The 72089-nt window shown below is 40.2% G+C and overlaps 2 long non-coding RNA genes across 2 annotated transcripts; one reads left to right on the top strand and one right to left on the bottom strand.

The window, feature by feature from the left end:
- The first annotated feature begins 4301 nt into the window (after positions 1-4301).
- On the top strand, positions 4302-51757 carry LOC120392908. The gene is made up of 5 exons (XR_005591818.1): positions 4302-4454; positions 5326-5387; positions 24216-24440; positions 39905-39984; positions 51622-51757. It is a non-coding gene; the product is annotated as an uncharacterized LOC120392908 (long non-coding RNA).
- LOC120392909 lies at positions 17579-34983 on the bottom strand. Its single transcript, XR_005591819.1, has 4 exons — positions 34882-34983; positions 22085-22171; positions 20682-20723; positions 17579-19760 (listed from the first exon to the last, which is right to left on the bottom strand). It is a non-coding gene; the product is annotated as an uncharacterized LOC120392909 (long non-coding RNA).
- Positions 51758-72089: the final 20332 nt, after the last annotated feature.

Here is a 72089-nt window from a genome sequence, read left to right on the forward strand (position 1 = left end):
GGAGCATCTCTTTCACTGTCCAGCAATAGTCTGCAAGCATTGATGGGCCCCATTTGCCCTGATAGTGTTTCTCCATTGTTGCAATGTCCTGGTGAAATCGCCACAGTGCTCACGCTCACTGCTCCGCAGTTTGGTGGCAGAAAAAAAATCTAGATGAGAGTGCAAAAATGTATCTTTAGTGACATGTTGCAACCAAGGCTTTTGTGTGCCTTGAGGAGGTTTTTCCACCAACAACCTGTAGTTGTCTGCCTTGTTGTTTCCGAGAAAATTTATTGCCACTAACTGGAAGGCTTTCCATGCCGCTTTTCCTTGCCACGCAGTGCATGGTCAAATGCATCATCTCAAGAAGTTCACGAATCTGAGGACCAACAAAGACACCTTCCTTTATCTTAGCTTCACTTAACCTTGGAAATTTTCCACGGAGGTACTTGAAAGTTGCTTGTGTTTTGTCAATGGCCTTGACAAAGTTCTTCATCAGACCCAGCTTGATGTGTAAGGGTGGTAACAAAATCTTCCTTGATTCAACAAGTGGTGGATGCTGAACACTTTTCCTCCCAGGCTCCAATGACTGTCGGAGTGGCCAATCTTTCTGATGTAGTGGGAATCTCTTGCACGACTATCCCATTCGCAGAGAAAACAGCAGTACTTTGTGTATCCAGTCTGCAGACCAAGCAAGAGAGCAACAACCTTCAAATCGCCACAAAGCTGCCACTGATGTTGGTCATAGTTTATGCACCTGGAATTGATGGCAAAACATTGCCATTATGCAGTAAAGCAGCTTTAAGACTCGTCTTCGATGAATCAATGAACAGTCTCCACTATCTGATCGTGGAACGATGTTGAGGGTTGCCATCACACCATCGATGTTGTTGCAGGCTACAAGATCACCTTCCATGAAGAAGAATGGGACAAGATCCTTTTGACGGTCACGGAACATGGAAACCCTAACATCACCTGCCAGGAGATTCCACTGCTGTAGTCTGGAGCCCAACAGCTCTGCCTTACTCTTGGGTAGTTCCAAATCCATGACAAGGTCATTCAGTTCACCTTGTGTTATGAGGTTTGGTTCAGAGGAGGAGGATGGAGAAAATGTGGGTCCTGTGACATTGATGGTTCAGGACCAGAAGTTTCATCCTCTTCCTCTTCTGACTCAAGTGAGAATGATTCTGGTGCATCAGGAACCGCAGTCCTTCTCCGTGGGGTACTGGGCGTATAGCTGATGGAATGTTTGGATAATGCACAGTCCACTTTTTCTTCTTTGACACACCTTTCCCAACTGAAGGCACCATGCAGAAGTAACAATTGCTGGTATGATCTGTTGGCTCTCTCCAAATCATTGGCACTGCAAAGGTATAGATTTCTTTCCTGTTCAACCACTGGCGAAGATTTGTTGCACAAGTGTTGCAGCATATGTGTGGGCCCACCTCTTGTCCTGATCTCTAATTTTGCAGCCAAAATAAAGGTGATAGGCTTTCTTAACCATAGAGGTTATACTGCGCTTTTGTGATGCAAAAGTCACTTCACCACAAACATAGCAGAAGTTATCTGCACTGTTCACGCAAGTATGAGGCATCTCTGCTCACTTTGGCTAAACAGAAACGTGTCCCTTTGCAAAATCAAACACTGACAAATAAGAGAGCATGACACTGTATGATTTCTAGAGCTGATATAGGGCAATTTGTTCAGCAGAGTGATGTAAGCTTCTGTTATGATTGCATCATCCATGACTTCTAGGAATAACATGATGCAATTCATATCACGTATGACGTAATACCAGCTTCAGATTGCATCATTCATTGTTTTGCCTAAAACGCAAGTACTGTCCAAACCCAGTCATAGATTTATTCATAGATCCAGTCAAAGATGTATTTTAGTCATTTCTGGTTTAAACTGAGATCCCTTCCCTTTATAACTCACTTATCGTCCGCTATTCCCAAGTCAAGGGTCGTATATACTGACCCAATAGCATAACTTGAAAACTAGAGCCAATCAACAATTTTCAGCATCATTTTCGTTCTCAGTGACCCAGAATTAGTAAAGTTTGACGACATTTATTTCAGAAGCATTTCGCCTGTAGAGCAGTGTAATCAGAGTGGAGTAGAGTGGAAGAGTTACTTCTCGTGTCTTGCTTACAACACTCCTGCTAATACATCCCAGCATGTTTCCTTTTTTTGCAATAGTGTTACACTGTTGACTCACATTTAGCTTGTGCTCCACTATGACCCCCAGATCCCTTTCTGCAGTACTCCTTCCTAGGCAGTCATTTCCCATTTTGTATGGGTGCAACTGATTGTTCCTTCCAGTCAAGGCTCTGGAGTGGTGTACACTCTAGTGGGAACACACACTTCTGCCCTTCCTTTATCCACCCTGCAGAAAAAACATATCCCCTTTTGCCCCATCTTCTCCAACTTGTCCTTGTTCTAGTCCTGTCTCCTTCCTGTCCTGCTTTCCCCTCCCCACTGCCCCCGACCCCCAGTCCTATTTTCCTCATGTAACCACTTCCCATCTCCACTCCTCAGGCATCTCAGCCCAGTCCCAGACCCCACTTATTGGCTCCTCATCTGATCTGTCTCTCCCCCACACCCTGACCTCCAGTCACTCTCTGCCTTCCCTATACAATTCCTCATCCCCACTGACTTCCAACCTCAATCTCCCTCCCCAGGCTCCTCATCCAATCTCAGTATCCCCCCAAAGCTCCATGTCCCAGTCTCCTTTCCCAGGCAGTTGCAGTTCTTCCCCCACACACTGACTCCTCAGAAAATCTGGTTTTTTTTCTCCTCCAACCTCCCGCCCCCTGGTTCTCAGTTCCAGTCTCCCCCGAGCTCCTCATCTGATCTCATTTCCTCCACCACAAATCTACTGGCTGCCTGTCCCCCATTTCCCTGCCACATTTCCAGTCTCCTTGCTCAGCCAGATCCAGTCTGCCCTTAGTAGGCTTCTTCTCCAGAGGCTGGCAGAGCTAATTCCCAGAAGATACCAGCAGGAGGCGCCACAGGGGTGAGTCCCACATCGCTACACTATCCCTTAGTCTTTTAATCTGAAAAATATAGAAGGATTTTTTATTTTAAAAATTCTTTGGTTTCAACTGACAAATATTTATCCTCCTCATATTATACCAGCTAAAATGATAAGCTGCTTCCAGTAAAGACACGCTCGAAAGTGCAAGCCTGTTCCGGACTGCACAGCCAGAATGAGGTACATGTTAGACAGAGACATATGGGGGCAGAATTATGAGTTATATATTGACTCTACTTTCTGTAAAGGTGTGCTTATGTTGACCCCCCCCCCCAATCCATACCTGTTCCAGCACCCACAGTTGTGAAAATACCACTCCCCTGATCAGAGATTCTCCAATTTTCTTCGAAAGCAGTTTATTAACTCCAGTTTAGAGTTTATTAACTGGAAGAGTTGTGGTTTCTCATGCTAACCAAGACCTACACTCTTATAATCATTATGAAATTATCAATAACAACTTTAATCTGTAGGTTAAAAAACCTGCTGGTAAACAAAATACCATGCATATTTTTCATTTGTTTCTTTCTCCAAATGCCCTACCCTATGTCACAGATCAATGGTCTGAAAATTTCAGTTTAAAAAAACAAAACATAGCTCCATCAGTAATGGTGTCAGAATAATCCGAGGTCAACATCTGCTATTTTCTCCCTCCTTCATATCCCCTAACTGCAAAGTTTATTGCAAAGTTTTTAAATATTTAGGAATCAATTTTGTATGCAAACCTTTACTCATATTAGCAGTCTGATTGATTTCAAAGGATCTACTCATGTAAGTAAGGAAGACTCACAAGTAAGACTTTGTTGGGTGAGGTCCTGTATATAGAGATATTTTTAAGCTTTCCCAGTTATAAGATGGATGCATTTTACATACACTGAAAAAAACTATACTTTTTCAAGGGTACTTTTGCAGTTCCAGTGGTCTAGAGAAATATAACAAATAATCATCTTATATTTCCTATTAACCTGAAACACACATTTATCCCAAGTATCAGAGGGGTAGCCGTGTTAGTCTGGTAGAAATTGTAAAAGCAAAGAGTTTGTGGCATCTTATAGATTAACAGATGTTTGGGAGCATGAGCTGTGGATGAATACCCACTTCGTCAGATGCATCCGACAAAGTGGGTATTCATCCACGAAAGCTCATGCTCCCAAACGTCTGTTAGTCTATAAGGTGCCACAAGACTCTTTGCTGCTTTTACACATTTATCCCAAGTTCTCTCACAGATATGTAATAATCATAGTATTCTAAACAGAATGTTATATTATCAAAACTCTGTTAAGAGAACATTAAGTTATCTTCTAGCATGCACTCAAGTACAAGCCACTCCAAAAGCAAGGTGAGGTGCGTGATGGGCTTGGCCCTGTCCCCCACTCACAAGCCAGCAGCAGTAGCTATCCCTGGAGGGGAAGAGCAGCTGCACTCTGCTAAAAGGTGCTGCAGTAAGTATCCCACCATGTGGATCTGAGAGACTGAGTACACTTGATACATTTCTTCCCGGAGCAGGCATGCTTCATTCAGTGAGCAAACTTTTAGTAGATTTTAAAGGTTTCTTAAGTAGCATGCACCCAAGTTAGCTACACATGCAGGCAGAGTGCCATCTACCTGCCTATGGATTGTTGGTAGATTGTTATTAAAAATAGGACTGAGTTGTTTTTTAAAATCTATTGCAGATACACAATGTACAATTCCCAAAGGCTCATCATTTGGCCAAATCATAGACATTTTTCACCAGGTCATTCCGACACATTTCACCAAGGGCTCTTCTCCTTAATTTTCTACTTTCTAATCACATCTCTCTATTAGAACTGTTGAAAAGGTCAGACAATTTTTATAATGGGAAAGGTACTTTTTGCTCTCTCTCAAAAACAACATTGTTTTTGATGAAGCATTTCAAAAATATCCATCCTAAGACAAAGTCATGGCTGAAACATTTCAACCCAACAGATAAACATTATAAGTGTCTGAAAACAGGAGGTTTAAATGGCAACTTTAGCTAAAGCTGATGCTAGCACTCCTGTTATATTTAGTGTATGTCTTCACTAGCAATGTTAAAGCGCTGCCGTGGCAGCACTTTTATGTGGCTGTGTAGATGCAGCAGCAACGCTGGGAGAGGGCTCTCTCAGTGCTGTAAAAAAACCACCCCCCACGAGGGGAGTGGCTCCCAGTGTTAGTGCACTGTCTACACTGCCATGTTACAGTGCTGAAACTTGCAGCACTCAGGGGGATGTTTTTTTCACACCCGTGAGCGAGAATGTTGCAGCGCTTTAAAGTGGTAGTTTAGACAAGGCCTAAATACCTTTTTTCCCACAGGCACTGCACCATACTGCTACAAGTAACAGCAATATAGAAAATGATGGCCTAAAGAACACAAGGTTTGATCCTATATCATTGAAGTTATCAGTACAGTAGACATTGACTTTAACGGAGCTAGATCAGGCAACAGAGGTGAAACCCAAAACATGAAAGATAGCTGAAATGTAAATGTCTCCCACAAGATCCGTTTTCTTGTTTGCAGAAGTGCCTTCTTCAGGAATAAAATATGGATGTGATATGTTTCTAGACCTCAATTTAGCCAAGGTTGAAATCTTGCCAGCCCAGTTAAACAGCCATAAAATTGGATTTGACAGTACAGATACTAATCACAAAAGAGTACGACTGTTATGATACTTATGAACTTGCTGGATTCTAACTAGATCAAAGTGCCAGAAGGGGTTACTCAGCACCTTGATGAAACAGGATGAGAGACCGGGTTAACCTAACTAGGCCTTTAAAAAAACAAGTATTGTGGAAGCCCTGCAGAATTCCAGCTGTCACTCATTGCAAATTCAGGAGTCATTTAATGTCACCACTGCTGTAGGTGGGCAGGAGCTGAACTCCAGCAATTTCACAACTTTACTTTTTCTGAAATAAAAGCCCCTTCCTCTTTCACTTGAATGTGAAAATGGCGCTTGGATTAAAGGTATGAAACAAAATGTCAAACAATACTCTTTGTAAGGGAGAAGAAAAGGGGCGGGGGACGAAGAGAGAGAGAGAGAGAGAGAGAGTGTGTGTGTGTGTGTGTGTGTCAGAGAGAGAGTTGTTGCATCATGACAGATACTCCCCCATGTTTCTATGTGATGCTCGTCTCCTTTCAGAAGCTGATTACCCTTATACTGGGATTTTATTAAAATATTTTTATTTTGGGATAAATTCAGGTGAGGGTCAACAAATCAGACACTAATCTGATTGTAGTCAGAACGCCTCACTGCTCAACTTTAGTTTGTGTTATGCAGTGTTGTTGTAGTTGAATGGGTCCCAGGACATCAGAAACACAAGGTGGGTGAGGTAATAACATTTATTGGATCAACTTCTGTTGGTCCAATAAACGATATTACCTCACCCATCTTGTCTCTTTAGTTTGCACTGTCCTTTTCAGCAGGGAGGCAGCCAGATATTGCATAGGGAAAGCAGTCTAGAAACATATTGAATGATGATGATGATGATTGATGATGAGTGGTATGGACATGCACTGTTTCACATGGACAGGTCTTTCTTCTATGTACAAAATGACTGAGTCACAATTGCTTAAAAGTGCTGGCAGCATCTGTTTCCTCACATCTCAGTGTGATATATGTGTAGTAGTCAAGTGATCTCAATACACTGGTCAAAAGGGTTAATTGTCCTAGAATGTGAAGGAGAAAGTGTGATAGTATGAGGGGAAAGTGGTCACTGAGGCAACATACATTACTGAATCAATGGCCAGCAATTGAAGAACAGACTCACACAGCAGGCAGCTAATGATGAGACAAAGATTACAGCTAGCCATGTCTTGCTGGTATGAGCATCAACTTACACATAACAGTGCTGATGTTGTACAAAACACAGAGCAGAGGGGCCACAGTGGTAAGACTAGTAATAGAGAGGGAGGGAGAAAGACTGGGAAAATAAATTGTATAAGCTCAGATAATATTAATTCACCAGACTAATTCCTTTAAATTCTAGGCTGGGATTTATTTGAGCTGTACTTGGGACTTTAATGCTTTTTTGTCTTAGATGAGCTCTCTGTTGCATAGCAGTCCATAAAATTTAAGGCTTTTTTTTTCTTTTTTTTTTTTTTTTTCAAGTTTACAGTGTCTACCCTTATTGTCATGTTCATGGGGCCAGTAACACACATTCAGCTATGACTGTTGAACCTATAAAAAATGTGTCATGTTGAATTGTGAAGATGAAGTATAACACAGTGAGATATGTTCAGCTTCCTAATGCCTTAAGAATATTATGTTCACTGTATAGTTATCACACACTCATTTCTGCGAGGCATGCTGTTTCTTGTACATGTCAGCTGAAACGACAGGAGCTCTATTCAAAGACAGATGATGCACCTCCTGCTGTGCTAGCAAACAGACACTCAACGAGACTTGACTTTCACTGCTAACAGGCATGGACATGGAACTTTGTATATGAAGCCTCAAACTGAATGAATGTGTTGAGAAGCCCAAATCTTCAGACTCCAAGCAGGAGTCTCTGCTTCTTAGTCAGCCAGCTCAAAATGTCTCAGTTGGCCTTGTTCTTTCCAGATCTTTAATGCAAACTGTGAATCCAGGAAAGACTTGAAATATGCAGAGATATAACCTGACTACAGATAAAAGACTTTGTAACCTCTTGGAGATCAAATAGCCTTTGTTTAATAAACTAAGTGATTTAAATCCCTATTAAAGACAGATTTAAGGGGTCAGGAGACAGAAGAAATTCACTTTGGTGTTACAACCTGGTGCTTTTAAATGCCAACATAACTGGAATAAGTAAAATACTGTGTGTATTGAACTATGAGTATTCCTTTATAGTAGGGCTGTTGATTAAATCACAGTTAACTCACACGATTAACTAAAAAAAATAATCACTGTTAAAAAAATTAATCGTGATTAATCGCAGTTTTAATTGCAATGTTAAACAATAGAATACCAATTGAAAATTATTAAATATTTTGGATGTTTTTCTACTTTTTCAAATATATGGATTTCAATAATAACACAGATACAAAGTGTATGCTGCTCACTTTATATTATTTTTATTAAATATTTGCATTGTAAGAGTGATAAACAAAAGAAATAGTATTTCAATTCACCTCATAGAAGTACCGTAGTGAAATCTCTATCATGAAAATGCAACTTACAAACGTAGATTTTTTTTTGTTACATAACTGCACTCAAAAACAAAACAATGTAAAACTTTAGAGCCTACAAGTCCACTCAGTCCTACTTCTTGTTCAGCCAATCGCTAAGACAAACAAATTTGTTTACATTTACGGGAGATAATGCTGTCTGCTTCTTATTTACAGTGTCCCTGAAAGCGAGAACAGGCATTCACATGGCACTTTTGTAGCCAGCATTGTAAGGTATTTACATGCCAGATATGCTAAACATTTGTATACCCCTTCATTCCAGAGGACGTTTCCATGCTGACAATGCTCGTTAAAAAAATAATGCATTAATTAAACCTGTGACTGAATTCCTTGGGGGGAGAATTGTATGTCTCCTGCTCTGTGTTTTACCTGCATTCTGCCATATACAGTATTTCATGTTATAGCAGTCTCGGATGATGACCCAGCATGTTGTTCATTTTAAGACCACTTTCACTGCAGATTTGACAAAATGCAAGGAAGGTACTAATGTGAGATTTCTAAAGATAGCTACAGCACTCAACCCAAGGTTTAAGAATCTGAAGTGCCTTCCAAAATCTAAGCGAGAGGAGATGTGGAGCATGCTTTCAGAAGTCTTAAAGAAGCAACACTCTAATGCAGAAACTACAGAATCTTAACCACACAAAAAAGAAAATCAACCTTCTGCTGGTGGCATCTAACTCAGATAATGAAAATGAACATTCATCAGTCTGCACTGCTTTGGATAGTTATTGAGCAGAACCCATCATCAGCATGGACGCATGTCCTCTGGAATGGTGGGCGAAGCATGACAGTGCATATGAATCTTTAGCATGTCTAGCATGTAAATATCTTACAACACTGACTAAAACAGTGCTATGCAAACACTGTTCTCACTTTCAGGTGACACTGTAAACAGGAAACAGGCAGCATTGTCTCCTGCACATGTAAACAAACTTGTTTGTCTGAGCGACTGGCTGAACAAGAAGGTAGGACTGAGAGGACTTGTAGGCTCTAAAGTTTTACATTGTTTTATTTTTGAATGCAGTCATTGTTTGTGCATAATTCTATATTTGTAAGTTCAACTTTCATGATAAAGAGATTACACTACACTAGTTGTATTAAGTTAATTGAAAAATACTATTTCTTTTATTTTACAGTGCAATTATTTATAATAAAAAGTGAGCACTGTACACACTTTGTATTCTGTGTTGAAATTGAAATCAATATATTTGAAAATGTGGAAAACGATTTAATCGCGCAATTAATCGTGATTATTTTTTTAATTGTTTGATACCTCTACTTTATAGTTAGCATAATGGCTTGAAGTGGATCCAGCTGATCAGCTTAAGTCATTAATTGGAAGTCTGCTCTGTTCCGATCAAGAAGACTGAATGGAAACGGTGTGGGGATTTTGGCTTATTGTTTCTGAAGTTAAACTGAGGCATAAAACACATCTATTACGTTACTTCAGATATTATATATGGGGTCCGCAAACAGCAGTGCTGAAACAATTTTTATAGTGGGTGTGCTGAGAGCCATTGAACCAAACTACAAACCCTGTATATAATAGAAACCATTTCAAACCGAGGGGTGCAGCAGCACCCCCAGCACCTATGCCTGCAAACCTTAATCAGTCATTATGGAGGAAAAACTGTCATTTAAATCAAAAGAGTTTTGCTTCAGAAAAGACCATAGGTTTTAGCCCCCTTCATGTATGCATTACCTATGTGCGACCACCTAATGTCCGGTGGATGAGCATCTGTCGAAATGCTGCTGAGAAGCAGTGTCATCCAGAGGCGTTGCTGCCAAAATGCCGCTGATTTTCGACAGCATTTCGGCAGCGATGCCTCTGCTTCTCAGCGCATTTCGGTGGCGACGCCTATTGACATTGCCGCTTCTTGGCGGCATTTCAGCGGATGCTCGTCTGCCGGCCACGGTCCTCGGTGGCTTGTTGTCTGGCGTCTGCCAAACAAAAAAGGTTGGGGACCACTGTCCTAAAGGATTTGTTCTCAAAGAGGCAACTGAGAGAAAGAAGCCTAGCATTTTGGCTTCTTCTGGACCTCTACAAGAGGATCTTTATAGTATTCTCAATAGTTTATATAATTTGAATAAATCACTGAGTCCAACTGAGTCTTTGCCTAATTATCTCATTCCACTATATCTTTTCAGTCACTATTATCTATACAATTATGTACATTAATAATCAACTCTATTACAGAATAAGCGTCTACTCTATAGATATGTTTTATGCTAGAAAATATAGCTACGGGGCCTGATTCTATTATCATTTATAGTGGTGTGAATCAGGAGTAACTCTATTGAAGTGAATGGAGTTACACTGGTTTAAATTGGGTGTAAATTTGAGGAGCACAAACCCGAATAAGGAGAGTATTTTACAGAGCAATATTTAGCAAGTGTATTCCATGTAATCAGTGTGAATTGGAATCTTTTTTTCTTAGGAATATATTTTAACATATTTACTTCAGGGTATGTCCTTTCTTGTAGCTCCCAGGTTCTGTTTTGAAATTAAATTTTATTTTATTTTATTTTATTTTGCATTTAGAGAGTCACACACTTTAAAATTAAACTGAACATTCAAGAAAATCTCACAGCACTCATTGCATATCCTTAGGTTCTCAGACAGGAAAAGGGAATGTTTCAATACCTTCTACAAATCTGAGCTTGAACTTGATATAATTTAAGTACAGCTTTAAAAAAACAGCAGTTGAAAGCACTGAAGAATGAGATAAGCAATACTTGATGTTATCTGTGACAGGAAGAGTCTATCTACATTTTCATACAAAAATGTCTCATTTATTTTTAAAACATTCAGAGACAGATGGGTTTTCTTTCATTTTTCTGTTTCCCTGCAAATTGACTGGCCTGCTTTTTCTAGGCATGTCATCGGGAAAGGTAATGTATTTACAGACTGAGGTATTGGGGAAAATGATGCAAATGAGGAGAACTGAAGTAAAGCTGAGCTTTTTCTTCCATTTGCTATTCAAGACATTTGACTTGAAAAAAAGCTGCCACCACTCTTGCAATCCACTGAAATCCTTGCTTACAGGTCAGTACTGGTGTTCAATAGTCCACATCTGGCATTACTCAGAATACAATCTTTGTGGGGCAGGAAATCCAGATCTGAAATACCTTTGAAAAAGTATGGAAGAGGGCTCTGGCATTCTCACTTGAAAATGTAACATGATGATGTAAACAAAGGGATGGATTTTGCCTCACCCTTACAAAAGTGCAAGCAACCTTCCTCCTCCTCTTCACATCTCTACACAGAAGCAAGCCACAACTGCAACCTGTAGGTACTCCTGAAGGGAGATGGGACAACACTGCATCCTTCAAAGGAATGGAGCAGTAGATATGCTCCCCAAGAGTTCAGGAGACATCATTCCTCCTTGAGGTTCTGAAATGCTCCAATAAGATCTGTACACCTCTGCAATTCCTTCAGCAAAATCTTAGATAATATTAAGAGGAAAGTTTCTTACTGTACAGCCAAAGAAACACACAGTCCAAAGTATCAGAGAGGGGAGAGACGCATATCACTTTATCCAATATTCTGCCAGTGGAAGATATGACTCCATACTACATACATATTCTCAAGTTCTTTATGCAGTCTAGTTTTAAACATCTCACGTGATAGGACGTCTATCCCTTACCTTAAAATACTATTTTAGAATAAGAGACCTTATTAAGAAGTTTTTTTTAAATGCTCAAGCTCGCCATAAACCTTGATGACCAAAGGGGTATAATAAGCCAGGCTGGCATAAGGGAGTAGCGAGCAGGGCAACTGCCGGGGCTCCACACCACAGGGGGGCCCCACGCGACTGGGGCTCGGGCTTTGGCTTTTGCCCCACATGACCAGTGCTCAGGCTTCGGCTTCAGAAACATTGCGGAAACCCAATGTGTGAGCAGGTAAGGGAGAGATGGGGGTGTGCGCGCACTCGCTTGTTTCTGCTCTGGGCCCCAGTGAGTATATAGCCAGCTCTGATAACAATAAAATTTTGTTTCTATTTCTTTGGTCTCCAGTAAAATCTCCCACTTGCTCCTTGGTGTTTATGTGGGTTACATTTATGTCCTTCAAATAGCTGCAGAGAAGCTGTCAATGTAGCCCTCTTTAGTCATCATTTAGCCAAGTTACATATTTTGATTTTTATAATATTGTCTCCTAAATCAATCTCTCCAGCTCCTATTCTGAATTCCCTCCAAGAGCTGTCAACAGATTTTATCTCCTATCAGATCATTTGAGATAAATAGGGTTCATATATTTGATCATTCCCTATATGTTCTTGGAAGTTGGTGAGGGACAGGACTTCCTAAATTAACACAAAACTGCATCAATATCATCTTTGTAATTGGCATTTAAAGATCTATCAATTCTGTCAGTGCACCCATGCATCGAGCTATCATTTTTAGAGAGCCCATTCCAATAGAATTTTTTTAGTTTCTCTTTGAGTTTCTGTTTTTGTTCTAGATGAATGGCTCTTTATTGAGGTCACAGGGTATTAAGAGGATTTTTTGTATCAACTCAGCAGTTTGTTTAGTTGTTGGGCAATGTTGCCTTTTTGATCATTTTGGTTATCTTTATTTACAGACCATTGTATTTTAATACTAGGTTGTGATTGGAGACAAACGAAGAAATGCTCAATCTCTGATGTGAGCAGGTATCTTTCCCCAACTGCTATAACAAAGTCCATACACTGTGTAGAGCAGTGGTTCTCAATCCACGGCCTATAGGCCGCTTACAGCCAACTCAGCACACAGCTGTGGCCCATGTGACATCCTCAAGGCCATACAAATAGTATATGGATTGTGTGGATGCGGCCCACGATGGTACATAGGTTGAGAACCACTGGTGTAGAGTCAGAAGCTAACCCCATTTCTAGGCTCCAACATCATTAACAAAAATTCGTAATTTAGCTCAAGCTGTCTCCCTTGGGCTGCCTGCGCCTACATTTCCTATCATGAGGCTGCTCAGGCCACAAGAAGAGTTTTTGTAGGATTTGGGGAGTTTGAGCTTGACATTGCCATGCTAGGTTACGTGAACCAGTGGTTCTCAGCCAGAGGTACACGTAACCCTAGGGGTATGCAGAAGTCTTCCAGGAAGTACGTCAACCTTTCTAGATATTTGCCTAGTTTTACAACAGGCTACCTAAAAAGCACTAGAGAAGTCAGTACCAAACTAAAATTTCATACAGACAATAACTTTATACTGCTCTACATAATATACGCTGAAATGTAAGTACAATATTTATATTCCAATTGATTTATTGTATAATTATATGGTAAAATGAGAAAGCAAGCAATTTCTCAGTAATAGTGTGCTGTGACACTTTTGTATTTTTATGTCAGATTTTGTAAGCAAGTAGGTTTTAAGTAAGGTGTAACTTGAGGGTGGGGGGGATGCAAGACAAATCAGACTCCTGAAAGGGATACAATTGTCTGGAAAGGTCGAGAACCACTGTTTTATTTTTGTACAGGCACTTTCTCTTGCAAACTACTGGAAACGGGAGGGATAGCTCAGTAGTTTGAGCATTGGCCTGCTAAACCCAGGGTTGTGAGTTCAATCCTTGAGGGGGTCATTTAGCAATCAGGGGAACTGTCAGGGACAGTACTTGGTCCTGCTCTAGTGAAAGCAGGGAGCTGGACCCAATGACCTTTCAAGGTCCCTTCCAGCTCTATGAGATAACTATATCTCTTTATTATATTATAATCCTTATTTAAGCCACTGTAATATGTCAGTGTGGATTTCAAATAAAAATGATAGCCTGGAAGAAGGCTATTCATAATGTAATGTTTGGTTCTAGCCAAAAATTACATAGAATATTTAATTTTAAAAGAACACTTTAACCTAGACATTTTGTTTAAAGCAGCAACAGAAATGCAAGAGGATTATCAAAGAAAATCAGCATTAAGATTGTTTACTTGTTGAAGATATGCCTGTTGTACACCCTGCAGGCTTCATATTAGAGCATTCCTCTAAAATGTAAGCATGTGCCTATATTAGCACAAATCAAACAGGTTCAGATTTACCTTGAAGGGAAATAATAGCAAATCAACTCAAAAAACCCTTTGGGCTATAGAAATAATGCAGCAGTAAACACCCATCTGTCATCTAATTCTACCTATTCTACCTAATTCTGCATTAAGATGGGCATGTTAGCCATTTGAATCCCAAATGACATCTGATCTTGAATAAATAATTATTGCTTTCCTGTTCCCATGGGTCTGAAAATCGGGAGTCCAATTTTCAGAGGTGCTGATAACTCATACTCTGATTTAAGTCAATGAGAGCTGCAGGTGCTCAGCACTTCTGAAAATCAATTTTAATAAAAAGGGACAGAAACAAAACAATCAGAAGGTAGAATCCTTTTAGAACAGCTATGTAAATTGTAATCTCATGGTACTATTAAATAAAAGGAATTCTTTATTTACATATTTGATTTGCTTGTATTTTAAATTATGAAAAAAACAACTTGCATTTGAACTATAGTTTTGAAATTATTATACAAAACACAAATGGGCTTAATGTGTGACATTTCCTAACAGATTATCACCCTCCATCTATATAAAGAAATGCTAAGAATTGCTGTTCCATCAAACACTTGAATTTACACAAACAGCTCTCTGAATACTTTAGAAATCATTTTCAGTTGGCACTTTTAGAAAAAATACTTCAAAACCGAGTTAAGTTATGCTGTAACTTGAGTGACTGCAACATCTGACCCCCAAAAAGCCCAACCATATTTTTCAAGTGTCAATCTACGTGCCAAATATGAATTTCCTAACCTTCAGCTTTAAAGAACCACAGCAAAAAGGTTAGAGTCAAGACTATAGTGCATTTTGTGAAGAGATATCATAGATTCAGAGATATCAGAGAGGGAAAAGACTTGTTTAAGAGACATTGCTGAAATAAAATCATATTTAGATGAAGTTTCCTCTCCTGTTGCTAACATTATTTTAAATAATTGAAACTGAGAGAAAAATTTACACTAGTTTACTTCACATTATTGATGCTTTTGTATTTTGTTAGAAATGAGCCTGCACTGGGCTCTGAACTTCCTAGCTAATCCTTCTCTATAATGGGCTGAATGAATTTTGGGAACCTTCACATCCTGATCCAAACCCTGTAGCCTGGAGCTCTCTCTACATGAAGTTACTCTGAGCCACCACATGCCCTCTGCATGGGATTAGCTAAACACTTAAAAGGAAACAAATCAATTTAAAAACCACACTGTTGTCTGAAAATGTTTCATCTACCACTGTTACACCCAACACCGAATGTCACTAACTAGAAGAGACTCAAGAGAAGAAGTATTCCTTTTTTTTCTCCCTAGTTTGCTTCCTTTGTGCATTTGACAGCGGTTTATATATAGACAGCAACACTGTTTCCTTTTTTGGTTTGGGTCTTTAAACACAGCAACCGGGGAGAGGGATTTTTGTTTTTTTTGTTTTTTGTTTTTTTTTTTTTTTTAAGGAAAATGCAAATGTAAAATCACAAAACTTTGCAGGGAAGCTCCAGAGCACGGCAGAACAGAATACATCGCGCTCACACATACGCACACACACAATGTACCAGACACTTACAGTGGGAGTCAGCAAGCATAAACAGGAAGTGCTTGCACTCAGGGGGAATGATAGGTGGGTAGAAAGTGGGATGCTTCATCCCAAGTACTCTGCTCTGTAATGGCTCCCAAGATCTGTGTCTTCATATACAAAGCGATGCACAAACATGCACAAGCTATTTCTCCTACAGGCTATGAAAGATGAGAGAGGTTGATGTTATTTCTACTTTTAAAATTCCTGAAAGGCATTCAGATGATGTTGTCATGAGAACTGTATAAAGTACTTGCACAGATCAGACAGACAGATCTGCTTCAGCAGACAATCACCCTATGCTAATGCTCTCAATACAGTCACTTTTCAGAACAGATCTGTAGCTGGTGTAAATCAGTGTCGCTCTACCAACTAAGGCTCTGGCCCTTCATATCTGAAAACTTGATGCTTCCTGAGCTCCTTTTCTTGACACGACACTTAGCTCATGAAACAAGAGTTCATCATAAATCTTCATACATCAAGTATCACTGTGTTGCTTGCCGATGGCATGCCCTAGGGGTTAGGCCAAGCCTTTGCACTCACCCAGCCTCTGGTCTGAAATGTCCAGGCAATCTGGTCATTAAAGGTTCAGCACTCTGGCTGAGTCCTGGAGAGTCCACTCCTCCGGGTTGTTAACAAACCCAAAAAAGAAATTAACACTAATGAACAGTCCAGTGGGCTTGGTAAGGCTCTCTTTCTTCAGAGGACTTCTGGTAAGTTGTGGCCCCAACCACCAAAAGTGGGTCAGCACTGGGCTTTCCTCTGTTCCTTCAGGGAAAGAGCCATCAGGCAGCAGTCATCTAAGAAGTTCTTGCCCTCTGCCAGCCCGTTATCAGAAGCTGAGGACTAGGGCCTGCTCTCCTCTCTGGTATGCCCTCAACTGTGCTGTGTTCTCTCCTTTTAAGCTCCTCCTTCCAAATCTTAGATCTCTTGCAGGTGTGACGAGGTGGGGCTGACTGAGCCCACAACAGTTTATTAATCCTGTGTGCTCAGCATGGGGCTTATATACTCCATCACACAAAAATAAAAATAATTGATTTTAAATCTCATAGACCTCCTCCCATAAAAGAACAAGTAGTAGCAAGGTACAAAACTCATACATTGTTGGCAACATCACAGCACTGAAGTGCCTGTGAGGAAACTGGAAATGGAAAAAAAAAGTTTTAATCCTGCATCCCTGCACAGAGCTGATGCAGGAAGGAAAGAAGAAAAGGCAAAACATTAATGAATCATGGGACTTTCTTTCAGCAATGGACACAGAAGAGCTACTTGCCTATTAAAAGCAAGGCTGTTTGGAGTCTAGACACTTTGGCAATTGGCTAATTCACTGATATGAAAAAATTACCCCTTTAGAGCCACCCAAATCTATTAGACTCCTGAGGATGTGCTGAGAAAGAGAGAATTATACAAGGTTGATGCCACTTGCACTCAACTCTGAAATGAATAATCTACTATGTACAGTGATGAGATACACATATTAGTTATACAAAACTGGCCTAACAAGTATCTAACTTACCAGTATCTTATAGAATCCAGGATACACTCAGAATGATTTTATTACTCATGCATCATTTGATGTTTGATATACATCTTAGTTATTTGCAGTTTATTGCAAATATATCATTATATATGCTACAGTGAAATGAATGCTTATTAAAATCTAGCAAATAAGATTTAGGGTCTTTGTCAAAAATCACTTGTTATTTTCCTGTAACTTAAAGTCAAGAATAAGGTAAGGCATAAATATTGCACACAAAAAAAACCCATATAGAATGAATCTGTTTAAAGAAAAAATATTTTCAAATATTTATTCTACCTTTTGAAAAAGTTTTAAAAACAGGATGGATGAGGTACAAACATCATATTTTGTGAACCTTTAGAATCCCAATTTACAGGGGCAATAGTGCAAGATTTCTCCTCTTCCAGTACAGATAGAAAGATAAACATACTCAGATATCTGTATTTAATCAGTCTATGTCCAATGTACTATAGAGAATAGGTAGTAGGATGATGAAGTGTCACAGTATGTGGATATCTCTAATTTACCATTTGAAAAAGCCTACAGTTAACAAACAGGCTTGCTAGTAATGTATTTAAAACCATACCTGACATAATAAATGAAACAGAATAAATGTATACAGCAAGTGAGACTTCCAGGGAACAGGGGGAGACTTCGCACTTTTGCTGACAGTGACTTTACTGTCAGTGGCCTGTCTCTCTTGAAGGCAGCTGTCAATCACAGGCCATCTTTCTCTCCCACAGGAGTTCATTGTGCCCGCAGACAGTTGTGGAATAACTGCTCCTGGGCGTCAGAGCGGCAGATGGAGTGTATCTGTCAATCATTGTCACTAATTATTAACTTCTGTCACTCAGAGAAAGGCAACATATCTCTGCCTGATCCTCTGTGATTTGATCTGCTACGCCACCTCGGAGACAGACAGTTCAACCTTTCATTATGTGTCACACACACAGCGCTTTGCTGGGTCAGTCCCCGTGACTCAGTGTTCCAGCAGAATTCTATTTTAGCCACATAACATTACAGGGAGAAACTTACATGAAGAATGCTCCTCTGTGTTCAAATACAACGGTCACTCATTTTCAGTAAACATTTTGAAGTGAGATAAATGGAGAGGTGCCAGCCTCTATTAGGATTCAAATGAACAAGCTAAACGAATATGCCAATTAACTCATTTTCATATGATGTGTCTGCTATTTATTAATTATTAAAACATTAATTATTTTATCTCAAACAAATAAATAAATACCAAAAATAATGCTAAAAGGTATACCAGACTGAAATTTATTCTGGCAATGGAATTATCTTATTGTATAGATACCATATAGATACCAAAGTGACAGAGGCCTTATAAATAGCTACAATAGATAGATATCATTGTCCCTTCTTTAGATAGCTCAGAAAAATTACTTTGAACATTATAATCAAATCATTTCTTGACTGAACCTACATTTGTCAGAATCCTTTCCTTACTCTGCAATTTTAGATGCTATTGTTTATTTCACTGTTTTAATAAAAGTCCCCATGATGACATCAGATGTTCTCAGCTCACTGCTGGAGAAAGCCTTCTTCAGGCCTACACGTAATCTTCACAAAGGAAGGCTGGACTGGAACCTATCCATGCTTGCCCACTACAGCTTAAAGTTGTGACACTGCTCAAATACATAACTAAGCAGATTGAAATTAATTTTGACCCTCACAGGTGAAGGCTAAAATTTTCAAAAGTGCTTAAATGACTTAGGCTCCTAAGTCATATTTTCAAAGGAGACTGAGGGCCAGATTATCAAAAGTGTGTGGCACTTAAATATGTAGATAGACACCTAGTAGGGTTTTCAAAAGCACCTAGGTACCTAACTTCCAGGATTCAGACACCCAGGTGCTTTTGAAAAATCTCACCAGGCAATATCTGTATCTTTAGGCACCTAAATACTTCAAAAATCTGGTCCACAAAACACTTAAGTACCAATGACTTCCAGTGAGTTTAGGTTCAAAAGTACCTAGGTAAAATCTGAAAATGGGACTTCGAGTAAAATTTTCAAAAGCACTGAACTTCTGAGTCACACCGCAACACAGTTTATACAAAATCTAGTTACTTTTTTTTAAACAAGGAGTTAAAACTTGTAACTTACAAATATTAGTTGCAATCTATTCCATGAAATACAGAGTAATATTTCTATTTACTGTTATCTTTCGACATCCTTCTGGCTGCTGCAGCTAGTCTTCAGCTGAGAAGATAACCCATCTCACATTTGTGAGATGCAGGCTGTCCCATTTGTAAAGCTCTCTTTCCCTTTGGAATGTGGCCCAGCGTACCACAAAACCAAAACCTTCAGCTTCACACCAATCATGCAGCCTATGGTTCACTTCCAGTATTATCTGTATTCTGCCTTTTCTTGCTCATGGGACTGGAAGGATCTCTGTGAAGATCACTTGAACTTTCCTTTTCTTTAGTTCTCTTCCAACACCCCTGAAGTCTTCTTTAATCTGTGCAGTTCCATGAGATATCAAATACAACTGGTTTAGTTTCTGATGAGATTATAAATTTGGTTGATAAAGATACCTGTATATATGCAATGTACTTAGACTTTTATAAGACCTTTGATTTAGGCGCATGACACTGATGAAAAATTAGCACTATACAGTAACAGTAAAGCACATGTGAAATGGATTAAGAACTGTCTGACAGGTCTCAAAGAGTAGTCATCAATGGGGAATCCTCACTGAATGGAGGTGTTTCTAATAAGGTTCCACAGTGATTGCTACTACGCCCAATGCTTTCAACATTTTTATCACTCATCCTGAAACAAATATAAAATCACTGCTGATAACATTTGCAGATAACACAAAGATAGGTGGACTGGTAAATAAGGATGAGGACAGGACAGTCATATACAGTGTAATCTGGCTCCATTGATAACCTGGGCCATTCAAAAAAATTGTTTTAATACAGCCAAATGCAAAGTTATACCTTTAGGAACAAGGAATGCAGACCATACTTACAGTCCATCCCTGCCCCAGGGACTGGAAAGTAGAGGCTCTGGAAAGGATTTAGGAGTCATAGGATGAGCACCTGAACATGGAATCCCCATGCAAAACTGTGGCACAAAGGGCTAATTCAATCCTTGGTTCTATAAAGAGGGACGTATCGAGTAGGAATAGGAATAGGGACATGACTAACTTCTGTATATAGCATTGGTGAGGTCACTATTAAAATATTACACCCATTTCTGGTGTCCACATTTTTAAAGAGATGTTGAAAAACTGCAGAGTGTGGAGTGGGAGGGGGACACAAAAATTGTTTCAAGGCTAGAGAAGATGCCTTACAGTGAGAGACTTAAAGAGCTCAATCTATTTAGCTTATCAAAAAGAAGATTGAGAGGTGATTTGATTACAGTATATAAATACCTTTATGGGCAGAATATTCCAGCCACTAAAGGTTTCTTCAATCTGATGGAGAATGGCATAACATGAATCAATGGCTAAAAACTGAAGTCAGACAAAATTCAAATTAGAAATTAGGCAAAAATATATGAGTGAGGATGATTAACCACTGGAACAAACTACCAAGGGAAGTGAGGGATTCTCCACCTCTTGATGTCTTCAAGTCAAGACTGGATGCTTTTCTGTAAGATATGCTTTACTCAAGCACATGTTATTGGGCTCAATGGGAGAAATTTTATGTCCTGCATTATAAAAGAAGTCAGACTAGAAGATTTAATTGTCCTAGATAGATTTTTAAGGCCAAAAACCTATGAATCCTTCAGCCCAATACCATTCAACCTACCTACCACATCTGACTGGCTATTCACAAAATTATATTACTCAATCTCTCCTGTCTTGCCCAAAGAACACAGCACCAGTTTGGAATCAAGTCTCCAAAGCTTCATTTTAGAATTTAAGTTTCTTGATTAAATATGTTCCTGTGAATTCATACTTAAAGTTAGGATGAGATGGGTTAGAAATCTGCCATTAATCCATCATTCTCCCCAAGAAACACTGTAGGGTTCTGATACTGTTCGATCCAGATCCAAACTACCTATTGTTTTAGTTTTACTTTTGTTAACCTGACCAATGAGGTTCTGCAAACACATAACTATACTAGTTTTGCTCATCTCTATTCAAAATCCTCAATCACATTTCCATCATCTTCCAATCCTTCTGAATTCACTACACTCAGACATCAGAGTGACAAGAACAGGATAAATGATAGGAAGACTAAAGGGAAAACTTCTGGTGAAAATTTCATTGCAGTCTCTCAATTAACATTTTTACTCTTTCAGTTCATGCTCTTGTGCACCATTTAAAGAAAAAATGTCAATGTCTTCTATTATAAGGACTTTTTGCTTCAGCTCTTACTGGAAAAAGAAACCAAGTGACAAATAGAGACCATCTCTACAGAATACTTCTCTATTTCAGCTCCTGACAATCTGCTGTCATTACAACTAGAAGCACATTTTATTTGCTTTCATAACCTTTGACAACTAGAATCACTAACAATATTTTTGTTGAAGAAACTTTTATAAAATATTACAATCAATTCAATTGCATTAACACATTTGAACCTCTAAGTTCAACACAGTGGAAAACACAATACTATTTTATTACATCAGCTGTCTGGTCACATATATATCATCTATAACTAAAATCAGAAGTATGGTGAGTCCTCTTTATCTAGAGTTTGCAAAAGGAATTATCTGACAGCTGAAAATGAAAAACTACTAATAAGCATTATGGTTTATTGAAAAATTTAAACAATGAGATTAAGGAAACTTTTGCAATATTAAGGAATGTATATGATACTATTTTACCTTGCTTGAAGAATTCCTCTGGGATTTCTTATGCTGTTATACCACAACTAAACTGTAGTATTATGTTAAGGAGTTCTGCCATTCTTCCTATATTCAGAACACATTTAAAATTAGGAGGGAATTGTCCTTCAGCATATTGCACTTCGCTAAATTGTTTATCTTTTTATTGGAACCATTTACCCTCCAAATAACCAGAATAGAGGAACGAGAGGCAAAGCTCTACCTAACACTTCAATCTTTTAGTGCCTTAGGAGATACATTTTTAAAGACTTTTAAAAACATTTTTTCTGAAGGCACACATTTAAGGATTGTGAAAAGGAAGCCTTTGTGGAGAGATTTTGCTGAGTGGGAAATCAGTGGAGGGTAGAGCCGACGGGAGAGAAGCAGAGAAAAGCCCAATTACCTCACTTATTGCTAACAGAAAGAACGGAAGAAAAAGAAAAACCACTGCCCTACACTCACTCAAGAAATGAGCTGAGGGGGAGAGAGAGTTGGGAGGCCAGAGTAAACAATGAAGTTGAGCAAACACTAAAACATGTTTCCATGACTATTAATGCAAATAAAACCAATGATTTTGATGCTTTAGTATTTACAACTAATATCTGGGCGAAATTTCATCCTCAAATAAATATACTTGTTTGAGTGCAACTGAGTAAACATGGTCACATGTAAATACAGAGGCTGGCACAAAAAGCAACACCTATTTGTGCCAGAAATGATAAAAATGACAGTCTTCAAACCAAGGAACAGAAAATACCGTTCTATTTCAGTGACCAACCGCACAGATCAGATAGTGAATACTGCTTAATACTCACAACTCCTTTGTAAGCAATTTTTGGGCTCAAGTTTCTTTGCACAATGTTCACTGGACAATTATGAATAGGGCACTACCAAATTCATGGTCCATTTTGGTCAATTTCACAGTCAAGGCTTCTAGAGTCATGAAATTTACATGCAAATCTCAAATATTTTTATAGATATCTATGTGTGTACACACACACACACACACACACACACAGATACAGTTGAGGAAAAAGGCTGGAAAACATGAACCCTAAAGGCTCAAAAACAGAAGGTGGAAAGGGACACAGAATTTGGTATTGCTTAATATTCCAAAATTTTAGGGGACCTGACTCATGATTTTTTTAGTGATTGGGGTTGGCAATACCGTCACTAACTTCTCCTCATAGACTAAGAATTTGTCTGCTTTTCTCCTAAACCAAGCAATCATCTGGTGATCCATCACTATTTCTTGGCAACACAGCTTCTGCATCTCCTTTACCACAAAATTTCAAGCATACATACTTGATGCTTCTTATGCCATTGTGAGTGGAAAGCTGTTTCAGTAGAAAAATCTAAAAACTAGCAATTAGGAGTCCTGGGTTCTATTGTTGGATCTTATAATGATGATCTATAAAAACTTGGGCAATTCACTTGGCCTCTCTGTGCCTTAGTTCCACCTCCCCCTCCCTTTGTAAGCCTTCTGATTCTTCCCTCTAACCTGCAAACATCTGCACAGTATATAGCAAATGACCCTCTGATAGGGTAAAAGACATGAGAACCTTTGAACACCAATCCAGATTTTGATATTGTATTCCTCATGATGATATTTGAATTCCTACTTTAGGAAAGACAGAGGAAGAACAATACAATTAAGAACATCTTAAAACTATCATTGTTAAAAATGAAATAGTGTGGCAGTTGCACAAAACAGAAGCTCCCCTACCAAACAGGTACAGAATCGGAGCCAAACAGATCCTATTCAGTTTCAAGGCCATGTCTTGGGAGAGTATTTTACATGCAAACATCCAGCATTATGTTCAGTGCAAAGGTTTTAATAGGCTACTTATATATAGTATTATAATTTCTATGTGGTCATTAACATGATGGACAGCAGTAGTGGTAAATATCATTTATCAGACTATTGCTTTTCCCAGGCTAATAGGTAAGTACCCCTCTAATATTGGAGAACAATCCTTCTGTACTATCTATTTCAAAGCATCTCACACCCAACCTAATGAAAGGGCCACTGTAGCTCTAGCAAGTCTTTTTTTTATTCCCCAGAGAACTGAGAAGAGCAATAAAAAACCCTTCTTACCAAATAAAGCAGAGATGTTTTGTACCATTACAGAAAATGCGCCAAACCTGATAGTCCTAATGTTTGATTCTGAATATGACTGTCATGAAACAAGTGCAAGCCTTCAGCAACCGCGGCTGCCTGATTAGTCTCACAGTCACTCCAACGAGCTATCAGCTTCCCAGCATGAAGTTCTACTGCATCACTGCTCCAAGCCTTTAGGCAAAGGATTCTAATAATGAGTCACAGTGCCGTGACTGAGGCCACACTTCTGCTCTGGTAAGCTGCTTGCTGAGAGGGACTGCATGCTCCTCATTATCATTTTATAGGGTTTTTTTTATTTGTTCTTTTGTATTCATTTTCCTTCCCCCAAATGCTTAGTACATTACAGTCAGAGTACTTAGTGTTACCACCAAGGCAGAAGGAATATGCCCTGGTTTAATAACCTTCTATTATGAGGTACTGTTATAAAAAAACCTTATGATCAGTCCAAGCATTATAGAAAGAATCAGGTTTGTCCTATACCAGCTTCTGGCAAAATAGATAAATAGACACTATTATAACAATGTGATTGATGTTATCATGAGAAAATATTTTATACATCTGTCTCTCTTTCATGTATGGTGTCCCAAATGAGTCAGTTATTCGGTATGAGATTTGTGGGTGTAGCTATGCAGTAATTATGTAAGTTATATGGTAAATAGAAGGTAAAGGAGAAAGGAACTTAGAGCAGGAACACAAGAGACATATAGGCCTAGATTTATAAGAATAGCTTAAAAAGTTAGCATATTTATAAGCCTTATACCCAAACAGGAGTAGGGTATAACAGTGATCTTAAGTCACAAGATGACACAAGGCTTTGTTTATTGTTTTGCAATAAGCACAAGTGTTGAAAGTTGTTGATAGGTAGCCACAAGAATGCAGTTTGTACCAATCTGGGGTATTTTTGGAGGGGAATATCAGCAGATGTTTAACCACAACAGTAATCCAATGGACATATATGTTAATAAGCATAACCTAATTAATACACTAACCTATAGGATAAGGACACCCTAATATTATGAGGGCGAGGAAGTTAAGGTATGGTGAAGGAGGAAAGAGCTACACGTAGATATGCATGATGGACATCAAGGCCTATAAAATATCCAGTCTTAAGTACAGCTGTTGAAGTTCTTCACTGGCATGCCAAAGTCAGACTAGGATTTGCCTCAACCCTTAGAGCTCTCATCACAGATAGAGTGAGTATATACCTGTAATGGTGAAGGTCATCCTAGAGTGCTATATTATAGATTCATAGACTCTAGGACTGGAAGGGACCTCGAGAGGTCATCGAGTCCAGTCCCCTGCCCTCATGGCAGGACCAAATACTGTAGACCATCCCTGATAGACATTTATCTAACCTACTCTTAAATATCTCCAGAGATGGGGATTCTACAACCTCCCTAGGCAATTTATTCCAGTGTTTAACCACCCTGACAGGATCTTTTTCCTAATGTCCAACCTAAACCTCCCTTGCTGCAATTTAAGCCCATTGCTTCTTGTTCTATCCTTAGAGGCTAAGGTGAACAAGTTTTCTCCCTCCTCCTTATGACACCCTTTTAAATACTTGAAAACTGCTATCATGTCCCCCCCCAGTCTTCTCTTTTGCAAACTAAACAAACCCAATTCCTTCAGACTTCCTTCATAGTCATGTTCTCTAGCCCTTTAATCATTCTTGTTATTCTTCTCTGGACCCTCTCCAATTTCTCCACATCCTTCTTGAAATGCGGTGCCCAGAACTGGACACAATACTCCAGTTGAGGCCTAACCAGCGCAGAGTAGAGCGGAAGAATGACTTCTCGTGTCTTGCTCACAACACACCTGTTAATGCATCCCAGAATCACGTTTGCTTTTTTTGCAACAGCATCACACTGTTGACTCACATTTAGTTTGTGGTCCACTATAACCCCTAGATCCCTTTCTGCAGTACTCCTTCCTAGACAGTCTCTTCCCATTCTGTATGTGTGAAACTGATTGTTCCTTCCTAAGTGGAGCACTTTGCATTTATTTGTCTTTATTAAACTTCATCCTGTTTACCTCAGACCATTTCTCCAATTTGTCCAGATCATTTTGAATTATGACCCTGTCCTCCAAAGCAGTTGCAATCCCTCCCAGTTTGGCATCAACTGCAAACTTAATAAGCGTACTTTCTATGCCAATATCTAAGTCGTTGATGAAGATATTGAATAGAGCCAGTCCCAAAACAGACACCTCATGGAACCCCACTTGTTATACCTTTCCAGCAGGATTGGGAACCATTAATAACTACTCTCTGAGTAGTTCTCTCTCTTTACTTTCTGGATTTCTTTATTTATTGAACTAATCATTGTAGTAATAAAAGTTTTACAGTTACAAAAGGTTTTCTCTGAGTATGACCATTGTTGGCTCCCAAAGCAGTAACTCTGATAATACTGGGCCTGAACTAGGGACAAGAACCTTCCAAATGACAGAATGCTAATGGGGAATTTCAATCAATAATCAATAGATCAGGCAACTGGGGATAAAGGATTATATCACTAGATTCTATGATAACAGAAGCATTAGAATGCAGATAGAGAGACCAGAGAATATGGTAGAAGTGAAACAATACAGACTAGTACAGTTCTGAGCAACTGACTCTTTAAAAGATAGACGAATGAGAGATTCTAGAAAATAATAACTATGACTAACCTGACCAATCACTTTAAGGAAGTGGAGGTTGGGTAGGGAGATATGATAACTGCAAGTATCTGGATAGTGTAACACTGAAAAGGGAGAAGAATTACCTAGGGTGGTCCAAGTGGTAAAACAAAATAATAGGATTAAATAATGTGAAGGCAAATTCAGGATAAGCAACAGAAAAGAAAGCTATTAAACTCTGGAACCTCCATCACATATGTTATTTAAAATGCATAAAGATAATGAGACTACACTACAGCAAACAATCCTGCACTGGCCAGTGGAACAGACAAGAGCCTAACACAGCTTTTACAGGTTTCAGACTGGTAGCCATGTTAGTCTGTATCAGCAAAAAGAATGAGTACTTGTGGCACCTTAGCTGCATGCATCCGATGAAGTGGGTTTTAGCCCACACAAGCTTATGCTCAAATAAATTTGTTAGTCTCTAAGGTGCAAAAGTACTTCTCGTTCTTTTTACAGCTTTTACATTATTTCCTAAAAGCCTCTACACCCAAGATAAACCGCTCCACAGAGTTATGGCTCTGCCTATGTTTGTGAAAAATATCAACTTTTCCAAATCACTAGTGAGTTCATAGTTTTTTTCATTCTAAAACTACAAAGTACTCACTGCAAACACAGTCAGAAAAACAGAGCCCATGTACTCATAATTAGGTGTGGGATTTGGCATCTGACAAGGATTCTAGAGTTAGCTAAAGTACTCTCTTATCTGCATGCTTTCTGTACGCCACAGCCTGAAGGAGTACATGGAAACAGGAGAAGGAGCACAGTAAGAAAATATTGGAGGGTGAGAGGGAAAGAGCTCAAACCTTTTCAGCCCTCTCTAAATAAAAACCAGGGGGTATGTGGGATGTTGTACAAACAGATTGACAGAGGAATTCATATATTTGTGCTGATCTGCAATTTGGCAACTAGAATATATGATTGTTGAGGAAAGTTCTACCTCTCTTGTTACTTATACGGTTCTCATCACAATAGTGTTGGAGCACCAGAGAGTTCTTATGTGAACAAAGTAAAGAAGGGAGCTCTGAGGAACCTGCAATTTCAGCTTATTGACATTTAACTATTTAATCATATGGACTGCATCCTATAAATTTCACCTTGCGCTGGAATGAAGCTTCAAACTCAAAAGAAGCTTACCTAAATCCAGTTTTGCAAGATTTCAGGTGAAAACCATAAATAATTCCCAGCTCAAGAAAGGCTCCTGCAAAATTCAGTCCAGGCTGATCTGAAAAGTTAGTGAAACTCTGCAAATTTGACCCAAGCTTTGGGTTAACAACAAAAGCCTGTTGTGCACCTCTAAATAAAGTCACTGGTACATCTAGTCAGTGGTCACACTTCCCAGGCACCTCCCCCCAACCCCACTTTTTTTTTGGCTTATTCTTTACTAAGCTGGAAGTTAGACCAGACTGAGACTAAAATGCTCAATTCCCCTCATGAGTCACTAATTTTACTAGTTCTCATTTTCTTTTACTATTAAGCATTCATTCAGAATGCAAAGCAGGAAGAAATGGTAGAAAGCACTTATTTTGACAGTATCACATGTTTTCCAGGAAGTCCACACCAACATTACTATTGTTACGTACAAAATAGAGAAAGGAAAGTATAAAAAATAAAACAAAATATTGGACCAGATCATCCTCCGGTATAAATCAACCACTGAGGCCAAATGAGTTACACAAATTTATATGAGTGGAGGATCTGTCTCATAATAAACAGGACAAGGATTAAATGAAACCAAGCAAAGGTTTGAAGCACAGTGTTATTAAAAAGTCACATGAGTATGAATTAAGCTAAAGAGGCAAATAGGTAAAATAGGCAAGAGAAATACACTAGGGAAAAATTCCAGAGTTGCACACCAATCCTCACTCCTTATTCTCTGCACCTAACACAAGGACAGAGAGAGTGAGAGAAAGAGCACAGCCTTCTTACAAATACATAAAGCACCTAGCATTGTCAGAAATAAATACTAACCAAAAGTAGTAGTAATATTTTCCAGAAAGTGGGACAGTACCACAGATACACTAAACACAACAGCAGAATCTCATGTCTAGCCTGGATTTGGATGATGAGGATTGATCCACATAGCAGTGACTGGGACATTTCCTTTCTTACTTGTAATTTTCTCATCTTTTTCATTCTTTTTGAGACCAAACTTCATTCCACATTAGCAGCATATGGCAGTGGGCTGGGAGAGGAGGCTTCACAGAGATACAGAACACAAGAAAGAAAAAGAAAATGTGTGAAAAAAATTAGATGATGAGATTGTGTTCAGAGTTTCTTATGCCGTGAAAAAAACTCAATGCCCAATGTGCCTATACAATACATGTAGCAGTAAGGGACAGTGCATGAAACAGGCGTCTATGTTCAACCCACACAGAAACTAAGACAGAAATATCTACCACCACCACATCACCCACACTGTAAAACAACTTACTTTCCACAAACAAATACAGTGTAGGAGATAAAGGAATAACGAAACTTGGCTTTGATATTAGTGCATCATTCCAATACTTCATACCCCACATGGTTCAGGTGGCACTAACTGCTAGACTGGAGAATGCAAAGAAAAACTGAGGAAATGGGGAGGGGTTTGGGAGCATAAATATCTTTTACAAGTCTACTGTTCCAAATCCATAACACATGTTTGAAAGTATGTTTGGTAAGATACAATTATGGGCTTGATTCATCCCTTCCAGTGTAAGAGTATGTACACTGCTCTCCCACAACCCACAGGAGGTGCTGTGTCCCAGGGTGATTCAATCCCAGGAGAGCAGAGTGGTTCTTATGCCATGTAAAAAAATCAACTCACTTTTCCTGGTGGATATTTTATGATGCATGCATAGAATGTAGTATGTCTATGAAAATACAAATGCCCATCACAAGAGACCCAAAAAATGGAAAGTAGTATAGGGTTGAAGGGTTAAAAGAATCAAAAGAAAAATTTGGAGAAGGAGCAGATCTTGGGAGACCAGATGCCACAAAGCAAAGCTACTTTCACTTAATAAAACCAAAACATAAAAATTGAGAATGCAGGGGAGGATTAAGTATTTTAAAGGGTTACAACAGACAGCTATTACAGACAGCTCCAGGGAAATGGCATAGAGAGGGGAGCAGGTCCAACTGGGATAAATGATGTGTCTAAGTGGTAAATTATGTCCTCACTACTACAACCCCATCTAAAATCAGTGGAGTTGCATGGATGTAAATGACAGAAGAAACTGATGCAAAATGTCCAATGCCTGACACTAATGAACATCCCTTTTCATATCATTGAGTAAAAACAGTGCCCACTCAAGAAAGGGAAGTATGCAAGTATCACCCAGGTTATTATTTTGCATCCTTAGTAATGTTCACTATGACACTAGACTACAAAACTTTTCTGCATTATTTTTCCATTTACTTCATTAGAATGGATTTATACCCCTCATAATTGGACATAGGAGCTATAGTCCTATAGACTTTATTTTTTAAAAGGTTAAGTGTCTATAATAAATGGCCAAATCTGATCTTTTGAACCTGTGCCCTGTACGACAATAACCACCTTGACACTGATTGTTTCAATGCATCACAGGTCAGATTCCTCAAATTTACTTTGCCACAGCTCTGTTGATGCAGGCTGTACCCTATACATTTCCCAGGTTAACAGCTACAGTTCAAAAACCTTAAGGAGAAAAATTAAAAGAAGAATTTACAAGTTAGAGACCACTGGTATTGTAATGGTACTACTGAGGTATTCTCACCATTAGCACCACAAGTGTATTGCTGTTCTCAATATCAGAAGATTTTCACCATGTGATCTGCATGGAGAAATGCCAGCTCCTACAATTCTTTTTAACAGTCTCTTGCACGTCAAAATTCAAACTCTATCAACTATCACACTTAAAATGTGACTTGTTTATGGGGTCATAGTTTTAATATTTCTTTTGATATTTTATTGTTTTCTATAGCTTGAATGTCCAATAAAAGCAGGTGTTCTTCACTCTAAAGATTTGGCTCTGAACCTGATAATGCATACTCCAAACAGGAAAATCTTGATGAAAAATAATAAACCTTAATCTCGTTAGGATCCCTTGGCAAGGGGGCAGGGCTAATTCATGGAGAACAGGGGTTTAAAAAACCAGCTCCTAAACCACCAGAAGAGTTAGTGACTAGGAGCAGCAAACAGGGTTGTGCAAGGCAGTTTAGGCCTGGTCTACACTGGTGGTGGGGGAGGGGATCGATCTAAGATACGCAATTTCAGCTACGAGAATAGCGTAGCTGAAGTTGACGTATCTTAAATCAACTTAGAATCACTTACTTCGCGTCCTCGCGATGCGGGATCGACAGCCGCTGCTCCCTCGTCGACTTTGCTTCCACCTCTCGCCGAGCTGGAGTTCAGCAGTCGACGGGAGCGCAATTGGGGATCCATTTATTGCATCTACACTACATGTAATCAATCGATCCCTGATAGGTCGATTGCTACCTGCCGGTAGATGTACCCTTAGAGAGGGAGTGCGAAAAGTAGATACACCTAACACGCTAAACTTAGGCCAATAAACCACCCTTTAAAAACAAACAAACAACCAAACAAAAAACCCTCCAAGAGTAGAATGCAGGTAGAAGTCAGGCAGCAGAGTGGGGCTTATCCACTTTATCACACTGAATGCTGCATTTACAATTACCTGCCTTGTGGACAAGTGGCATGTGTGTGCATCCAGTGCAAGCAGTTATTGCCCTCAGAGACCAAGTACAGGCTTTTAAAACCAAAGTGCCTGAACTGGAAGAAGCAAGAGAGACAGAGAGGTACACAGATGAGACTTTCTGGGACCCAGTACAGTGGTCCCTGTTCCAGTTTGACAACCTATGTGCTGTTGAGGAGGATGAAAGTCTTACGAAAGGAGAACATCAAGCTGAAGCAGAGTGACACTCCTTCCTGATGATGTCATGGTATCCTCTCACACTGAGGATACTCCTCTGGGAGAGGAGACCCCAGTTATTAGGAAGAGACAGGTAATACCAATGTGTGATTCAATTATTAGAAATATAGATAGTTGGGTTTGTGATAAATGGGAGAACTGATTGTGAATTCCCTGTCGGGTGCCAAGGTTGGGGATCTCGCAAGATACCTAGACAGACGTATCTGCAGTACTGGGAAGGAGCTGGTGGTTGTGGTACATGTAGGTACCAATGACATAGGGAAGGATAGGAGAGAGGTCCTGGAGGACAAATTTAGGCTGCGAGGTAAGAGACTAAAGTGCAAGACCTCCATGGCAGCATTCTGTGAAATGCTTCCAGTTTCATAGGCAGAAGCAGTTAGACAGCCAGAACTGCAGGGTATCAATGTGTGGATGAGACAGTGGTGTTGGGTGGAATGATTTAGGTTTATCAGGAACCGAGAAACTTTTTGGGAAAGGAAGAGCCTATACCAGAAGGATGGGCTCCACTTAAACCAAAACAGAACCAGACTGCTGGCATGTAAAATTAAAAAGATTATAGGGAGTTTTATACTAATTGCTGGGGAAAGCCAACAGGTGTGGAGGAGCACATGATTCAGATGGAGACATCCCTCAGGGGAGGATTTATTAAAGGGGATACTCTATAACCTAATAAAGGGGACAGGATAGAAGTACAGGTAGGAACTGAAGAGGAACCGTTGAACAAAAGACTCCCATTCAATTACATTGTATGAAGGAAGACAGATATTGACAAATTTTTAAGAGCTTGTATACAAATGCTGGAATTATAAATACTAAGATGAGTGAACTTAAGGGTCTGGTATTAAATGAGGATGTTGATAAACTAGACATCACAGAAATTTGATGGAACAATTATAATTAATGGGACACAGTAAAACAGAGTATAAAATATATAGGCATGACAGAGTAGGTAGTGCTGGTGGAGGAATGGCACTATATGTGAAAGAAGCAGTGGCACCACTGTATGCTCTCTAATGTAGCCACTGTAAGTTGACAGGAGAGAGCTGTCCCATTGGCTTAACTACTCCAGCCTCTGTGAGCAGCAGATGCTGTCCCAAATGAGCGCTTATGTCGGTGTAACTTATGTCGCTCATTGTGGATAGTTGTCTGAAAACATCTGCTCAATGTACAGCAGCAATCGAAAAAGCTAACAATGTTAGGAACCATTAGGAAAGGGACAGGTAAGATAGAAAATATCATGCCACTCTATCAAGGTACGCTGACATCTTGAATAATCAGCAAAGAATCCTGTGGCACCTTGATAGACTAACAGACGTTTTGCAGCATGAGCTTTCGTGGGTGAATACCCACTTCGTCGGATGCAAGAGTGGAAATTTCCAGGGGCAGGTAAATATAAGCAAGCAAGAAGCAAGCTAGAGATAACGAGGTTAGATCAATCAGGGAGGATGAGGCCCTGTTCCAGCAGCTGAGGTGTGAAAACCAAGGAAGGAGAAACTGGTTCTGTAGTTGGCAAGCCATTCACAGTCTTTGTTTAATCCTAAACTGATGGTGTCAAATTTGCAAATGAACTGAAGCTCAGCAGTTTCTCTTAGAAGTCTGGTCCTAAAGTTTTTTTGCTGGAGGATGGCCACCTTAAGATCTGCTATTGAATAATGTGCACATTTCTGGTGCCCCGTCTCAAAAGTGATATTAGAATTGGAATAGGCACAGAGAAGGGCAAACAAAAAGATTAAGGGTATGGAACAGCTTTCATCACATGAGGAAATATTAAAAAGACTGTGACAGATTGGGTCACAGAGACCCCCTTGGGAACTGCCACCTGATGTGCTGAGATTAACTCTAAACCGGTTTTCCCTGGCAGCTTGGGACTTCAGTACCCTGTCTTGTTGAGCCAGACACGCTAGCCTGTTGCAAACACAGACCCAGGTCTGAACCATGTCCCCCAAAAGCTGCAGACTTAACTGAAAACAGCTTAAGAAGTACTCCTGTCTCCAGCACCCAGATACCCAGTTCCCAATGGGGTCCAAACCCCAAATAAATCCATTTTTCTCTGTATAAAGCTTATACAGGCATAATGGCGCAGACTCACCACTGCTGGTGCCTCCTGCTGGTTGCTCTGGAGCGCCCCCTGCGGGTGGTGTCTTGCCTGTTGTCTATCCTACTCAGCTGTTTTGGACCCATGTTACTCCCCCACTCCGCGGTGAAATCTAGTCTTTTGTGTACTTTTACCTTGTACTATACAGATTTCACAGGGGAGACCAGCGTTTCTCATATTGGGTGTCCTGACCCAAAAGGGAGTTGCAGGGGGGTCACAAGGTTATTTTAGGTAGGTCATGGTATTTCCACCCTTACTTCTGCTCTGACTTCAGATCTTGGCAACCAGAGAGCGGCAGCTGTTGGCCAGGCACCCAGCTCTTATTTCTGTACTGATGCCTTCAGAGTTGGGTGGCCAAACAGAGGCGGCTGCTGACTGAAGGCCGAGCTCTAAAGGTTGCAGCACAAAAGTAAGGATGGCAATACCATATCATGCCATCCTTACTTCTGTGCTGCTGCTGGTGGCGACTCTGCCTTCAGAGCTGGGCTCCCGGCCAGCAGCCACTGCTCTCCAGCTGCTCAGCTCTGAAGGCAGTGCTGCCACTAGCAGCAATGCACAAGTAAGGGTAGCAGTACTGCAACCTCCCCCACACACACAATAACCTTTGAACTCCCTCAAAACTCCTTTTTCGGTCAGGACCCCTACAATTACAACACTGTGAAATTTCAGATTTAAATAGCTGAAATTATTACATTTATTATTTTTAAAATCCTATGACCTTGAAATTGACCAAAACCGACTGTGAAGTTGGTAGGGCACTACTGATGAGGTGGGTATCAACAACTGAAGAATGACAGCAAAGATCGTCTGATTTGCACTCATTAGCTATCAGATACACACCCACACCCCTTTATCCAGTTCATGCTTGTTTCAATAATTTTGTACTCTGCAAAAAAGAGTCATTGGTGATGAGAGGGGAAAGGTAAAGTCATCAAAATAGTTGTTTCACAAAATTACAAAGTTTCTATAGAAAGTTTTATTATTTATATACCAGTAGCACCTAGAGGCCCCAACCAAGGTCAGAATCTCATTGTAGTAGCTGGTGTACGTAATGCTTAGTAACTCTCCCTGTCCTGGAGAGTTTGCAATCTAAAAAAGATAACACAAAAAGAACATATGATAATCTCCATTTTACAGATGAGGAACTGAGGCAGAGAGATAAAGTGACTTCCCCAAATACACACATGGAATCCAGATCCCATGGCTCCCAGTCCACTAAATTAAGCATAAGATCATCCTTTCTTTCTCAGCTGTAATTCATCCTTCAAATTGGGGTGGGAGGTAGGGAAATAATGTGTAAATATTGCCCCTTCCTCCAAACAACACAATCCTGCTATCAACATTATTTTAATGTAGATTGCGGAAAACTTTTAAGGGATAAAAGAATATAAATTTCTGCCCACTGTAAAATTCAGAAAAAGTGAAAAAGAATTTAGTTTCATATAAAGTAAGCTCACACTGTATCATGCTACAAATAAATAAAAAGTACTGCTGGCCATTTGTTAAAATGGACCAAACTTGAACTCCCTGGACTGCTCCATAAAGTTACATGGATCTCTAAAAACAAATATAAATTAGCCTTAATATAAATATAAATGAAATAGGAATATATTCTCATCTATCAAAAAGTTTTCATTCTCACACTTATGCAGGAAGGTAAAACAAATTCAGAAAAATAGCATGTTTTCCCCGGAGCCATAATTTATTACACTGAAAAATATTAAGAAATTCAGACTAGAGAGGTTATATTAACCTTTGGTTAGTCAAAGTTAATGCAAATATTTAGGTTTCAAAGAACTGTATGTAAAAAGAATTCAAGAAGTACCAATTCAACTGTGGGTTGGGACCCCAAAGCGGACCACGACCCTGTTTTAATAGGGTCACCAGGGCTGGCATGAGACTTGCTGGGGTCCGGGGCCAAACGAAGCCCGAGCCTCACCACCCAGGGCCGAAGCCGAAGCCCGAGGCAGGGTTCAGGCTTTGGCTTCAGCTCTGGGTGGTGGGGCTTAGGCTACAGGCCCTTTGCCTGGGGCTGAAGCCCTGGGGCTTGGGCTTTGGCCATTCCACCTGGGGCACCAGGGCTCGGGCGGGCTCAAGCTTCGGTCCCCCCCTTCCTGGGGTCTTGTGATTTTTGTTGTCAGAAGAGGGTCACGGTGCAATGAAGTTTGAGAACCCCTGAATTAGATCAACACCTGCAGCAGAAAGCCTAGAGAAGGAGCTGAAGCTATCGGGATTCCCACCACTGAATATATAAGCAACTTGGCACTTTCCATTTACACCATCTACAGGAATAAGAGTGGGCGCTAATAGTGAACACTGTCATAGGATGTAGCACACTTCAAATTTTACTCCAAAAAACCCTCATTTTCATGGCAACTTGGTAAGGACAGCAGTCATGAAAATGTACAACAGCCATTCAGGGCCGCCCAGAGGATTCCGGGGTCTTCGGCGGCGGGGGGCCCTTCCGTTCCGGGACCGCCGCCAAAGTGCCCCGAAGACCCGCGGCGGGAGCCCCCCGCCGCGGGTCTTCGGGGCACTTCGGCGGCGGGTTCCGGAACGGAAGGGGCCCCCCGCCGCCGAAGACTGGGCTGTGCTTCGGCGGCGGCAGCGGGTCCCGCTTCTTCTCCCGCCCGCGGCCCCAGCCCCGGCTTCGCCCGCCCTCCCGGCCCCGGCTTCGCCCGCCCTCCCGGCCGCCCTCCCGGCCCGGCTTCGCCCGCTCGCCCGCCCTCCCGGCCGCGGCCCCAGCTTCTCCCGCCCGCCCTCCCGTCCCCGGCCCCGGCTTCTCCCGCCCTCCCGGCCGCGGCCCCGGCTTCGCCCGCCCTCCCGGCCGCGGCCCCGGCTTCGCCCGCTCGCCCTCCCTCCCTGCCCCTTACCGAGCACGTCACCGGCGGGGCCTGAGCTCCATCCCGCTCAGAGCCGTGTGGTGAGGGGCGGGGCTGTGAACCCCACGCCGAGCGGAGGCAGCTGCCCCGCCCCCTCCCCACGCCGCTCTGAGCGGGGCGGGGCTCAGGCCCCGTTGGAGCTCCCAGCCCCGCCCCCTCACCACGCGGATCGGGGCGGGGCTCAGGGGCTCGGCCGGAGGTTCGGCGCTTGATGCGCCGAGGCTCCAGGAGAGGGCGGAGGCGGAGCCTCCGCTCTTCTCTTGGGGCCCCTGCGGAGCCCGGGGCCCAGGGCAAATTGCCCCTTTTGCCCCCCCCTCTGGGCGGCCCTGCAGCCATTTCATACTCTTTACCTGGAGACTGGCAGTTAAACTCCTTTGTCTCCAGGATTGATACGAGTACAAAATAAATGCTCACCATCTTTAGCATACAAATGGTGGTCCAAGGATTAATGAAATTAACTCATTTATTAACTGTGCTGGTCATAGCTACCGCAGATATATCTTGGGACAAACAGAGCATCTCAGTATCTAAACACAAAACAAAGAATGAGCAAATAGTATTGCCGTAACATTTACAATGCAGAGTTCGAATACAAAAGAAACAATAGACTCCATAAAGGAGAATGTAAAATGGTATTCTTCAGCAGAATGCCTGAATGACAACCACATTAGGTTTAGCATCTGCAAGTCAGCATTAAAGGCTCAGCCCAGATGCGCTGAGAAGCATGCTGCATAGCCAAATCTGTGGTAAAGACAAGAGTGACATCACAACTGAAGATAACTGCTGTAAGCAGTAAACTGAGAAAACTTTAGACTAAATATATACTGTGAACATAACACATAGGAAGAAGGTCACTTGATAATGTCACAACTTCAGTTTTTATGAACAGTCCTGCTTTAGGTGAAATATTTAACTATAGTGGGCGGGGTGGATGGGGGAGACAGAGAAACTGAATTTCTCTTAAAGTTATGACTTGAAATTCTATTTTGATCATGTAGTTTCTACTGTGCTCTGTCTCCAGTCAGTATCATGTATTCTTCAATGTAGATTTGTTCACCTCTAGTCTGCCCTGTGATGTGATTTCAGGACTATATTAGATACAATTTTAGGACTGCATCAGATTAGGATTGTTTCAAACTGGTAAATAAATTCTGTTCTCAGGAGCCAAAAAATCTTACCGTGTTATAGGTGAAACCGTGTTACCTTGCTATATCAAACTTGCTTTAATCCACTGGAGTGCGCAGCTCCGCCTCCCCCCGGAGCACTGCTTTACCACATTATATCCAAATTTGTATTATATCGGGTCGCATTATATCGAGGTAGAGATGTATTGATATAGCTTTTAGACTATAAAAAATCTTAGGTATCACTTCATGCTGATTTGTGCCCTGTCTTAATCAAATAATAAAAGTATCCCTGTGTACGGACAGAAACAGCTGATTTACAAACGAACAGCTCCTCCTAATAATGCCACTTCTGCTGCTTGAGACACGCTGCGATTGATACTTCTGCACCTCTCTGAGCAGTAACTCAAGGAATGTATTTCATAACTGCACAATTCAGTAAGAAAAAGCTCCATTTCAACAAACCTCATGAGAAAAGGAAACTCTTTTTATGGATACTTTGTCACTAGAGTCTTAAGGAGACACCATTGACATTTTTTAAAATCACACAACTTTAAAAATATCTGAAAAGGTTTAATTGTTACAAGTTACATGTATGTTTACTTTGTGCATATGACAGCACTTTATGTATAGTCAGTTCAGCATGTTATTGATATGCATCTTTCACAGAGGAAGAGAAAAGAAAAGCATTTTTTAAAACAGATCATTTTCTTGTAAAAATAATGCATATTGGCAGGGGAAGGTTTAATATATTTAACACATTTAATGAAATGTATTAGAGTTCTAACCAATTGCATTTGTTGTTGTATTGTTGTGAAACAAGATCCACTACTCTGCTGATATTCTGGCTGGCATAATTGAATATTATATACACAAGAAATCTCAGTGGTGAATGGCTTTTACTTTCTACTATCTATGCAGTTATGCAGTTATTTTTTACTTGTCCGCTGATAAAAGAAAGAGGTCTAATATACTGGAGAAATTGTTCAAAAACTACTACTGCTTGCAAAAGTTAATACTTCTCCTTCCCCTGTAATGCAAGCATGGGTTACTGGTAGTATAAGTTTTGGCCAGGTTCATAGATTCATATTAATAACTTCCAAGGCCAGAAGGGACCATTGTGATCATCTAGTTTGACCTTCTCTCTAACACAGGCCAGAGAATGTGCCCAAAATAATTCCTAAAGCAGAACTTTTAGAAAAATTTCAAATCTTGATTTAAAAATTTTCAGTGATGGAAGATCCACCACAATCCTGGGTAAATTGTTCAACAGTTAATTACTCTCACTGTTAATAATTTATGCCTACTTTCCAGTCTGAATTTGTCTAGCTTCAACTTCCAGCCACTGGATCATATTACACCTTTATCTACTTCACTGAAGAGCCAATTAATATTTGTTTACTATGTAGATATTTATAGACTGTAATCAAATCATCCCTTAACCTTCTCTTTGTTAAACTAAATAGATTCAGCTCTTTCATTCTATCACTATAAGGCATGTTTCCTAATCCTTTAATCATTCTTGTGGCTCTTCTCTGAATTCTCTCCAATTTATCAATATCCTTCTTGAATTGTGGACACCATAACTGGCCATAGTGTTCAAGCAGTGGTTGCAGCAGTGCCAAATACATAGGTAAAATAAACTCTCTACTCTTACTCAAAATTCCAGTTTAAGCATCCCAGGATCATATTAGTTCTTTTGGCGACAGTGTCACACTAGGAGCTCACATTCAGCTGCTTATCCACCCCATCCTCCCTAATCTTTTCAGAGTCACTGCTTCACAGAATAGAGTTTCCAATCCTGTAAACATGGCCTACATTCTTCATTCCTAGATGTATATATTGACATTTAGCCACATTAATGGACATAATGTTTGCTTGCATCCAGCTGACCAAGTGATCCAGATAACTCTGAATCAGTGACTTGTTCTCTTCATTATTTACCACCACCCTCAATATTTGTCTAATCTGCAAACTGTATCAGTGATAATTTTATGTTTTTTTCCAGGTCATTAATAAAAACGTTGCACAGTGGAGGACCAAGAAGCAATCATTGCAGGACCCTGTTGGAAACGCACCCATTAAAATGTAATTGTAAATGGGAAATTACATTGGTGACCTATGCAGTGTTGTTGTGGCTGTGTCAGTCCCAGGATATTAGAGAGACAAGATTGTTTGACCTTGTATTTAGCTGTGACACTATGAGTACCTTTCCCAGACCTCAGGAAGAGTTCTGTGTAGCTCGAAAGCTTGTTTCTCTCACCAACAGAAGTTGGGCCACTAAAAGATATTACCTCGCTCACCTGGTCTCTCTAATTTTGTGACCTATAAGTTAGTCAGCTTTTAATGCATTTAATGTGTGCCATGTTAATTTTATACTTTATAATTTTAATTAAACTATTACATCAACACTATTACCTTTATCAACCAAACTTGTAATCTTATCAAAAAAGACATCTAGCTAGTCTGACAGGATCTATTTTTCCATAAACCCATGCTGATTGGCATTAATTATATTAACCTTCTTGAATTCTTTATTAATTAAGTCCCATACCAGCCTCTCCATTATCTTGCCCAGGATCGATGTCAGACTGACAGGGCTATAATTACCTGGGTGACCCGTTTAACCTTTTAATTTGTCTGATCCTGGGAACAGTCTGTCTTGCACACCAGACTTTTACAAAATGTTGTGAATGATCACTAATTTATGGCACTTCTGTTTCCTGCCTCTTTCCCCCATTCCAGTTTATGTGTCTCTCACTGCAGTCAAAATAATGTCCCCATTCTTCAATTAGATCTGTACAGGCAGACCAGAATCTTGAACCTGCACAGAGGCCAACAAAGTTAAAGTGGCAGTCCAGGTACACAAGCGTCTATTCGACTGGATCAGATTACTAGACTGAGGCCTAAATCTACCCATTATGCATCAAGAAACCTACTTTTTAATTTATGGCAGAATTGAATACAATCAGCTAAATGTTCTGACCTTCATTTTTCTTCACAGCCTCTTGTAAAAGGGAATGTGACAAATTATCTCATCGATATAATCAAAACACCACAATTACTAGCGAGGTGACCATTCCATGTAAACGACTGTTTTAGATGTTCAAAATGTTCTCAGACATTTCTGTTTCAGTCTGAAATTTCTCATGTTTGGCCTTAGATCAAACCTGAAATTGTTTTTTTAATTGTGAAGAAAATCCTCCAGCTGTTTTTGAGTTAGGCAAGTATGAAAAGAACACTCGTCTGCATCAAAAAGTTTTCTGAGTGTTGTTTTACATAAGGATCCACTATACATTGGTTTCCTTACTAATCTGAATATGCCTGCAAGTGTGTTCAAACTTCCTGATATCTGATCTGTTTCAGAGCTTGAAGGGATTCTAGAGGACTTCACATGAAGGAGACAGACAGATATGAGTGAGGGTATCCAGCAGTTTTAAGACCTGCATATGTTTCTGGATATGGTGAAAACAAGGCATAGAAACATTAAGTAACTTGTTCAAGGTTATTCCATGAGTTCTGCCAGAAAACCCAGGTCTCCAGATTTTTAAGGCTTGTATTTAGTCCATTAGACAATAGCAGTCCAGTAAACGGTATCTATATTCTTTAAAGATCTTGGACCTATTACTAAGGGGGAGCACAGTGCAGTGCCCTTATCCTGCCAATATAACCCTCCACCATGAGGCTTATAGAATTCTAAAGTCCATGTTACGACAAATTGAAAAAAATCATATTGCAAATATAGAAGCACATAATGAGATGGAAAGACTATCGGGGTCAGAAGAAGTTTTATAGAGAGAGAGGAAATAATTTATGGTTGAGCTGGTCTGAACAAGTTTGCTCTCACCTGGTTGTGAAAGCTACAGAAAACTGGGCTTGCTCTGAATTTCAACAAGATGACATTTTAAAAAATGAATACGTAGATCATGAATGTCTTCTGTGTACTGCCCTATTGCTTAAAGGCCTCTAAAAGAACTTATGTTTAACACAAATTTGATTTTCCTTTAGCTCAATATGTAACCTTATTGCTTTGGGATGCAGAGACCTCTGGTTCAGTTTCTTGCTGGGATGGAAAAACCACCAATATAACTAAGTCTTTGTTTGTTATTTAAGTCTTTTGGCTCCAATCCTGCTTCCACTGAAGTCAGTGGGAGTAGAACTTGGCCCTGGGATACCCATATTCCAATGCGTAATCCGTAGTTTTCCTCTTTTATTTCTTTCCCTTTTATTTTCCTTTAAAAAAAATGGGATAATTCCAAGGAAGGTATTATATTAATTGAACGTTAAAGTTGAAACTTTAAATGCGTAAAAATGAGGGAAAATAAAAATTAATGTAATCACCATACACATAAAGGCATACCTCTATCAGATTATTCAGTAATACAAAGCATCATCTAAGCACAAAGAAACCAACAATGCTGCTGTGGGAATTTAACTCTATAAATACTTGAACTGGGTGTTAAAATTCTCAACCGAAACCTTCATTAACTTGTGGGTTTTTTTTAATTGAACAACATTAATTGGGAAAAATCTCATCAAGCAGAAACACAATTGAGAAGAATACAATTTAGAAGGAAACTAATGCACTTAACTAAGCTCTATTGTTATAGGATCTCTTTTACCAAGTATAATCTGAAACTGAATGCAGCACCACAAACAATAAATAGAAACATAGTTCTGTCAGTGGTGCTGGGACAATTTTTATAGTAGGGGTGCAGAGAGTCATTGAACCAAACTGTAAACCATGTATAGGACAGAAACCACTTCAAGCCAGTGGGTGCACCAGCACCCTCAGTACCCCTAGTTCCAGTACCTATGAGTTCTATATATTGTTTCCTTAGTATTATGCCATAATCCATCAACCTGCAAATAAAAGTAAATGCCTGGTATAAAGGGGTCAGATTTTAAGGTCCCTACTCTATACTAATTTCTTCACTATGTGAATAGAAATGTGGTTGTGTTCTGCTGCCTTGAAAAATGTTTTCTATTTTTCAAACTGTGAGCAAGGAAAAAATCTCTTTTTTTTTTGTTAGCTTATATCTGACATGTTTGAGTGATCGCACTCTCTTTTCAGAGGCAGCTGCTTACATAGCAGCTGCTTCTGACGAGTGAGAGTACTATCAACACCAAGGCAGAGACACAGTCAGTAACTCTGTAACCTCCCTCTCTCCCTGGCATTTTCAACTTTTTTACAACATAGTTCACAGACTGCTAAGCTACATGAATCTTTGCAAGATTGACAGAAAGTCAGTTTTTCCATCTCTCCAAACAGTCTCTCTGGTTAGAAATGTTCTTCTAAAAGATCTGCTCTATAAATTGTTTTGGGGAAGTTCTATGGACTGTGTTAGACAAGAGGTCACAATGGTCCCTTCTGTCCTTGCAATCCATTAAATAAGCTGAAATTTCAAGATCATCTACTGTAAATAAAAGCATTCTTTACATATCAGCCAAGAAAGTCAAATATAAACCATGAAGATTTTCTAGGTCTTAGGATTCTTTTGTTAGTTTTTTATTGACTGCACATCTATTACCTCCTCATTGAGTATCTGAGTGTTCCCATGCAATTAAGCTACACAAGCACAAAAGCAAAGTTAAACGTCCTGTCCCAAACACAGTTCTGCAACAATTACTGTTCTGTGTGAAATTTTACAGTTAACTTATTCAATCATAAATTCATTTACTCGTTAAGACTGATCTGCTGAGAGTTATTACAAGCTAAGTTAAGTTGATAGACCCCATTAAAGTGCAGTACTGTCATGGAATTTGTGATCTTAACAGTAGTGCCTGTGATGGATACCAATTACATTGCCATTTTCCACAAAAAGTCTGCATGACATAGAAGTTATTATGAATGACTGATAAGATCACTGAATATTTTACATCATGATTTTTCAAACATGATTCATCTCTAATCATGGAGTGAGCATAACTACTTATCTCTTATATTATGACCTACTGTATGCGGGAGAGTCAGACTAAATCAGTCAACTCTCATCAGTATGAGCTAATTATTGATGCTTGTGGAAGTTGGCATCTCTCCTCACTATAGTAGGATGCTTGATCATTTTAACCATCTCCCTTCAGAAGCAATAGCCAACTCACTGGGAAAGAAAGCCTCTTTTCCAGACAGTAAATTTTTATTTATGTATTTTTGATATCACATTAGCTGTGAGCTCATTTAGTTGCCTCCATGTTTAGTTTCTTATGGAGTTACTCGTACAGATACATATTAACAGGGGCGGCTCTAGGAATTGAGCCGCCCCAAGCAGGGCGGCACGCCGCGGGGGGTGCTCTGGCAGTCGCCGGTCCCGCGGCTCCGGTGGACCTCCTGCAGGCACGCCTGCGGATGCTCCACCGAAGCTGTGGGACCAGCGGACTCTCCGCAGGCATGCCTGCGAGAGGTCCACCAGAGCTGCCTGCCGCCCTCCCGCGGCGTGCTGCCCCAAGCGCGCGCTTGGCGCGCTGGGGTCTGGAGCCGGCCCTGCATATTAACATTACAGGATTAGTGGTAAGGTCAAAAGGAGTATACCACTATGTCAGAGTCTTCTATTTGTGGAAATAGTTAATTTCTGAGAGAAGAGTATGAAGAAATAAAATTACTTCACCCAGATATTACTGCATATAAGAATTTTAAAAACAAACCAAAAAGCATTCTGAAATCACCAAAGTATTTACATTTTTGTTATGAACTCTATTTTTACCACTATCTAGAAAACTGGAAGAAACAATAATAGAACTCTCTTCTGTACTTAACTGAGGCCACTGCAGTAAATATGAGAGAGTAGAGCCCAGCTCCCACATTCCATACAGATTTAATGCTCTTATTACATGAAGCCAACTGTCAAACACTGTGATTGCTAATTTTCTTCATTACAGAAAAATAATACAAACAATGCTAGTAATATTTACAAACATATCAAATGTTTGAGTTCTACTGCCTACAAGTAACTTAGAACTTCATGATGCATTCATTAGAACAGCCCTGCTCAAAGCAAGCACTGCCTCAGTTAAACTCATGTCATTACTTCAATGAAATGACCAGGAATAACAGAAGGTAGAATATTATGCCTAAATAACAAGGGTGAAAGTTCTGATCTCCTTAAAGTCAGTGACAAAACTCCCATTGACTCCAGCTGGGCCAGGATGTCACCCCAGACTCTTACTATGCCTTTTCTAAACCTTTTATTTGTACTCACCAACCATGTGACTTACAGAAAGTTAGGAAGCCAAGATCTAGGCCAAAAGCCTCAGAAGTAGAGACTTAAAGTTAAGCTCCTAAGTCCTTATTTAGGCACGTGGGAGAAAGCAAAACCACAGCAGTTAAAAAGCTTAACTTAGTTTAAGGCTTAATCAACTATAACATAAGTAAAGCAAAGTGATCATAAAGCTATCCTGCTCTTTACCCAGTTCTGGTGAGCAAACAGGCTGTTTCTATCTTCATCAACTCCATGTTGGTTTGATCTGGTGAGGGGCCTGCACTGCTCCACAACTCCTCCTTTTTTAAACATGCATCCTTTATACATCTTGTCTCGCAACATCACACTGGTGCAAATTATGAAAACTACCTAATCTATAAATATTCTATTCAAGATATATTTTCCTACGCACTAACCCAAAATCCTTTTAATGGATGCATTTTTATTTATCCTGATAAAACTCTAATTGGTACCTCCCTATCTTTATTAGTCATTGCTATCCTCCTCCTTACTCATTTTCATTGCCTTCATGTATTTCATTATTTGTTACAACAGTTGTCTTATTCTTACTTATCTGTTTCTTGTTTGCAGTGTTGTTGTAACTGTATTGGTTGCAGGTTATTAAAGAGACAAAATGGGTGAGGCAATCTCTTTTATTGGACCAACTTCTGTTGGTGGAATAGACAAGCTTATGATCTTGAAGTTACTGGTTGGCTAGTTTTGCACAGTCAATAGCCATCCTCCTTAATGTGTCAGGGTACGTCTACACTACGGGATTATTCCGATTTTACATAAACTGCTTTAGTAAAACAGATTGTATAAAATCGAGTGCACGCGGCCACACTAAGCACATTAATTCGGCGGTGTGCGTCCATGGTCCGAGGCTAGCATCAATTTCTGGAGTGTTGCACTGTGGGTAGCTATTCCATAGCTATCCCATAGTTCCCGCAGTCTCCCCGCCCCTTGGAATTCTGGGTTGAGATCCCAGTGCCTGATGGGGCAAAAATCATTGTCGCGGGTGGTTCTGGGTAAATGTCGTCAGTCACTCCTTCCTCTGGGAAAGCAACGGCAGAGAATCATTTCACGCCCTTTTTCCCTGGATTGCCCTGGCAGATGCCATTAGCATGGCAACCACTGAGCCTGTTTTGCCTTTTGTCACTGTCACCGTATGTGTACTATATGCCGCTGACAGAGGCAATTCAGCAGTGCTACACAGCAGCATTCATTTGCTTTTGCATGATAGCAGAGATGGTTATCAGCCGTTCTGTACCATCTACAATGCCATTGTAAATTGGCAATGAGATGATGGTTACCAGTCCTTCTGTGCTGTACCATCTGCTGCTGTCATAGGTGCCCTTGGCTGAGATCGGCCGGGGGCGCAAAACATAAAAATGGGAATGACTCCCTGAGTCAATCCCTCCTTTATGGTATCTAAAAATAGAATCAGTCCTGCCTAGAATATGGGGCAAGTGTACTAGAGAACCAGTGTATCAGAGAACCAGAGAGCACAGCCGCTCTGTGTCAGATCCCGCAGAAATGATGAGCTGTATGCCATTCACAGGGGGTGTCCCTGCAACAACCCCACCAGTTGATTCCCTCCTCCCCCAGCCTTCCTGGGCTACCGTTGCAGTGTCCCCCCATTTGTGTGATGAAGTAATAAAGAATGCAGGAATAAGAAACAGTGACTTGTTAGTGAGATAAAATGAGGGGAAGGCAGCATCCCGCTGCTATGATAGTCCAGACAGGACATTAAGCAGTGTGGGGGAGAGGAGCCCAGCATCCCGCTGCTATGATAGTCCAGGCAGAACAGAATCTTTTCTTTACACATGAAGGGCGGGGGCTGATGGAGCTCAGCCCCCTGTTGCTATGATGAAGACGGTTACCAGCCGTTCTGTACCATCTACTGGGAAGTAGTAGCACTCATGGGCTGATGATGAGGACGGATACCAGTCCTTCTGCACTATACCATCTGCCACAAGGCTGATGATGACGACAGATATCAGTCATATTGTACCATCAGCCACCAAGGAGGGGGGGCGAGGATGCTACAGTTCAGTGCCGCAGCATCGCGTCTACCAGCAGCATTCAGTAGACATAGGGTGACATTTAAAAGAGTCAAGAGACTACTTTTTTCCCTTTTCCTTCTGGGGGTGGGTGGAGGGGGTAGATTGACGAGCTATGCCCTGAACCACCGCGGACAATGTGTTTGACCCTACAGGCATTGGGAGCTCAGCCAAGAATGCAAATGCTTTTCGGAGACTGCAGGAACTGTGGGATAGCTTGAGTCCTCAGTCCCCCCTCTGTCCCTCCATGAGTGTCCATTTGATTCTTTGGCTTTCCGTTACACTTATCATGCATCAGCGTGCTGAGTCCCTGCTGTGCCCTCTGTCTGGAGATTTTTTTAAAATGCTCTGAATTTTCGTCATCTGTAACGGAGCTCTGATAGAACAGATTTGTCTGCCCATACAGCGATCACATCCGTATGGTCCATGCTGGAGCTCTTTTTGGTTTTGAGACTGCATCGCCACCCGTGCAGATCAGAGCTCCACGCTGGGCAAGCAGGAAATGATATTGAAAAGTTTGCGGGGCTTTTCATGTCTACCTGGCCACTGCATCCGAGTTCTGATTGCTGTCCAGAGCGGTCAGTGGTGCACTGTGGGATACCGCCCGGAGGCCAATACCGTCGATTTGCGGCCACACTAACCCTAATCTGATATGGTAATACCGATATTAGCGCTACTCCTCCCATTGGGGAGGAGTACAGAAACCGGTTTAAAGAGCCCTTTATATCGATATAAAGGGCCTCTTAGTGTGGACGGGTGTGGCGTTAAATCGGTTTAATGCTCCTAAAACCGGTTTAAACATGTAGTGTAGACCAGGCCTAAGACCACTGAGATCTACACCTGGCTATTAAATCACATATTTGTCTGATTTGTTTTTGGCCTGTTAATTACACAGACAAAGAATCCACGGCAGATAAGGCACAAACCAACTCTCTGATTTTTACATTTGAAATTGTTTTAGCAGAGTTTTAAAAGCTGTGTCAACAAACGCTTACACAAAGCAGAAAAGTTCCCTTTTATATATTTAAGAGTGCTATAATAAAATATATCTACTTCTCTAACATTATTTAATATACATTTATTTTAGGGCTGTCAAATGATTTTAAAAATCGCAATTAATCACAAGATTAAAAAATAGTCACAATTAATCACAGTTTTAATTGCACTGTTAAACAATAATACTAATTTAAATTTATTATAAATATTTTGGATGTTTTTCTACATTTTCACATATATTGATTTCAATTACAAGAATATAAAGTTTACAATGCTCACTTTATATTATTTTTATTTAAAATATTTGCACTGTAAAAAGATAAACAAAAGAAATAGTATTTTTCAATTCACCTCATACAAATCCACTGGGTCCTACTTCTTGTTCAGCCAATTGTTAAGACAATCAAGTTTGTTTACATCTACAGGAGATAATGCTGCCAGCTTCTTATTTACAATGACACCTGAAAGTGAGAATAGGCATTCGCATGGCACTGTTGTAGCCAGTGTTGTAAGGTATTTACGTGCTAGATATGATAAACATTTGTGTGCCCCTTCATGCTTTGACTTGTAGGCTCTAAAGCAGGGGTTGGCAACCTGCGGCACGCAAGCTGCTTTTCAGTGGCACTCACACTGCCCAGGTCCTGGCCACCGGGCTGGGGGGGCTCTGCATTTTAATTTAATTTCAAATGAAGCTTCTTAAACATTTTAAAAACCTTATTTACTTTACATACAACAATAGTTTAGTTATATATTATAGACTTATAGAAAGAGACCTTCTAAAAACATTCAAATATATTACTAGCACGCGAAACCTTAAATTAGAGTGAATAAATGAAGACTCGGCACACTGCTTCTGAAAGGTTGCTGACCCCTGCTTTAAAGTTTTTTGTTTTGGTTTTGAGTGCAGTTATGTTAAAAAAAAATCTACATTTGTACATTGCACTTTCATAATAAAGAGATTGCACTACAGTACTTGTATGAGCTGAATTGAAAAATACTGTTTCTTTTGTTTATCTTCTTTTACAGTGCAAATATTTTAAATAAAAATACAAAGTGAGTACTGCACACTTTGTATTTTGTCAAGTATTCACCCACGAAGGCGCATGCTCCAATACGTCTGTTAGTCTATAAGGTGCCACAGGACTCTCTGCTGCTTTTGTATTTTGTGTTGTAATTGAAATCAATATATTTGAAAAGGTAGAAAAACATTCAAGAATATTTATAATACATTTAAATCGTTATTTTTATTAACAGTGCGATTAATCGCAACTATTTTTTAAATCTAGTTAATTTGTTTTGCATCAATCACATGCATTAACTGCGATTAATTGATAGCCCTAATCTATTTAACACAGTTCTTTAAACATATCTTTACACACATAAAAAAGGTTGATTTTCCAAGTGCTGAGCAGACAGAAGCTCCCACTCACTTTTGAAAATGAGGCCCATTGCTTTCTGTGCCTAAATAAGGACTTAAGCTCCTAACTTTACACTCCATTTTTTAGAATTTTGGCCAGGGCTCATCACCTGTGACTCTGGTTCCTGCTCCATAAAGCTCACCACATAAACAGCAGTTGTATCTAAACATGTGTAGTACAGTCCTCCCCCTTAAGAGATATTTCCACACAGTCAGAGGTCTTTGCTTAGGGAACGGGAACAGACTGGGCGTTGGCAGATGGCAATACACCTTGTCCCCCTATAATCCTGTATAAACTGGAAAAGATACTAGAGCTCCAACAAGGGTCTAAGGGCACACCCATGTCGTTCTGGGACTGACATGCTTTGAGGGCTTGGACAAGTCACAACTGCTGTTCTTCATTCTCACCATCAATAAAACACATATACTGATATTGAGATATCCATCTACTGCACAAAGGCATTGTGAAGGTTCATTAGTTAAAGCACAAAATAAGTGCTAAATGTTATTATAAGCACTTAAATACAAAGGTGATCAGTGCCTTAGTAATACCCATGACATATATGTAGTGTGGCAGAGCTCTGACCTTGCTCCTGTGGGTCCTGCGCTTCTAGGCGGTTTATGCTGCCTCAGTGGCTCACTGTGACCCTCCCCGTAGCCTTCTCTCTCTAGGGCCAGGGTTACAGTCTACTGAGCCCTTTTCATCATAGGCTGCAAGGAGGTTGGTGAGAGAACTCCCACAGTCTCTGTTCAGCCTCCTGTCCTGACAGGGACCTGACTTCCCCTTCCAGGAGCTGTTCCTGTAGTGGTGGGTTGGGGGGAACCCGGGCCCGCCCTCTACTCCGGGTTCCAGCCCAGGGACCCTAATGGTAGCAGTTGTTGGCAGCCAACCTTTCACTGCCAGAGTTGCTACATTTCCCTGGGCCACTTCCCCACAGCTCTCCTGCTTCTCCCTTCTTCACCCTTACCTTAGGGCTCCTTTAACGATGTTTTAGGGTGTCTTCAGTAACCAGCCCTTCAGCCGCACTTCCTCTCCTCTGGCTCCTCTGCCTGACTGGAGTGAGCCCTTTTTATAGTAACAGCAGGGCCTTAATTAGAGTCAGGTGGTCACATTAACTGAATGGCCTCACCTGACTCTTTACAGGTTAATTAGAGTCAGGTGTTCTCATTAGCCTGGAGCAGCACCTGCTCTGGTCAGTCAGGGAACAGAAAACTGTTAATCCAGTGGCCAGTATATCTGCCTTCAGCTATTCTGCTGTACCCAACTGGCCTGAGTCTATCACAGTAGTCACAACAGCTCTGTAGCGTGGCTCTGAAACCACTGGCTCTTTTCATATAAACCAGGGGTAGGCAACCTATGGCACGTGCGCCGCCTTGATTTTCAGTGGCACTCACAGTGCCCAGGTCCTGGCCATTGGTGATAGACAAATGTCCACAGGAATCAAGAGTTAATTTAAGCCTCATATTTGCAAAATCAAGCCAGAAATCCTGTGAGAAAATATTCTAGGACCTCCTGTTTCAGACTGAACTAGAAATATTGCAAAAACAATCTCTCATGGTATTTTTTTCCATTTCCAGTCAGAGCTAGAAAAGGCAGGTGAAGGGGAAAAAATAACGAGAGGGAAGGAGGTTAAGTAAACTAAACGTATCTAAACTACAAGAAGGTTCAATTTTAATGTAGGTTCAGGTAAGTTTTATTCTACATGACCTGGCTCCCCCATCCGAAGTCTACGTGAGATGCTTTGCCGATTTTCCAGTAACTGACAACCACATCCAGAGGGTCCCCTTGAAGATGTGTATTTGATCTATGGTCTGCATTAATTTTAAGTGGTACAATAATATTTTGTTGAAAAGTAAATCCAAATGTTTTAAAGTAACATTCACTATCAACTTTATAGTTAAAACTGTTTACAGATTTGGCAATATTTTAAAATACAGAAAAATGTGCTTCTCTCTTTTTTGTTCTAGGTTACATTATATCCATGAGATAGATGGAAACATCTAATATAGAAAATCCTGAAGAAACTTATTTTTTTTATTTGTTTGTTATCAGGAAACAGTCATCACCTGGAAAGAGAGGCTTTTAGATGGAATTGGAGATGACACAATGATTAATTCATCACTCTTTGAGTTGTGAAGAACCAGGTTTGAATCGGTCTGAGATTCCAAATAAACTATGGTTGGTGGTCTCTGCAGTTTTTGGCAGCAAGAACATTACGCCAATGACTAAAGTGGACAATATTCCCACTGACAGAAAGCTTTTGTATAATTTAAATCCAAGAGAAAAGGAATTCTATAAGAATACCGCCTCACCGCTTACAACAGGGAGGTGACCCACCTTCATTCATACATACCAGGCCCTTGGTCCAGCCTTAAACAGTATAGGCCTAGCTTCACATAAGTGACTTGCCTCATTTCGTAGTGCACATAACTGGGAAGATTAAGTTGTAAATAGGGGCCTGACAAATGGTACATTGGAGTCAGGCTGTCTGTGCTAAGATAAACAGCAACACCCTGATGCTAGGGACTATGGACAAGGTAAACCTGGAATGTAAAGATCAAGTTCCATGTGAATGGCACATGGACAGAGCATGCTGTACAGGGATTGGTTCCTGCAGCGTGACCAAGCCAATCAAAGAATGTGTGATTTAACTTATAGAAAATGAAATGTAATGCGTAAATGTATATAAAGAAAGAGGTTGTCTGTGTAACTTTGGATGTGTGGTACACCCGATACCCACACCCTAAGTTTGAGTCAGTGTAGGTTTACTGTATGCCAAATAAAGGAACCTGAGTCAAACTGAGTGTTTTGGATCCCAGAACAGGACAAGGTGTTCTGGATAAGCTGAGTGGCGAAGGTCTCAGAGGAAATCCCAATGCACAGTTTAGCAGAGTTGCCAAGCTGCTCCAATTTGCTTCTCCATATAAAGAGAAAAATTTCTTAACACATAGATGGAGAAGTATTACAGGAGTTGTCCAGGTTGTTAGAACCATATTTTTGATCATGGATTTTCATGAATTTTCATTATTGCCCATTTTCATTATTGTCAGAGTCGGATGCCACCAGAGCACCCTCTTGTGGCCTGAGGTTGCTCTGCAGACCCACTGCTGTCAATCTTCCTCCTTTTCAGGGTTCCCCAACTAAACTGAACACAGATCAGTTTCGCAGGGCCTTCATCTCTGCCCTCAGGGTGTCTCCTCCAAACTACTGCCAGGCTTCCTGTCTCTGGCAATCCCTCCCTTTCTCTGCAGTTCCTCCCAATCTCTGAGCTCAACTCATCACTTCCACTTCCTGCTACTATTTACAGGGAGACAAGTGATTTGACTCGGTGTGCCTCTTCAGTAACCAGGGTTGTCTGGGCCAAGGCCTTTGGCCATAAAAGGTACAATTACAGGTACTGTTACAATTATCATCACTGAAAACATACTTAAACAGAAAACATTTTAAATTCTACAGTGCTAAGTAGGGCTTTCCCCTGAGTAGTGATACACACAGGGCATATCTGCTGACATGTGTCCGCAGCAAGGTTACAATGGCATGGTCATACATACTATACATTCTTATTTGTTGTAAAGATGTGGATGGCTAGAAACTTATCTCTGGCCCTACTATCCTATGTAAAACAACTTTGCCTAATAAAATATGAGAAGAGAACAAGACAGCCATCTAGAGGGCAAGCAAAGGAAATCATCATCCTCCCTAAATCGCAAGTGATCCCACTAGCACAGTGGCCCTCAAGTTACACCTCATTTAAAACCTACTTGCTTACAAAATCTGACATAAAAATACAAAAATGTCACAGCTACTATTACTGAAAATTTGTTTACTTTTTCATTTTTCTCATCTAAATATAAAACAAATCAACTGGAATATAAAATATTGTACTTACATTTCAGTGTATAGTATATAGAGCAGTATAAAGTTATTGTCTGTATGAAATCTTAGTTTCATACTGACTTCTCTAGTGCTTTTTAGGTAGCCTGTTGTAAAACTAGGCAAATATCTAGAAGAGCTGATGTACCCCCGGAAGACCTCTGAGTACCTCCAAGGGTATGTGTACCCTGATTGAGAACCACAGCAACAGGAGCACAAGTCACAACTGAAAAAGATTAACAAGACTAAGCAGAAACAGCATTCATGTGCTAATCCCATTTGAAAGATTTTAAGAGGAATCCTACAAGTCTTTTTTTTCCCTTTTTAATAGAAGCTAAGGTAAACAACTTTCAAACTGCCAGTATCTTTCTATTTCATTTTACAAACCTTATCTGCTATGTTTAAATAAATTGTTTGATACCTCTCAGTATACGTGTTAAAAGTCAAACTACACAGTAATTGCAGAAAACCTAGTTTGAAATATTTAGAGCTATAATTGTACACATTATAAAATACTGTGGAAGAAAAAATAAAGATCTAACAAAAAGAAATATGAGGGAATTCACTCAGCTTTGTATCCATTTTTAAAAGTGTGTAAGAGAATGCAAAATTTAAAGAATACCATCATCATTAGCTATACAAATAATTAAAGTAATTTCTAAATGATCTTGACAGATTCCCTGAATAGACACTTAACATTAACACTTTTTAAAACAACCCCCCGCCGACGAAGACCGGGAGCAGAAGAAGCTCCTGCACCCGGCCCCACGAGAGTTTTCCGGGCCCCCCCCCCAGAGCGAGTGAAGGACCTCGCTCCAGGGGCCCCGAAAAACTCTGGTGGGGGCCCCTGTGGGGCTCGGGGCCTGGGGCAAATTGCCCCTCTTGCCCCCCCCCCCCTCTGGGCGGCCCTGCTGAAACCCCAGGTCACTGCAGAGCTGAAATGAAGCACAGCGCTGGTGGCAGTGGCAGGTGTATGGGAATCTTCACAGCTGCTTTCTAGCCTTATCTATCCAGTCTACCAGACTGTTAATTTGGCACCCTTCAAACAGGATTAAATCAAGTGAATTTCATTTATTTAAATGAGAAGATTCTTTTCTCTCATTTACTGGTAAATTATAGAAAACAGATTGTGCAGGAAATGGTTTCTTTGGGTAATATTTAAATGCAAGATAAACTGTCATCAAAAAGGAAAAAACCTAAAAAATTATATTGGATTCAGTGAGTATTATCTGCTCAGGTGCCAAAAATCTTTAATTTCTAAAACAGTGTTGTCCTAACATGGACAATTATAATGGGTTTAACACTATTTGAGCCAAAGTGCTGTGGCTCTCTCTCAGAGAGAGAATGTTTTAACAGTCTCCAAAGGAGGCAGCCAAACTGAATACAGTAAAAAACAGCTTCATAAAGGCTCTGACAGACACACATCCATGTAATGGACAACACTTTGCAAACAAAAAACAAATTATAAAAAAGAAACTGTGACTCAGCGGTGTAAAGTGAAATGACAGGCATCTGACTGAAAAGGATGTTAGAGTAATACTTTACACACACAATAAAAAAAACCTCACTTATGTGTGCATTATGTATGTGTATATAAGATTTTAACCGGTTAGTCATTAAACAGAGCAAATTGGGTTATGCTTCTCAGTTAATTAATGCTCCTTTAAATCGTAATGCCTTTTTAAAAATACGGAACATAAAAGGTACCTTTTACGTTACTTTCCAAGGTAATCTTTTGCTTGTCCAGAGTTTGTGACCTATGGTTCCCCTTGGCCTAGCACATTTGGGGCTCATTTTAAGTTCATTTCATGTACACTAATCACATTTGTTACACTTGTCAGTAGTTTACTAGAAAATTTATAGTCTCGTGGATTAAAAATATATTTATACTTCTTAGTTTTTAATCCACATTATACAAATATTTAGCTTACATTTGAGATAAATAATCCATAGAATGATCTAATTTCCCTATCAAAACTGAAGAAAGCAAAACTACAGAACAGCTGGTGAACTCTGATATGGCATTTGTTTGAATGGGACACCTCAAAAAACAAAGCATACATATAGAGACTTATGCAATCATAATACCAATCTTTCTTTGCAAATATAATTTAAAAAAAACAATAAAAATCTTAAAAACCCATTGTATTAATCACTGCTTTATATAGTAAGTTATGTTTGTCAAATGCATAACTTGCTTTTAGTTTCTCACTGATGTTACTGCATGAGAATCTAAACTTTCATTCAATAATAAGTGGGGGTGGAGTGGGGTGCGGGATTTCTAGCCCTCATGGTGGTAGAGAAAATCTTGAAAACATGGTGTGGGTGTATTCTAAAGGTTATGAAACTAAAAGACAAATTAAAAGAGCACCTCATTTATATATTTATTTTAATATGATTTTTATGACCTAACTCACGACCTTTGAACAGCTGGTTTTGGCAGTGCTGACATTACTGATGCTGAAGTGTCACCTATGCTTTGCAAACATATGGTACATATATTTCCTCATAATTTTGAGAGAGTACATTTTACCTTAAAGACAGTTAGTGAACAATAGCACTAATTCCAGACATTCACAGGAGATTAAATTTTATACAACAACAATGCACTTAAATCATCACCCAAAATGCTAATCAAACCCAACCCTTTTATGAAATTCACAGTAGTATAGCTAACTCTTACCTGTTAATGTTTATGCATTTTCACCTCCTGGGCAAACTAGGAAATGCAAACATATAAGCTGATCTACTGTGAGAGTGGCTCTTTTGAAGAATTTCTGGTACATTCAAAATAAGAAAGATCATGTGAATCAAAGGGATGCAGGGAAGCACCATCTAACTTCCTGTCTATTTATATAAGCCAAAACTTTCTAAACTATTTAAGTTCACCCATCCCCAGTATTAATCCACCAATCAGTATTGAAAAGAAAATACTTAGATCAAAAGAAAATTTTAACATACAATCAGAAAATTACAATCCAACACAATTTTCACATGAAGTTTTCTCTGCTCATAGAAAACAGTTGAATTTAATCAAAAGTATATCAAAATCCTATACTGTACTGCATAATCCAAGAACACATTATCATTAACAAAAGATTAAATAAGTCATAACAAAACACATCTTTGCAGAGATAGGAAATTAAAAAACCACCAATTTTGTTTGTCTCCCCCTATAAAAACACTTCCACTCAGTCTTCTGTAGCAGGAAAAACTCAGTTTTATACCTGGATCTATGTAAATTTTTTTAGTTCTCTTTTATTTTTATTTTTAAAAAAACCTTACCTTTCAAAAAAGAAATACATCATTGTATTCAGGAAATTAAGAGCTACAATTAAGAGCTATAACTTGCAAGCCAGCATCAGCTATTTTTTAGATTCTAGAATTGGATTGAAATGAACATATTGCATGTTCATTCGAAATCACATTTTAGTTTATTTTTATTTAGTTAGTTACATGTTTCTAGGAATACTTTATGCCTATGTATTAAAGTTCAATTTGTAATATTATACACTTTGACAAGGGGTCTTCTACATTCTAGAAGCTACATGATTCAAGGGAAAGGTGAGAAAAAGACATACAAAATAAGGGACTCAATTCTATTCTCAATTTCTCCAAAAGCCAATTAAAACAAGAAACTTAAGAGGAATATATAATAAAGTAATTGTTCTATTATTTGTTTATTAACTCACAGCTGGAGGTGGTAGTTTTATGTTGGTAAAACTAATACTTTTAAAAACTAATTCAAAATGTGTCACATTTAGATAACTGACTATTAATTATATTATATTATATTATATTATATATAACTACTATACTGACAAATGAAGATTTTGAAGGACAAAACCCTTCAGGCCTTACTCAGTCTGAACTCTCACACATGTCAGCAGGAGCCTTGACTAGGTAAGAACTGAAGGTTCAGACCCATAATTAGGAACAAAGCAATCTGTAGTATCAGTAACACAAATAAGATGTTGGTCATCCGTTCCCACTTCTCTAAAGCTGGCACTGGTGCACCACAAAATACAGCACAAGAAGAGACACAACTACAAGGAGAGCGAGCTTCCCAGTCACAGTACTCTAAAAGACCAACTGTGGCTTTAGTTCCTCTAGGCAGCTGATTAGTAATATGATGCATAAACCATCAAGAAGCTCATAGCGGTAGGAGCTATGATTTGTGCAATTTATGCATGCAAGTGACCATTGTCACATTTCTTGCTGGTGAGGTCCAGAATTACAGTCCTAGTAATGAGTAGCTATTTCTAGACACATTAGAGAACTGGACAGTTTTAGGGTCTAGTGGCCTTTGGGAAGGGAACGCTGTGTAAAATTTTCTGCTCATGCCCCCAGATCAATTGCTGGCATTATGGAAGCTTAGTGTAATTTTATTAGTATTGCTGCTTTCAAGCAGATGTTACAGACCAATAAATAAAATGAGGAGATGAAAGAGAAAAAAATTATTAGTCCCACAGAGTATGGAGAGAACTTCTCTAGAGTCTGATATCAAATTTAGAACTTGCTTGACCTGCCAAGACCAGAAACATTCACAAGTTTTTTCTTGTTCCCAGCAAGTTTCTCTTTTTTTCCTCTCACTTTCTCTTCACCTACTATCTTTTCAGAGAGCTAAAAGTTCTAAAAATAGTGAGAACATTGTGACTACTGCAAACTCTGTGTTTTAAGCTTACTGCAGACACCCAGTCCATTTATTTTTAAAGGCGTAAGGTCAAATATATATGCAAACTCTCTTACTTCTCATGCCATTTCCGTAACACTGACAAAAGAATTTATAAAAACAAATTCCTACTATATAGTCCAGAATAAAAGAATAATGTATAGAAGATTGTATTCATTCTGAAGTAATATTTCCCTTAATTTCTGAATTCCTGTATGAAGCTAAAACATGCTTCCTGCCTTGCCTTGTTTCATTTCAGAGAGCTGAAACACATAGGGTCTGCTTACTGATACTAGCAAGATATAATTGTTGCACTAAGCCCAGAAATGCTTTTAAGCTTCTTTTCACTGGTCTTCTAATGATGACCTCTTCCTTAAATTTGTGATGGTTTCAACTGGCTTTTCGATCTTCTGTGTAGCTATAAAAGGCAAAACACCTCCTCCTAACCCCATTAGGATGAAAGCTGAGGATTTTATTATTCATTTTTAATAGGAAGAAGCTGAAACTCCCTCAAGAAGTATAAAAGGTAGGTTCTTGATATATCAGATACTGAGAGGTTGCTACAAAGTCATACCTTTCCTAGACAGTCTGATAAAGAGCATCCTTTGTAAGAGAAAGTAAAAAGTTGTCTTTTTTCCCCTCTTTTTTAAACAAAAAATAATTAAATTTCAATTTGATAGGCCTAGTTTTATTCACTCTTGTTAGTCTGCTGCACAGTATTTAAACAGAGGATGTACCATAAACCTAAAATACAGCAAAGTGTTCAGGCCAAGACATTGTCTCATAACTGTCTATTAAACAGTAACATCACACTACATAAAGGTAACTAAATATAACATATCCCTCCAGCATTCTGCAGTTCATAATTGCAAGAAAACTCCTGCTGCAGACAGTGTCATTGTCCAAAAGACATTAAAGTCAATATTAGTATCAAACACCATCTGGCAAAGGAGACTGCAAACTGGAGCCAAAACTAACTGAAAACCTGGTCAGCATAGTGGCTGACTGGCAATAAAAGGAGATTTCAAGAAATGCTGCCCTGTAGCTGTTACGGAAGAAGGTGATGGTCTGAGATGCTGAAGCACAGAGCATTGTCTAAGCACTGGACATTGTCTGAATCCTTTTTTTCCTCAGCCAAGGGTTGCATTCCTCAGGGGAGTCATGAACGGCATAAGGCACTGAAACTTAAAAAATTTATTACAATCTGAAGCAGAAAAAAAACCTCAGTCCCCCACTCACCCTTACCCTTCAAGTACTTTCTGTCATCTTCTTGAAACGCACACAAACAAATTATATAAGAGTATCATTATCATTTGATTCACTTTTTAGTAAGGGTGAGTGAACATTTTTTACTTTGAATAATGAATCACCAACTTGAAAATGTTGAGAAATACTGGCCTAGAGTCAAAGTCACAAGCAGAGTATGGACAAAGCATTAGAGTAGCTTAATCTCTCCATGTGTGAAAGAAAAAAAAAACTACAAACAAGAAAAAATCCAAGTCTAACTCTACTGACTATTGTTAAATGGCAATTGCATTAAAAAGCGACAGAGAGTCCTGTGGCACCTTATAGACTAACAGAAGTATTGGAGCATAAGCTTTCGTGGAATACATGGGTATTCACCCATGAAAGCTCATGTTCCAATACTTCCGTTAGTCTATATGGTGCCACAGGACTCTGTCGCTTTTTAGAGATCCAGACTAACACAGCTACCCCTCTGATACTTAATTCCATTAACTTAATTATACATAGGCCAATTACAATTTTATCAAAGAAAACATATAGATTAACAAAACCAAATAGTTACAAAAATGTGTGCCTCCATTTAGCTCCATACATGCATACTAGGCACATAACTAAGTGGCCTAGTTTTCATAAGCCCTGAGTACCCGGTAGCTCCTATTAACTGCAGTGATCAGTCAGGGTAGGTGCTTGAGCCGGAGACCTTCACTGTAAGGAAGAGGTTTTTGGAAGGCAGGGGGGGAGGGATAGCTCAGTGGTTTGAGCATTGGCCTGCTAAACCCAGGGTTGTGAGCTCAATCCTTGAGGGGGCCACTTAGGGATCTGGGGCAAAAATTGGTCCTGCTAGTGAAGGCAGGGGGCTGGACTCAATGACCTTTCAAGGTCCCTTCCAGTTCTAGGAAATTGGTATATCTCTACTTATTACTAAGGCCATTCTCCAAGAAGCCTCTATGAGTCTGAAACCCTTGGTTCACCATAGCCTATAACCCAGTCACATTATCTGGTTATGTCCCAGGCATTTGAGAAGGTGATGATCTGTAGGAGCCTAGGGGGCAGAGAGGAAACAAGCAGTCATTGTTATATAGGATAGAGTTGGGAAATCGCCAGTGTCAATTGTTGTTTGCAGTGTTGTTATAGCCATGCTGGTCCCAGGTTATTAGAGAGACAAGGTGGGTGAGGTAATGTCTTTTATTGGATCAACTTCTGCTGGTGAAAGAGACAAGCTATCAAGCTCCTTCTCCAGATGAGTTTCAAAAGAGCTCTGTGTAACTTGAAAGCTTGTCTCTGTCACCAGCAGAAGTCGATTCACACAACGCACAGTCAACCTGTGGAACTCATGCCAGAGGATGAAGGTCAAGACTATAAAACGTTTCAAGAAAAAACTAGATAAATTCATGGAGGATATGTCCATCGATGGCTATTAGCCAGGATGGACAGGGATGGTGTCCCTAGCCTCTGTTTGCCAGAAGCTGGGAATGGGCGACAAAAGATGGATCAATTGATGATTACCTGTTCTGTTCATTCCCTCTGGGGCACCTGGCATTGGCCACTGTCAGAAGACAGGATACTGGGCTAGATGGACCTTTGGTCTGACCCAGTATGGCTGTTCTTATGATTCAATAAATGATAACTTCACTCACTTTGTCTCTCTAATGTCAATTGTTGTAGAATAGACCCGTTAATGGAATTACAGTAGAACCTCAGAGTTACGAACACCAGAGTTACAAACTGACCAGTCAACCACACACCTCATTTGGAACCAGAAGTACACATAGGCAGCAGCAGAGACAACAAAAAAAAATAAAAAAGCAAATACAGTACACTGCTGTGTTAAACGTAAACTACTAAAAAAAGAAAGGGAAAACTGTATTTTTCTTCTGCATAATAAAGTTTCAAAAGTGTATTAAGTCAATGTTCAGTTGTAAACTTTTGAAAGAACAACCATAACATTTTGTTCAGAGATAAACACCTTGGGAATGGAGGTTGTTTGTAAGGTTCTACTGTACGTTGTTTATAAATCTGAAAGAACATTTTTAAGAAAGTATCAGTGGCTAGAAGATGGTCAGCAACATCACGAGATTAGGTGGCCTGATACCACGGTGATGGGTACCAGGGAAGAACAGAGAGATCAGACAGAGTATAGTTGAGATTTTCTCTTTTCACTTAGAATTTTTCCATTACGTGGAACTCTCACAACAGTAAGGTGTCAGGCTCCACAGCAGCTCTCACCAAACATTGCAAACAAGTGCAAAAGAACTTCAAAATGACTGAGTCATACTGTACTCCAAATTCAGCCACTAAGTGCTGGGAATTCCAAGTGTCAAAAGAGCAGTTTCCCTGTATTCATCCACCCTCCATCATGGCATGTGCTCACAAATATCCAGCAGATAAATATTTTCTGACTGCTACTCAGAAATATTTAGCTCAGTGAACACAGACAATCTTCATGCTATCTGGGATGCATCCAGAATTAGAAAATAGCCGTTTCTTCCGTGTATTTGTACACTAGATTGTAGGAAGTATTTCGTAATTCGTTGTGTCACTAAACATTGGGCTATATTTCATTTGTTCTACTTATTTAATACAGCTGACATTTTCATTCTGAGATCAATATGGTCATAACTATGTTGAAAATTATGGTGTAAATTATAAACTATAGTAACTTTATTTACTTTTTTTTTAAAGTACCATAAAAATTATTCTCAGGCAGGACCTAATCAATGTTATAGACTAAAAATATGCCACTCTGCATGAAGCTATAAAAAGATTAATGTACTTTTTTTTGGCAAGAAATTAGTAGCTTAATGAAGTGGATAAAAACGCTGTCACAATTTTTATTGGCTCTAAATTGCATAGTAGTGGAGGTACAGTAAGTGCCTAACACATAATGACATAATGAGTCATGACTTGAGCTGGAAGGCTAATTTGCCCTTAACTGACACAAAACCAGGGAATTAACATCACAGTAGTTTCAAGCCAATATAAGATGCATTATTTAATTTCACAGCAGGTTTTAAACAGAACTGTTAAATGTAGAAATATTGATCTATTCTTCTGTGAAATTATGGAATTGGGTGGTTTTTTTTAATGTACATCTTAAATTCTTGCTGCTGCAATGACATTTCTTTTCACAGCATCATGTGTTACAAGTGTATTCAACACGCCAAGTTTGGATATGAACAGTCCTTGTGCATCAGTCATTATTCAGACATAAGAGGGTTTGCTCAAAAACAAAAAACAAACTAATGCTAAGTTTATGAAGTGAATACTTTCAAATATCTGTTAGTCTGTTGTAAACACCTTCACGCCAAAGACTATCACTTGAAAGATACCATATGTGAACAAAAGCACACTTATGAGCAAAAAAGTGATAACTTTCAAAATAAGAAAACATTTGTCGAACAATTGATGGGAGAAGGAAAAACGGACAGCAAAGGAGCTGAACTTACAAGTAATAAAGCAGCAAGTAACATTTGGTTATATAAACTGTGTCTCGGGCCTCACTGATGTTTCTTATTTAAAACTTCTTTATTCACAAACAATCTACTGCCTAACTGAATCTGGGAAGGGTCTATGAATACTAAAGCAAGGGTATTCGGATTCTGTATTCATATGTCTATCATAGAGCTCTCCTGTTTTACAATGGGTGCATCATTATAAAATTGCTATTTATAAAGATGTACAACTGCAGATATAGATATAATAGCTGACACCATATATAGATAGATAGTATGGGTTTCATTCAGGACTCATCTGCTACACCAAGTTCTGAACCATTATTTGAGTTTACATCTGGCTTAAGTCACAAGTAAAATTAGCAGTTTTTCATCCTAGCACATAGTGGGCATTTGTCCAGACATAAAAAACCAAATAGTGCAGCATGAGTGGCAATGAAACTCAGGAGCAGTCAAGAACTGGAATGACAAAGGGTTAAACAAGTCCAGACTGAGGTGTGCTAAACATAACTGTGATTGTGGGGGGAAGAGGTTGACAGACTTACTTTATTCTAGGTAATATTACAACTTCTATACTTTAAAGCAGGGGTAGGCAACCTATGGCACGTGTGCCAAAGGCAGCACGCGAACTGATTTTCAGTGGCACTCACCCTGCCCGGATCCTGGCCACGGACCGGGGCCTCTGCATTTTAATTTAATTTTAAATTAAGCTTCTTAAAAATTTTAAAAACCTTATCTACTTTACATACAACAATAGTTTAGTTATATATTATAGACTTATAGAAAGAGACCTTCTAAAAACGTTCAAATATATTACTGGCACGCGAAACCTTAAATTAGAGTGAATAAATGAAGACTCGGCACATCACTTCTGAAAGGTTGCTGACCCCTGCTTTAAAGAGCATAAAATTCACTCATTTAAAATACTACATATGCATTTTGTACCCTTAGAGAGCCTGATCCTGCAAACACTTGTGCACAGAAGTAACTTTATTCTTGCAAGTAGTCCATCCACTTACTTGTGTCTTCATTTATGGCCCAGTTATCTCACACTCCTTTGCAGAAAGATGTTTGTTGAAACACTTACAAGGATTCTGACAAAAACAAAACAAAACAAAACAAAAACACAAAAAGCCAGTAACAGAAACCTGAATAAAATGGTCCAGAATAACTTACAGAATTTTAGACATAACATTAATGTTAATGATGAAAAACCTTTCCGAATACAAATGTATAGCACAGATCAAATGTCTGTTTCTAATGTGCCCATTATCAAGCTGTCTGGGTTCTCTGCCCCCACTGACATTCTCTCTCATTCACAGTTTGTATTCAGTTCAAAACACAATAGTGCACCTGCTGTTTATAGAATTTTCTCTTCACTGGTAGCCTTAGAAAAATTTGTTCCTGTTTACACATACAGTAAAAGAGAATAAAAGCTTAAAAGTTATGGAGGATACTTATAGTTGCAGAACAAGGGTGATGAGACATGTTCAGCACAAGGAACTGTGTTGGGATCTCTAGGCCATCTAAATGCTTTGTGTCTCCTTTTATAATGCAGAGTAGAAAAGCCTAACATGATGGATACTAAGAAGAAAACTTTCCTTAGGCAGAACTCTATATTAGCCATGCCAAGCTATTAAAAGGGGCAATCACACAATTAATCACTCTGTTAAACAATAGAATACCATTTATTTAAGTTTTTTTGGATGTTTTATACATTTTCAAATATATTGATTTCAATTACAACACAGAATACAAAGTGTGCAGTGTTCACTTTATATTTTTTATTACAAATATTTTCACTGTAAAAAATAAATAGTATTTTTCAATTCACTTAATACAAGTACTGTGTGCAATCTCTTTATCATGAAAGTTGAACTTACAAATGTAGAATTATGTACAAAAAAACTGCACTCAAAAATAAAACAACGTAAAACTTTAGCGCCTACAAGTCCACTCAGTCCTATTTCTTGTTCAGCCAATCGCTCAGACAAACAAGTTTGTTTACATTTACAGGAGATAATGCTGCCCACTTCTTGTTTACACTGTCACCTGAAAGTGAGAACAGGCATTCGCATGGCACTGTTGTAGCTGGCATCACAAGCTATTTACGTGCCAGATAAAGATTTATATGCCCCTTCATGATTCACCCACCATGGTGTCCCTTGGCTCTGTTTGTCAAAGGGTGGAGATGGATGGCAGGAGAGAGATCACTTGATCATTACTTGTTAGGTTCACTCCCTCTGGGCACCTGGCATTGGCCACTGTCGGTAGACAGGACACTGGGCTGGATAGACCTTTGGTCTGACCCAGTATAGCCGTTCTTATTCCAGAGGACATGTTTCCATGCTGATGACGGGTTCTGCTCAATAACATCCAAAGTAGTGCGGCCTGATGCATGTTCATTTTCCTCATCTGAGTTAGATGACATCAACAAAAGATTGATTTTCTTTTTTGATGGTTCGGGTTCTGTAGTTTCCGCATCAGACTGGTACTCTTTTAAGACTTCTGAAAACATGCTCCGCACCTCATCCCTCTCAGATTTTGGAAGGCACTTCAGATTTTTAAACCTTGGGTCGAGTGCTGTAGCTATCTTTAGAAATCTCACATTCATACCTTCTTTGCATTTTGTCAAATCTGTAGTGAAAGTGGTCTTAAATCAAACAACATGTGCTGGGTCGGCATCCAAAACCGCCATAACATGAAATATATGGCAGAATGCGCGTAAAACAGACCGGGAGACATACAATTCTCCCCCAAGGAGTTCAGCCACAAATTTAATTAATGCATTATTTTTTAATGAGTGTCATCGGCATGGAAGCATGTCCTCTGGAATGGTGGCCATAGCATACGAATGTTTAACATACCTGGCATGTAAATACCTAGCAATGCCTGCTACAACAGTGCCATGCAAACACCTGTTCTCATTTTCAGGTGACATTGTCAATAAGAAGTGGGCAGCATTATCTCCTGTAAAAGTAAACAAACTTGGTCTTACTCTGTCTGAAAAGCTCTTAAGTGTTACATTGTTTTGTTTTTGAGTGCAGTTATGTAACAAGAAAATCTACATTTGTAAGTTGCACTTTCAGGATAGAGATTGCACTACAGTACTTGTATGAGGTGAATTGAAAAATACTATTTCTTTTGTTTATCATTTTTACAGTGCAAATATTTGTAATAAAAAAATAATGTGAACACTATACACTTTGTATTCGGTGTTGTAAATTGAAATCAAATATTTGAAAATGCAGGAAAAAACATCCTAAATATTTAATAAATTTCAATTGGTATTCTATTGTGTAACAGTGCAATTAAAACTGCAATTAATCATGATTAAAAAATTTTAATTGCAATTAATTTTTGAGTTAATCGCAAGTTATCTGCGATTAATCAACAGACCTACTTTATATACACGTATACTGTGCTTGCGATCGTCTCTGACAAAGAAGTTGTCTGTAGCCATGTAAGTTGCTATAAGTGATCAAGTGCCATTTCCTCCTTGCCAAATCATGTGAAATTTCCCGATATTATACATCATAAATTCTTAACCCTTAGAGTGATTTTTCTCCTACCTGAGAGATGACCAACTCTGAAGAGTTTTGTGGAAGCCAGTAGGTGGTATGGGCTGAAGATCATGGAAGACTTCTGGCAAATGGGAGTCGGGCTGGGTAAAGATGCACTCCAACGCCTTCTCAGCTTCCATAAAACCCACCTCTTTCTCTATTCTCCTAAGATGACCCCACACTCCCACCACCTTCTCTTGCTACCAAATTAGAATCCTCAGGGTGAAAACTCGCCAGAAGGGGTGGAGAGGGAGAGAGAAGTGAGGTGTGCTGGGATTCAGGCAAGTGGATGAGAAGGTACTGGAATGGAAAATAACATCAAGGTGGCAGGGCTAGTGAACAGCAGCAATAGGCACTTGGCCCAGGGTAGGGAATGAGCAGTAACCAATAATGGTAGAGAAAGGTCCTGGAAATAATTTTATTCAGGTGCACTGTTCTAAGGATCAACATATGCTCTGAGGAAAACTTACAGACACTGCTGATCTGATCTTTTGGTACATCAGCTTAGTGTGCAGATGGCACCGAGAAAATCAACTTGATGCAGACGGCGGAGGAGGACAACTTAAAAAAAAAACTTACTGGAAAACTCAGACATACTACAATAGTGCCATCTAGTGAGAGAACAAGGAACAGCAAGAATAACTCCTCAATCAAAGCAATAGTGTACAACATCAACTGGAAATAGTTAGAAAACCTAAGACAAATATTTCCCATCATGGACAAAAACTGGAATTATAAAAGGTTGTATCTGTGATTTTTAAGAATTTGGTGGAAGGTCTGGGGTATGGAGGGAATGGAAAGTTATATAATTAATATATAAATATCTATATATCAATATATAAATCAAAATAAGGTCCCTTTGAATTTGAAGAGTAGCCATCTATGCCTTTCTGCAGACACGCTTAAAGAGATGGGTGGACGGTGAAACAGTGCATTTTTTTAAATAAAACGAGACAAGGACATGCATTCCAACAAGAGGACTTTGACAGATGTTTATATTATGAAATACTCAGACTGACAGGACCCTTTTCAACAGACAACTTTGTAAAGCCAATGAGGTCTTAAACTCAGAGCAGGAGGCTAGAACTCCTGAGTTTTTATCCCAGCTCTTACACTGACTAGATGTATGCCTTTAGCAAATCAACTTCTCTGAGTCAGTTTCCTTACAAGGGTGAGGGTCCAAGCAAGGGTTGGGGTGAAGGCGCGGATAGTCAGATACCACATCTCTCTCAGGGTGTTGCGAGGATTAAATATTTGTACAATGCTTTGAGCTTGCCAAGTGTGATGTAAGTGATTAGAATTATTAGTAAAATAAACACATATGTGATGGCTGCTACTGTCAAAACTTAAGTGTAAATAATGCATTTTAGAACTAAGTACTGCAGAAATGGATTAGGATGAATGGCAGCAGTTCTGGCCACCAGATGGCCAAAGCATTTGCTAGAATTCTGTATAGCAGATTTAAAAAAAAAATAAAAAAAAAATCACAGAATCAGTGCTACAGTAGAAATGAACAATAAATATGTGGGCAACCAGCAAACATCAGTCAGAATATACAGGCGGTAAACATATCAGCTATATTATATCAGCAGCAATAATCATTTAATGCAGGTGCACACAGTATTTAGCGCCCAGACACAAATACATGCCAGATAAGTATATTTGCTCTTTAGACTCCACATAAGGAAAAGGCAAACTGCTGTTTTTTCTAAAAGCAACAAAGAATCCTGTGGCACCTTATAGACTAACAGACGTTCTGCAGCATGAGCTTTCGTGGGTGAATACCCACTTCTTCAGATGCAAGTTTTTTCTAGTTCTTAGTGTTCTTGTTTTTTCTAGTTCTTAGTGTTCTTGTTGCAGGTTCCTTTCAGCCTCATTAGTGAATGCAGGCCCCAAGCACACACATTTAATTCTCTCTATTAAGTCCTCTCAGCAGGGCCGCCCAGAGGGGGGGGCAAGAGGGGCAATTTGCCCCAGGCCCCGAGCCCCACAGGGGCCCCCACCAGAGTTTTTTGGGGCCCCTGGAGCGGGGTCCTTCACTCGCTCCAGGGGGGGCCCGGAAAACTCTCGCGGGGCCAGGTGCAGGAGCTTCTTCTGCTCCCGGTCTTCGTCGGCGGGGGGTCCTTCCGCTCCGGGGCGGAAGGACCCCCCAGCTGGCGAATTACCGCCGAAGATGGAGCGGGACCCGCCGCCGAAGTGCAGCCCGGTCTTCGGCGGTAATTCGGCGGCGGGGGGGCCCTTCCCTTCCGGGACTCGCCGCCTAAGTACCCCGAAGACCCGCGGCGGCCCCCACCCCTCCGCCGAATTACCGCCGAAGACCGGGCTGCACTTCGGCGGTGGGTCCCGCTTCGGCGGTAATTCGGTGGCGGGGGGGCCGCCGCGGGTCTTCGCGGCACTTCGGCGGCGGGTTCCGGAACGGAAGGGCCCCCCCGCCGTCGAAGACCCCGGGCCCCCGGAATCCTCTGGGCGGCCCTGCCTCTCAGTTGTTTGCTTATAATTTACTACCAAGAAGCATCAATAATTCAGAGTTCTAGTTGCCTAACATTGTCTTGTGCCATTCCATAATATGGAGGGTGGCTGAATTTAACTCTCTGAACACCAGGAAATATAATCTTAACTTCGTGTCTCCCACACCACACACCCCTTACAACCTCAACTCAGCCTTTGAGCAATGCCCAAACCCATGCCTGTCAGATATCACAAGACCGTAACTCTCCTAGACTCTTTGTAATATTGGCTGCACTTGAGGCAAAACTTCCTAAAGAAGCCCCTACAGAAAGCAGGCTGACTGAAGTAATGTGCACACCAAATAGTCTCAGAAATCTGCCAATGGCAGGACTTTAACTCATACTATTTGGTGGTGCTCAGGTTTAAGGTTTATTGCTTGGTTCTCTAAATCACCAAGTGCCTCTGGAAGGGTCTGAATTCCTCTACACCATACAACATACCAGACTTGAGAGAGCATATGCACAAAGTGCACATGAAGTCTCAGGGCACATGCACAAATCACTCTCTGACATGCATCCTAGATGAGTGCCAATTTACAGAGCTGGGCAGACCCTCTAATAGCTTCTCTGATGAAACTGGATGCTGGGCACTAGCAGAGATCAACACTAATCAAGTAATCTCTGTTTAGCGTAAATCAGTCCCATAATTTGAGCCACAAATCTGTGCAACCCCCTCCTCCTTCCCCCAAAAAAGATACATTTTACTGACAGATCCTTCTATGTCCAGAACCCCTTGACCAAATGCTAACCCTGCCTGAGATCCTGAGGAGGTACACCAATTTACAAGGCACATGAATTTAAATTAAAGCACTCTGAAAAGTATTTTAACAAAAAGCTCTGCTCAGTGTTAATTAGAGATGCTAACCCTCCTCCATAATTCTGAGACTTCCCTGTTATTCCTATACAAGCAGGGCTGCTCCTGCAATTTCTGATGCAGTGTAAGAATTTGCAGGTATCTGGGAGGAGCTCCATTTCTATAGACTCTACTACTTTTGTCCAAAAACACATCAGACGTTCCACCTACATTAAAAAGTCTCCACCCGATGCACTTTTCCTAAGACAGGCATCTCTCTCATTCTTGTATATTGCTACCAACCTCACAGCTGCACTCACTTCAGCCTAAGTACCATGTGTCCAGCCTGAAATATGGAACCATGTTGGTGTTTCCTCCCTTCTTCCCAACCTTTTAATATATTTTTCCACCCCTGCTCACACAACTCAAACACACTCTCTTTTACTCCAGCCAGCCCCTTTTTTGTACTATACACCCTGGTGATCCTGGCTTCAAGCCCAGCTGCTCTTGAAGCCTCACCCTCTCCTCTACCTTAGTAAATGCAAAACAACAGCGACAACTCACCTTAGAAGCCTGTTTTCATCTTCCTGTTGGGGCAGGCCAGCAAATCTCTGATTGTCTCTTTCCCATCACTTCCAGCAGGGATACCTCTGAGTCCTGCCTTCCCCCAGGGGGAATCCCAGGCTAGTGCCCAGGCTGCAGACCTGCCAAGACTGGGGCTGCTCCGCCCATGCACGAAGCTCCCCAGGCCCTGACCAGAGGGACCCTCGGCCTATTCCCCACATCCAAGGATGAGAAGCAGGGAGGCCCCTCCACAGGGAGCCTCAGGGCCCATGAGCAGAAGTCGGGATCCCTGGCGTGGGGAGACCAGGGCAGGTGCCGGGGTGGCCTGGGAAGCAGCTCCCCTCACCTGGTCTCTCCAGGAGCCAGCACAGGAAACAGAGACCAGGGAGGGGGGACACTTGCTCAGTGGCCAGGCAGACTCCCTTCGCCTCTGGTGGTGGGGAGGAGGTACTACAGGCAGGAAGTCCTGATGCCAGAAGTATACCAGTGTCTGATGCTTGGCATCTCTCCAAGAGCACCTTTCCATGGCTCCAGGTTATCCAGCATGCTAAAACACTCAGTGAATTAAAACACTCTGGCCTTGTCTGTGTCGCAGCTTCCCTCACTGGCTACACCACTGCTGAGGCTCACAGTTCTCCTGGTGCACAAACCCCAGAGGGCTGTTTTGCTTGCAAAACATAGCTCAGGGTGTTATGTTCCATGATGGGTCAGGGGAATGAAGCAGCAGCTCCCTTGGCCTCCTTCCTCACTAATGATTCAGGGTTTCAGATTTCTTGGGGGTTAGAATGGCAGTTCCTAAGCACAGCAGGCTGTTTGTTATCTTGCAGAAAGAGATATGGGAGCTAGAAAACAGAAAGCCAATGAACAGAGCTGTTGGAGCGAGGGAGGCCCAAAAACCTGCAAAACAAGATGTCAAACAGGTTGGCTTAATTTACACTTTGATTGGAGAAGTCCACTGCCTGTATGTAATATGTTACAGAAATTGCTGAAGTTTGTATTGCACATTAGTAAAGTGGATAGAAACCATGGAGGAAGGGAAAGATGTGGTACTCTCATGACTGGCCTCTTGCACTAATAGTTCAGGTATGCAGAATGGGAGACTAGGTTGATCAGCAAGGAGAGCCTAGAATGACCTCAAAAGGCTGACAGCACCCAGCATATTAAACAAATTGGCTCAAATCAATTTAGAAATATTATGTGGCCTAACACTCTTAGAAAGAAAATGAACACACTAATGTGAACACTATAATGGAGGTCTCATGGAAATTAGATCTGGAGTGTAATCTTGTGGATAAGGCACTGGAGTGGGACTCAGGAGATATAGGTTAAATTCCCACCTCTGTCAGAGACTGCCTCTTGACCTTAAGCACGTCACTTCACCTCTGTACACCCCAGTTCCCCATTTATAAAATGGAGAAAAGTATTTTTCTTTTTACCACCCTTTTTCTCTTTTATCTATTAATCCTATATGGTCTTTGGGGCAGGTACTGTCTCTTACTATTTCTACATGGCACATATCACATTAGGGACTTTAGGCACTAAAGAAAGTTATTAATTCAACAGTGGCCTTTTTTTTTTTTTGTATTTATTTTTGACAGCTCCTCCACCTCTCTCTCCAACCAAGCATTAGATTGAGTCTCAGAGTTTTTAAAGGTGTTGTACACTCGCTTATCCTCCTCTTGTCTACCTGCCTTTTCCTCCCTCATGCTCCTCCCAGCTGTCCTATCTTCTCCATTTTCCTATTTCCTCTACCACCCTGTGACTCAATTTAATCCACCTGGGAACAAATTATACACTAGCTCCTAGTTAGTCATTAGAAACCACATGGTCTAAAAACCTCTAAAAGCAGGG

This window comes from Mauremys reevesii, unplaced genomic scaffold, assembly GCF_016161935.1.
Source record: "Mauremys reevesii isolate NIE-2019 unplaced genomic scaffold, ASM1616193v1 Contig122, whole genome shotgun sequence".
NCBI classification, from domain to species: domain Eukaryota; kingdom Metazoa; phylum Chordata; order Testudines; family Geoemydidae; genus Mauremys; species Mauremys reevesii.